At 38.9% G+C, this 72089-nt stretch overlaps 1 long non-coding RNA gene across 1 annotated transcript; it reads right to left on the bottom strand.

The window, feature by feature from the left end:
- Nucleotides 1-12548: 12548 nt before the first annotated feature.
- LOC137773826 (uncharacterized) lies at nt 12549-61984 on the bottom strand. Its single transcript, XR_011075732.1, has 3 exons — nt 61802-61984; nt 13319-13415; nt 12549-12708 (listed from the first exon to the last, which is right to left on the bottom strand). It is a non-coding gene; the product is annotated as an uncharacterized lncRNA (long non-coding RNA).
- Nucleotides 61985-72089: the final 10105 nt, after the last annotated feature.

The following is a 72089-nucleotide window of genomic DNA, read 5'->3' as shown; positions in this document are numbered from 1 at the left end:
TTTTTCATGTACTTATTGGCCATTTGTATATCTTCTTTGAAGAAATATCTTTTCAGGTCCTTTGCCCAGTTTTTTTTTCTAATTTATTTATTTTATTTATTTTTGGCTGCATTGGGTCTTCGATGCTGTGCGCGGGCTTTCTCTAGTTGTGGTGAGCGGGGGCTACTCTTCGTTGCGAGACACGGGGTTCTCATTGCGGTGGCTTCTCTTGTTGCGGAGCATGGGCTCTAGGCGCGCGGGCTTCAGTAGTTGTGCCGCAGGGGCTTAATTGTTCCGCGGCATGTGGGATCTTCCCAGACCAGGGCTCGAACCCATGTCCCCTGCATTGGCAGGCGGATTCTAAACCACTGCGCCACCAGGGAAGTCCTGCCCAGTTTTGAATAAAGTATTTTTGTTGTTGAATTTTAGGAGTTCTCTATATATTCTAGATATTAATCCTTTATCAGATAATTGATTTGCAAATAATTTACCCCATTCTTTGAGTTCCCTTTTTACTCTATTGATATCAACTTTTGTTACACAAATTTTTAAATTTTTCATGAAGTCCTATTTGTCTATTTTTTCTTTGGTTGCCTGTGCTGTTAGTGTCATATCCAAGAAAATTTTTCCAAATCCAAAGTCATGAAGATTTTGCCCTATGTTTTCTTCTGTTTTATAGTTTTAGGTCTTACATTCAAGTCTTTGATCCATTTCAAATTAATTTTTTATATGGTATTAGATAAGTGTCCAACTTCATTCTTTTGCATGTGGATATCCACTTTTCCCAGAATCATTTGTTGAAAAGACTGTCCTTTCCCATTGACTGATCTTAGCAGCTCTGTCAAAGATCATTTGGCCGTATATGCAAGGGTTTATTTCTGGGCTCTCTATTCTGTTCTATGCCATTCCATTCCATTCCACTCCACTCCATTCCATTCCACTGATCTCTGTGGTTGCCATCATGGCAGTACCACACTCTTTTGATTACTGTAGATTTGCAGTAGGTTGTGAGATAAGGAAGTATGAGCCCTGCAGTTTTGTACTTTTTCAAGATTGTTTTGGCTATTTAGGGTCCCTTGAGATTCCGTGTGAATTTTAGGATGAGTTTTATATTTCTGCAAAAAATGTCAATGGGATTTTGATATGGATTGCATTGAATCTGTCGATCTCTGAGTAGTTTTGACAATCTAACAATATAAAGTTTTCCAATCCATTAACATTGGATGTGTTTCCATTTTTTTGTATCTTTTAAAATTTCTTTCAATAATGCTTTATAGTTTTCATCGTACAAGACTTTCACCTCAGTGGTTAAGTTAATTCCTAACTATTTTATTATTTTTGATGCTATTATAAGTGGAGTTGTTTTTGTCATTTGTTTTTCAGATTGTTCATTGTTAGTGTATCGATATGCAACTGATTTTTATGTGCTAACTTTGTATCCTGCTGCTTTGCTGAATTCATTTATTAGCTTTAATAGATTTTTTTGTGGAATCTTTAGAGTTTTCTACATATGAATCATATAATCTGTGAATAGAGGTAATTTTACTTCTTCCTTTGCAATTTGGTGCCTTTTATTTCCTTTCCTTGACTAATTAAACTCGTTAGCATTCCAGTACTAGTTGAATAGAAGTGGTGAAAGTGGACATCTTTTTCTTTCAGTCTTTCACCATTCAGTCAGATGTTAGCTGTGGATTTTTCACAGATGGTTTTTATTATCTTGAGGTAGCCTCCTTCTATTCCTGTTTTGTTGGGTGTTTTTACCATGAGAGAATGTTGAATTTTGTCAAATGCTTTTTCTGTATCAATTGAGATAATCATGTGGGGTTTTTTCCTTCATTCTGTTTATATGGTGCATTACATTGATTGATTTTCTTATCTTGATACATTATATGCCCAGAAACACAAACTAATAATTTTTTAAAATGCATTAGTCTCCTAAATTATGTAGAAAACAAAATTTACAATTACAAGCCAAAATTACAATAATAGCAGATTTTAGGCTAACAATTGCTTTTTAAAAAATATATTAGTATTTTAAATCATGTAGAAAACAAAAAGTTGAGCTACAAACCATGTTCCAATAATACTAGCTTTCATAATTGCTCATGTATTTACCATAATTGGGATTTTTATTTCTTCGTATAGCTTTGTGTTACTTTCTAGCGGCCTTTCATTTCACCCTGCAGAACTACCTTCATCATTTCTTGCAGGATAGGTTTAGTGGTAACAAATTCCTTCAGCTTTTATTTAGCTAGGAATGTCTTAACACATTATTGACTGGGGGATTTTTGCAGAAACTAACTCCTGTGACCGTAATACATCTCCCGTCAAAGATGTGTTAATTTTGCCCTCAGTTTTGAAGTACCGTTTTGCTAGATAGATTCTTGGTTGACCATTTTTTTCTTTTAACACTTTGAATACATCAGCTCACTACCTATGGCCTCCAAAGTTTCTGATGAGAAATCTGATGATAATCTTATTGATGACCATTTGTATGTGATGAGTTGTTTCTCTCTTGCTTTCAAGATTCTCTCTTTGACTTTTGAAAATTGCATACAATATGTCTCAGTGTGGGTCTCTTTGAATTCATCTTACTTGGAGCACATTAAGCTTCTTGGATATTTATATTTATATCATTCCTCAAATTTTGGACGTTTTCAGCCATTATTTCTTCAAATATCCTATCTACGTTTTCTCTCTCTTCTCCTCTGGGACTCCTCAGTGAGTATGTTGGTCCACTTGGTGTCCCATAGGTCCCTTTGACTCTGTTTACTTTTTTTCAATCTTTCTTTTTCTGTTCCTCAGAAACAATAATTTCCGTTGCCCTATCTTCAAGTTTGCTGATTCTTTCTCTGCCTATTCAAATCTGTCTTTGAATCCCTGTAGTGAAATTTTTATTTCAGTTACTGTACTTTTCAACCCCACAATTTCTTGTTGGTTTCCTTTTTAGGTTTTCTATATCTTTATTGAAATTTCCATTTTGCTCGTACTTTGTTTTCTTGATTTTCTCCACATCTTCCTTTTGTTCCTTAAGCATCTTTAAGGCAGTTGTCTTAAAGTCTTTGTGCAGTATATCTGCCATTAGGTCTTTTTCAGGGACAGCTTTTGTTGATTTATTTGTTTCCTTTGAATGGACCATACTTTCCTGCTTCTTTATATGCTTTCTGATTTTTTGGATGAATACTGGGTGTTTGAATATAATAATATATAATATATTATAATGCAGTAACTCTGGAAATCAGATTCTTCCCTTTCCTCAGGGTTTGCTGGGCTTTTTTTTTTTTTTTTTAACATCTTTATTGAAGTATAATTGCCTTACAATGGTGTTGCTGGGCTTTTTGTTCTTGTTTTTATTTATTGTCTTTTTTGCATTGTTGTAGGGTGTCTCTGTGCTGAGGATCAGCCTGTGGTGTAAACTTAAGGTCTTCATAGGTCTTTTCTGAACCCTTCCCTGGACATGCACAGCACATGTCACTTCCTAATATTTTCATTTGTGCAGTTGTTTTAAAATGTCCCAGTCTTTAATGTTTGTCTCCCAAGAGGGGAAAGAAGAGTAAAATGAAGGAAACGGTGAAGGGGGCCATTCCTTTAAATCACCTGGAGGTCACTTCAGCCAGAGAGGGAGGGGCTTACAACAACAGGGGGGAGGTACAACAACTAAGACTGCCCATGGTTCCTGGAATGAGTGGGAGATGGGTAGCTGGTACCATGCTAAGAGCTGAAATTGACCAAAATTAAACACAATTTATCACCCAAGCCTTCCCCTGAAAGTTGAAGCCTTCGATAGACTCCAGAGTTCCAAAATAGTTATATCAGAAAGATTCTGCCAGTGCAACTGTTGTCTGGGTGGGGAGATAAATTCCCACTGCTTCCTACTCTGCCATCTGTCCAGAATCCTCTGTCTCTGGGTGATCTTTATGTGTATTTTAATGTGAGATGGCTGCTCTGAGTCACTTTTGGCTCACCACTTGCTCCAGACCCTTTTCTGAGCACAATGTCTCCATCTCCAGGCCTTGGCTGGAACCTGGCTTTTCCCTTGATGATTCTACTTTGCAAATCCTCTCAAGTAAAGCCTGTCCATTGTCACCTGTCCTTGGATTTGAGGGACAAGAGAATGCTTTGTATGTTTTAGGAAAAGCCACTCTCCTCAGTGCCATTTCTCTGCCAGGCACTGTTAAGTGCTCATACATCCAATATCTCATTTAAGTCTCACCATGAGCTAGTGCAGGAGATGCTGTTGTTACTTCCAGTTTGTAGAGGAGGAAATCAACTGTTATAAAGGTGTGGTCTCCTAAGTAACAAGAACACTCAGCTAGTAAGTGACAGCTGGATTTGAACACTATTTCATCCAAGTCCAGAGTCATTACCACTACTGCCTCTCTCCCCATGTCCATTCTAGATTTGAGTTTGTCATCTCTCCTGCAAAAACCCCATTGCCTTTTTCTTATGGGTTTCTATTGCTGCCATATGAGAGTACCACAAATTTAGCAGCTTACAGTGACACACATTTACTACCTCACAGTTCTGTGGGTCAGAAGTGCCAGGGTGCTTGGACTCACTTCTCTGCTTTGGTCTCACAAGAACAAAATCCAGGTCTCAGACAGACCAGAGGCTCTGGAGGAGAATCTGCTTACAGGTTCATTTAGGATATTGGCAGAATTCAATTTCAAGTGGTTGTAGGATGGAGGTCCCTGTTTTCTCACCAGCTGTTGGTCAGGGGTTGTTCGAGAGGCCTACACATTCCCTGGTTTGTGGCCCTTCATGTTCAAAGTCAGCAGTAGTGGGTTGAGTCCTTCTCACACTTTAAACTGCTCTAACTTCCCTTCCTGCCTCATCTCTCCTACTTCCAGCTGCAGAAAGTTCTTTGCTTTTAAGAACTATTGTGATTAGATTGGACCCATGTGGATAGTCCACAAAAGTTTCCTTATTATAAGGCCCTTAACATTAATTCAATCTGCAAAGTCCCCTTTGCTATGTTATGTAACATACTACCAGTTTTGGGGTTTTAGACCATGGACATCTTTAGGGACCTTTCTGTCTACTATGCCTTTAACCTCACACTGCTGAATTATATCATTCCTTTCTTTCCTTGTCATATCATTAATATTTTCTGTTCTTCTTATAGTCACTTAAATGTGTGGTGTCCTTCTCTTCAACATTCTCTTCCTGTTTCACCCCTGACCTCACCCTGAGATACATTTGTGACCACTCTGGTGACTTTCTTTCTTACCATCAAGTATTTTCACCTCCAATCCACTTTTGTCGGTCGTGCTTTGTTTTGCACTTGTCAGCAGGGAACCTGTAGAAAGAAGTAAAAAGTTATCCCCCAGATGCATATGGGGCTGAATTTCCATCACAGCGTTACTGGCTTTTATTTGATAGTTTATATATGCAAAATGGATTAAAATCAAATTTAAGAAGCATGAACGATACTTGGTAATAGAGGATATGATTATACAGCATCCGTCAAAACATTTCAGTAAACTGATTTAAAAAAAAAAAATCAAGGGTAAACAATTTCATCGACTCAAATGTCAGGGTTTGGTAGACAGAAATATGATTTTAGAATGAAACCTTTTAACAGTTCTGTGGAATGACAGGAATTGATTTTGGCATTGAAATTTGGATTTCCTTGCTGCTTTTAAAAACATATTAAGCAGGAGATCAGTACTAAATTTGGTTACATCAATATCATTTTAGAGGAGGGAGTATGATTTACATGCTATATAAAACCCATTTTCTCCATTAGGGATAGAGAAATGGGGCATCTCCTTGATGAAGTCACATATGATCTCAGTTAAGGAGGAGCCATGGAGATGCTGTTGTACATAATGAAGACTTAAGAAGATGCTGAGGTTTTCTCTGTGGGGTTTTGTTTTACTGCATCAATTTATCCACTGTAGCTGTGAAACGCAACCCAGGAAGCATGCGTTCCATTGCTTCTGGACTGCCACAGAAGTGCCAGCCATGAACCTTCATATTTTATAATAGGCGAAATAGCATCTTTCAAAATGAGATTTTTATAAGTTACTTATAAAAATAAGGTAGTCAGGCGTTGAGAAAAGATTTTTTTAAATTGGGCTTGATTTTATTTCCCTGAATTCAACCACACAGCCCAAATTGTTTGTAAACTTGAAGAGCATAAAAGAAGGTACTTGTTGAAAAAAAAAATCTTGTTTAAAAAAAAATCCACGTAACGTGGAGATTTTTCTGATTTGGTAGGTTTGGTGTAATGGTCAGGAATCTGAATGTTTAATAAACATCCCATCTAATTCTGTTGATGATCATCATAAATGGACCATGCTTTGAGTAATACTATTCAAGCACTACTTCTCCCAGCTGCTATTTCAAATTATGGGGGAGGGAGAAAGAAAAAAAAAAAAAAAAGGCACAGACAGAGGAAAACAGGAAGGGAGGGAAAGAACTGCAACTTTAATCTCCAAAAAAAAAAAAGGTGTATTCTGCTTTCTGTCTCCCCACGTCTTCTCTTATTGCAGCACTAATAATAATATCTCCAACTAAAAGTCAAATTTCATCTTTCATTAAGAATTCATAGCTTCTGGAAAGCTGTGAGGCTCTAAGAGCCCTTCAATGACTCAAGAGGAAATGCTTCTAAAAGGCTACAGTAAGAGCCAAAGTTTAAGCCATGTCCCCAGAATGGCCCTGAGATGGGCTTCTATCCAAATGGATACAATAGCAATTTACTCTCTCCTCATTGTTCTTCTTTCAAAAACACCAAAAGAAAAAAATTACATATCACATTCTCAGTGACTGGTCATCCTAATCATTTCAAAATGCAAATGCTTATAGAAGTTTGGAGCAGTGGCGATAATCACAAATCCCCACTAACAGTGTAGTGGTTGAAAAATCATTGGGGTGAGCTACCCCTTCAAGAGTTTTAATTTGCAATCAAGTCAAGAGCTATTCTAGTGAAGCAAGAAGCAAGAAACTTCTGTTTGAGGGACAGACGTTCAACCCAAAGTGGGAAGCAACACAATAAGGGTGCCATGAAAACTATCCAAGAGCCTAACACGTAAAGCTAATCTACCAAGTTTTTCAAGTTACCAAATGAGTCCACGCTGACAAATCTCCTATAGGTAGTCTTTCTCAAACAAGCGATTTAGATCCTTTTAATGAAATATAATACTGAACACAGGAAGTAAACCTCCAGTTGTAACACCGTACTTCCTCTCAACTACATTTTTAACGTTTATTGAGCACCTATTGTGTGTAAGTGCTACAAGTACCCCATAAGGTTGGGAATGAGAGGTAGTATAATTAATAAGACATCATTTGATGCCCTCGAAGGGACTCACAATCCAGCAGGGATGTAACTGTGAGTAAATAATTCCCAGACAGGAAAAGAAGGAATATGGAATATTCCATTCTCAAGGTTCAAAAGAGAAATGAGAGCAAGGAAATAAAAGGAACATTTCTTTAGTGCTTCCTTCTTGCCGGGCACTATGCTAAGTTCTGTGTATTTGTTATTTATTGTTGGTCAACTATGTGGCTACTTTTCCATTATATCCTAGAAGCAGATTGCTGGAATGTAAAGCAAAGTTTTCACCATATGGCCATGATTTCCCCCATCAAGCAAACAAACAACAAAAATAACCTTCAGTTTCTTGAAGGCTTCCTCATTTCTAAGTTCATGGCTCTTTTTACTATAAAATACCTCCTTATCAGGAAATAGGAAATGCCTTAGGGGTAAATATCCAATAGCAAATTCAGAATTCAAGAGAAAGAACACAGTCTGTTTGCAGGTCTGTTACTTCATACTCATAACGCCCAGAGGGCTCTCTGGGTGCCCCGTTCCCACCTAAAAATGTGTTCTCGAATGTAGGACCTAAAATGAAGTCAGGGTGAAACCTAGACTTGCTTTGACATAAAACCACATCGAGAGCTAGCCCCACCCTCAGATCTAGTGTCTTGAGTTTTCCAACTCTACTCCTCTCTCCAAGTCCAATGCCTGCACTGCAGGGGCACAGCAGAGTTTGCATCTGTACCATATTGCTGCGCTCCCTCTGAATATGGGCTTTTGGGAAAGAGACCCTCTCCTTTTTCCAGAGTACAAAACTGGTACACTGAGCACAGAGCTACGCAGTCTTTTCGGGGGTGCTCCTGATACCCCCTGGAGATAAGATGCTACTATTTTTGAACCACTGATTGAGGTCCTGAGCTGTAGGATCCCAGGTCTTGAATGCAAACACTGACCGCCTGCTTGAGTCAAAGGCAGAGTGGAAAATTTGAAAACGGAACCAAGCAATTTAACATTTTGCTTCAACTTCCAAATTACTGAGAGAGAAAGCTGAGTAACACCTATCTACCTCTCAGGATGAGACAATTAATGAAGATTTTTGCCTTTTTCTAAAATTCTAAAAACCAATGAACGTTGATGTTTTATACTCTGCCCACATTGCAGAAATTAATGGGTTTCCCTGTTCAGAATAAGCAATGAGGACTTTGTCCTAACTGGGAGGAGTCCAAAATGTGGTAAAAAATTTTTGCTGATCCCTTTTCAATTCATTTTAATTTTTGTCTGTTGCATGGTCCTGAAAGGTAATTTTCTGAAAGGGTAGCTTTATCTATCACTATGATTTTCTCAACTAATCTTTCTATGTGGGATTATAAAGTCAAAAATTGGTTGATTACAAGCAGGGAAATAATATTTTCTCTTTTGGCAATTGCTTCCTCTGATTAGATATATTGCTCTGTAAGTTATACTTGACCCTCTGATTACTCAAAATGAATAAAGACCTTAAATACCCTTTGGAACAATATATTCTCTTGATTTTTTCATAAAGTTAATAATAATAACAATAATCATAATAACAGCAATATTAATAAGAATTAACTAGTTTAATTAAATGACACACTTTATCAATTAATCCAAATGGTGGCACATAACCCTTTTCTTCTGTTATTTTTTTTTTTCCTTTTCATTTTTAAGATACCTTTTAAAGAAAGCCAGAATAATTGAGTAATTATATGTCCTACAGGGCAAGACTTTGCTGGTGAGCGTATATTCTGGTATCTTTAGACAGCTGACAATCTTAATTGTAAAGTTATATCTGTTAGGATTACCTCTGAAAGCGTTATTTCCTGTTGTATTCAGTTTATGTGAGATGAGCCCTTTGGATTAATTATTTCCTCCATACACAAACATCTGCTTTTATGGTGGCTTGAAATGCAAACCTAATTTTACACAGTCACTTTTCTTTGTAAGGAAGTGGAGAACTCTAATGAACATGTACCCAGAGAGCATATGGTGATATAAAAAAGAAAAAGCTGAAAATAATAATTCAGGGTGAAGAGTTTCCCCAAGTGTGGTACAAGTAACAGGCATAATAAAACAAAATCATTGCAGGTGGCACATGGACAGACATTTTTGTTTACATGGTTATCTATTTATTTGACTACCCTTCAGAGAAAACATATAACTAGTACAATAAACCCCCAAATTTTCTGGCCCAAAATACTTAGAATAAGTAACAGGTATAAAAAAGTGAGTTGATTTAGGATAAACATTAACAAAGTACTATTTGGGTGGTATTGAGATAAGGCAAACATTGCAAAGTGTACTGAGAATGACTGGTAAACACTGGCACAGCAGTACAGAGTGCTACAGAACCTGGCCCGGGACCCTGGCTCAGCCATTTAATAGCTGTCAGATTCTGCATTTGTAAACACCTTCCCACAAGAGCCTGCTGGAAGAAGTTTTAAAATCCACCTAAATCTTGTAGTATGGTGCTGGTCACCTAGTAAACCCTCAATAAATGTCAGTTGTAATTACTCATCACAATAAAAGTCTCATCCCAAGGACTCACCTAGCAACAAAGCAAAGCAAACCACTTGCACTGGGTGGTTACAGGCACAGAAGAGTATTGTTAGGAAAATCGTACATAGCTGTTTAATTTTTTTAAAGAAAAAATTGATGAAAACATCAAACAAGTTGGTCCTTAATAATAACTCTTACATTTTTTAAGCTAAAAATATGTGTACTCTAGCTATTTATTATACAGCATTAACCTTAAGTTCCTTTTGCATAGCGATAGTGTTCTTTTCAGTCTTGACATCTTCTAAAGTGTTAAACATGGTATTTTCACCTAACTGGCTCTCAATAAAGAAGTATGGAGATAGCTATCATATATATCGCTTCACTAATTTTGAAGATTTCCTTATCTACTATGACTTTGGAAGGAAGTAAATATTCAGAAAACACAGCTTTTAACTGATGTGTTTTTGCATTCTTGGTAAGGAAAATCCTCATATTTCATAAAACCTTACCAGAAGTTTTCTAAATATTCTCAGTAGTGTTATATTCTCTGTGCTGCACGTATCTACCTTGTTTCTGAAATCATACATACAAAGTCCTAAAACATCAGTGACAACGTGTGATTACTTTAGCCCATTCATCTTTTCCAGCTCTACTTGCTCATAGAGTATAGGTTCTTGAATGAAGGATAAAAAAAAAAATCCTAGATCTTTTCCTGTATCTGTACTGGGCACTTCATAGGTGATCAATAAATACTTGCTTACTAGGTGGTTTTCTAGCAGTCAGGGGTAAATTAGTCAGAGAGCAATCCCATATTCCCCCCGAGAGTCAGTGGTTAATCACTGTTACTTTTTAATGTTTTAAAACCTTTTTTAGATAGACAAAAGGCATAGCATTGATACCCTTTCCTCCCCTGAATCACACTAAAACCCAGAGGAATTCTGATTAATGGCTAGCATCATGGGACCTTAATAAATGTCATCCAAACTGATTTTTAGGTGATACTTGAAGATGAATGCCTATTACACTTACCTGCCTTTTAGGATTTATAAGGGTGGATGATTACATTTTTAGTCCTCCTAGCAGTGTTTCTGAAATATGGTCTAAAATGAGTAAATGAGGTACTTTAAAGAGAATTGTTTCTGTTCACTGAAGTCTGGTATGTAATAGCAGAAATGTGGAGACAATCAAATGCTCATCAGTAGGGAGCTGGTGCACCATGGTATATGCCATGTAGCTCTGAATATAAATGAGCCAAATCTGAGTGTATTCATACCTCAGGGCGTCCATGGTATAATGTAAAATCAATAAGAAGCAAGTATGAATGGTATGAAGTGTTGGAACACAACCCCATTATACGCATGTATCTGGTCTGCCCATAGAAAAGCCACATAGAAAAGCCACATACCAAACTATGCATAAGGGGTCCCTGATGACTGGAGTGGGAGAACAAGAGGAGGGCTTTTAGCTTTTGCTTTATGTATTCCTGTCATAAACTTTTACTATAATAAGAACTTTTAATAAGCATTTTCATTTTTATAACCTTTTAAAAACAAAAAAAATGTGTTTTAATAAAGGTACTCTTAGACTAGCATTATCTATTGCTTAGATTTATTGCCATTCTACCAGAAGTCATTGTCTACACAGCCTCCTCTTTTACATATTTGTTTTTGTCTCCTCACTTGATAGCTCTAAAGAGACATGTTGCTGTTCCATGGCCATACTCACTGGGCCCTTTTCTTCCAGTGTGGAAGGAAAACAGAGGATGACTTAGAGCAAGCGTGGGCTTTGGTTTAAAGTCTAAAAGCAAGAGTTTGAATCTTAGTTCCATTATTTGCAAGTTCAAACTTTTGGTTGCAAGGAACAGAAACCCACTGAAGCTACCTGAAGTCGAAGGAAGGTTACGGTAAGACTATAGATCACACATGGAGATGAATTGCAGTTGGAGCTCCTGGGAGATGCAGGTGGAAGCTACGGAACTATCAGAGACTCAGCCACCCCCACTCAACTACATGCTTCCCTGTCCTCTAACATCTCTGCAAAATAGTTTCCTCTCCCATGGTTTTGATGCCCAATAACTCACTTGCAAGTGACTTTTCTTGTCATGAAATCTACTCAGGCCTAGACTTCATGGGATCTTTCAGCTTCTTATGATTCTTGTGATCTCTTATTCCTGAGAGATCACACGAATTGAATGAGACAACATTTTGTTTAAAAGGCTCTCATATTTCTTGACACAATATACAAAAGATACCCAACTTCTTTAAACATCAGTATCTTCAACTGCAAAAGGCAAATACTAATCGTATAACTGTCATAAGTCTTCTGTAAAATTCTTAGTGTGGTGCCTGCCACATAGTAATGCTTAATAAATGTTAGGTTATGTTCTTGTTACTGTTATTGTTATTATTAAATCCATCATGGTTATTAAGGATTTTAAGAAAATGAATGACCTGCTTCATCCCAGTGGGTAGACTTCACGCATGCCTCAATTTCCACATAGATTCTCAGAGCAGAGGACATCTTATCACCTGATAGAGAAATTCACAAGTAATAATCTTGACAGACCTGTAAAACAATTTATCATACGTCAACAGTTCTTCAAGGCCAGGCAACAAGGGGAATAGACAAATGCTCTTATTCCTCTTTGAGGTAAAGGCATGTGGAATTGCATGGAGACAGTAATGCATTTAAAGCAAAGGCAATTGAGATGCTTTCATTAAGCACTAGCCAGAAGCTTGCTTATAATGCAAGGGGAAAAAAAAAATCTGTGCTGCTCACAGTTGTCTCTGTGTTTTGGTCCAGTGGAAAGGAATTTGACGAAGCACATAACAGGTAGTTCCTTGCCAAATTGTCAGATACCCAGGGAATTCAATAATGAACCGTTTCCAAACCATGAGGTGACCCATTTCAGATCCACAAATGAGGAGGGCCTGGCATGAACTTTGGAGATGCTGTAACAGACACACAGACATGTTTTAATTTCATGTTTCTTATGAAATTAGCAAACAATGTGCTTAGTGATACTCTAAACATAACACGCCGCCATCTGATTAAGGCAACGTGTCAGCTCAGCTATCAACACTTAACATGTATTACGCTCAATGACATTCTTGTCTTAGCTCTCAAAATCACAGGTGTTTCAGCGATGAAAAGTCAAGACAAAAGTGAGAAGTGAAGGCTTTCACATACTTTTCTTCAAAGTTTGCAGCAACACAGTGTTTGACAGAGGGCTTCTGACTGCTCAATTTGATGGCCATACAAACTTATAAAAGCTGAAGTACAAGGTTTCCCAGGGGACGACATAATGAAATAAATGCACTCATGAATATGCATGGCTGGAGGAGGCCATCTGTTCTCCACCAACCTCTTTTCTTTCAACTCACAAATACCCAGCCCTACCCCCATGCCTTCCCCACGTTCCAGAAAAAAGAGTCTTCACCCAAAGATTTTAAAAATCAGTGATGTTTCATCTCAGGCAAGAAACATAGTTACAAGAGAAATGCTTTTCTGGTCAGACTAAAAATAATAAATTAATAAATCAAAGAGTGCTTGTGCACACACCGTGAACCTTGAAGTTCTTTGCTGCTTTTCCTTCCCTCAGGAATGAAGCTCTTGATTCTTCACTTAAACTGAAAGCCACATGGACCTGCCTCTTGGGCTACAAATATGAGAACAGGAGAAACTTCAATAACAGCAGAGTAGATAACACTATCATTCAGGAATTCCAAGTTAGTTCCTGTTGCTGTATATCCAAGTTCAGTACTAAGTACTTCCCCTGATCTCTTTGGAATTCTTTACTCATCACTAATTTTGAAGGCACAGGATGAGGCCAATCTCACTGTTCAAAGATGAAAAGAAAATTTTTTGAGAAATGAGAGAATATAGTTGACAAAGAACAAGAGATAAATTTCTTGGAAAAATTGATTACAAAATGATTAAAATTTTTTGGTCAACTGAATCATATTTGAAATGCATAAAGAACACTTTTGCATATTTATAGGATTCTTTTGGTAAATCTTTAATAAAGTGAATGCATATGAAAAGCATAATCATTCCTAATTCCTTTGCTTTGCAATTTCAGCTTTGAGAATATCTTGCCTTCTAAAAGCAAGGAATGCTTCTCATGAGTCTCTGTATTTCAGAAGAAAATAATCTAAGGTTAAACTCTTCTAACAACAAAATAGGACTTGGAAACAACAACAACATAGTCACAGCAGCAGCCCCTGTGTTGTATTAAATTTTCTCAAACTAGCCTGCTTACAGATACAGTCTGTAATAAACTGTTTTATCAGGAGACTGAAAACTACAGGAAAACAATATCTTAAATTCCTAAATGTAGTAAGATAGATTGGAAAGAGCATATATGTTCTGGAATGAAAAGACCAAGCCTTAAACACCGTCTCTGCTTAGTTAATGGCAGTGTGACCTTGGGCAATCCGCCAACAGTTTCTAATGCTCTATACTTTTATCTGTTGAATTGGAATAGCAATACCAACCTCATGGTGCTATTAGGATGATGTGATAAGGTAATAATAAATACGAAAGCACTCTATAAACAAAAAAGGACTTTCTAAAATAAGCCCGAAACGCATGTTAAAGTGAATTAATTTATAAATTACATTCCTAATAAAAATAAAATGCATTTACTTCCCAACCACTTCTCACCATCAGGTCTTCCTTAAATACTCACTTACACAGGCTAAAACAATTTCACTCATCTTTGCTCTCGGTAGCCTGCTACAGTAGCAAGATACTGAAAATAACTTGCACTATTAGAATTGTGCCCTACCTATATGAATCTTAAAAATGCTCCAGAACAACAGCACCACATCCTAAAAGGATGCTATCAAAGAGGAAGAGAGCTCTGAGACCACCTTGCAGAACTTATTTCACATCTCTGTGGTCAGCTGCCTCTCTCTGAGGACGAGTTTTGGCTGGCATTGTCCAAAGGCCTCTTCGGGCTCTGAAATTCTGAGATTCTGAGAGAGCAGTTTGACAGGACAAGCACTGGGCCGGGACCCACCAGTTGGCTATGTGGTTTCGGATGAAGCAAGCTACAGAACCTCTCTGGGCATTCCGGGCATTCCGTCCCCCATGTGTAAAGTAAGGGGGTTGAGCCGTGTATCTTCTGAGGTCCCTCCAGCTCTGACACCATATGCTGCTGTAACACAGTTGAAGTGGAGACGGGGATCTGAGGACAAACTGCCTGGTGCGACATAAATTGCTTCCAAGGCTTAAAACAATGTAGGCAGGGCCTCTATAATTAAGAACAAAAATCTCATCTTCTTTTGTGGCATTAAGGCAGAACTTGAGACTTGTGTAAGCGATATGATTCTTCTTAAGGGGTCTAGAGAAAACATGTCACAGTTTAAATTTTTTTAAAAGGCAGAGTGTAATGTTCTTAATTAAAGAACAGAGAAATGCTACATCCTTGGAATAATGTCAGCCAGCTCTATAAAGCTTTTCACAATTGGAACATCAAAAATATATTTTCCGAATACTTCAAAGTTGTACACAATACAGCTTTTACCCAAGGGAGATGGTGAAACTTCAGTTTGACAGAAATGCCAAATTTTGATGGTTTGAAGATTTGTTTCAATTGTGAAAATCTTTTAAAATTAGATCAGTTTCCAGAATGCACATTTTAATACTGTGCCAGATCCTGTACCAAAAAAGTCATTTAAAAGTAATTTAATATAAGGTTTTATGACAAAGGGACAAATGACCACTTCAAAAAGAGACACTGTAGCCATCAAAGGACCTTGACGTGCACAAGGACCCACCCCAGAATCTCTACTCCCTGTTAATCCTAACTCCATAGCACACACTGAAAAAGAATTTGTATAAGATGCAAAAGTGGGCAAAGTCAATGATAATATTCTATAGACCTGCTACTTATTATTTATTTGGAATGCACTTCTTGTGGGGCTGGAAGCTTGAGTAAAGTAAAGGCTTAGTCAATGAAATACTCGCAGTGAATGGGTACAGAATGCAACTCAACATTTGGCATTGAAATCCAGCCTGGATTCTGTCAGGAACTGCTCAGTTTTATGCATTTCATTCTAAATTCATTAGTAACACAAAGTTGAGAGGGGTATCTAGAATACAACCTCTCTCTTCTTTTGAGACCACTTAAAAAAAAACTAGCTTTATTGATGTGCAGTTTACATAACATAAAACTTCACTGTTTTAAGTACACAATTTAAAACTTTTGGTAAATTTAGAGTTGTATAAATATCATTATAATGCACTTTCAAAACTTTTCCATCGCTCTGAAAAGACCTCTCATGGCCATTTTGCAGTCAGTCTCACTCCCTGCCTGGGCAACCGCTAATCTGCTTTCTTTCTATAGATTTCCCTTTTCTGGATATTTCACCTAAATAGAATCATACAATATGTAGCCTTTTGCTCTGGCTTCTTTAATATTTTTGAGGACCATGCATGTGGTAGCATATCTGTATTTAGTTTCTTTTAATTGCTGAGTTGTATTCTACTGTATGGATAGAGCACATTTTCCTGATCACCTGTTGACAGACATCTGGTGTGTTTCTACTTCTTGGCTATTACGAATAATGGTGTCATGAACATTTGTGTGCAAATCTTTGTAGTCTTTATATCACGATAGGTTTCATTTCCTTAGGGTAGTTATCTAGGTGCAGAATAGCTATGTCAAATGGTAAGACTATATCTAACTTTTTAAGAAACTGACAAACTGATTTCTAGAATGGCTATAGGATTTTACATCCCAGGGATGTAAGGAATCCACTTTCTTCACATCCTTACCAGTACACATTACTGTCTATCATTTTAATTAAAGCCATTTTAGTGAATGTGAAGTAGAATCTCGTTGTGATGATAATTTTCTTTTCCCTAATAACGAATGATGTGGTACATTTTTTCATATGCATATTACTCATTTGTGTTTCTTCTTTAATAAAATGTCTATTCAAATCTTTTGTCCAATTTTAATCAGGTCATTTGTCTTACTGGTGAATTGTAAGAGTTCTTTATATATTCTAGATACAAGTCCTTTATCAGATACATTCTTTGAAAATATTTTCTTCCAGTCTGTAGCTTATCTTTTCATTTGTTAAATTGTGTCCTTTGAAGTACAAAAGGTTTTCAATTTTGATCAAGTTTGATTTATCAATTTCTGTTATGGATCATGTTTTTGATGATGCATCTAAGTAGTCATTTCCTAACCCAAAGTCACAAAGATTTTCTTCTAAAGTTTAAGTTTTAGTTCTGACATTTAAGTCTGATTCATTTTGATTTTATTTTTGTGTACGGTGAGACTTAAAGATCTAAATTCATCTCTTTCCACGTACATACCTAATTGTCTCAACATTGTTTGTTTAAAAGACTATAATTTTCCCCAACTAAATTTCCTTTGCCCCTTTGATGAAAATGAATTGATGATAAATATAAGCTCACTCATCTTAAATGAGTCAATAGGGAATAGTGCTTAAAGAGTTCAGACTGTGGATCCAAACCACCTGGGGAGGAGCCTTAATTCTGCCCTTTAGAAGCTGTGTGGCCTGGGCAAGTTACTGAACCTCTCTGTGCGTCACAGTTCTTCTCTGTAAAAGGAGGATAATAATAGTACCTGGTTCCCGGGACTGTTCTGAGGATTAAATGAGATCATACATGTAAAGTACTTACATGAGGACCTGGAACAGAGTAGTAAATGCTCAACAGTTGAGAGCTGTCATTACCATCTCCTCTGGGGCCAAAGACAAGAAACCAGTCAGCGTTTTTGTATCTTAGGGTACAAATTGGAGCCAACTGGTCAAAATTCAGCTGATGACTGGGAGGTGTGAGTGAAATCCCTGGGGCAGACTCCACTTTTTACCCTGTCATGCTATCCACTCTCCCCTTATTGTTTCATCTTATTTTATTTTCTTTATTCTCAGCTTTATTCAGGTACCAAGGTGACTATTTAAACTACTCTCCTCTCCAGACTCCCCTGCACCTAAGAGTTGCTTTGTTGACCCAGTTTTGGCCGAAGAAATATAAGCAGAATAAACTATGTGGGGTTCAGAGAAAGCTATTGATTTCTTGATAGAAAGTAGCCAAATTCAACTGGCATGACTCTTTTCAACCACCCCTCTTCATCCTGCTTGGAACACAGCCAAAATGCCTAGATGGGGAGCAGCCCTCTTGCAGCCAAGAGGCAGAAAGATTTACGTTAAGGATGACAGAGCATAAAGTTAGAAGCTGCCTTGATCAGCTGCAGCAATGAGGGATTGCCTTCCCCTGACTTCCTGTATCGCCTTGTTACACTTGTCGCAGCTACTTGCAATTGAGTGTCTACTGTGGGCAAACGACTTTGTGTGCCCCTCCAAACACTATAAAAAGTTCTGTAAAATAAGTTTACTATCTCCACTATACACTGAGAATCAAATAAGTTTAAATTAGGTGTCAGGACAGGCAGCGGTGAAGAGGTCGGGCTGGGCTCAAATGGATGGGCCTGGCTCAAAGTGTGCCCGTCACTGCAGAAGTGTTCATGTGCTGTACCCAGTAAGCAAGAGGACTTACCAGGGCAGGAGTGTGTATCTCTTTGTATCACACACTCAGCCTAACTCCTTATACAAAACAGGCAAGGTGTTTTGCCTCGTAAAGCTTACAGCCAAGTCTTTACATTTTAAGCAGATATTTTTCTTCAGGGAAATTAGCAGTTGGCTGCAAACAAAGTTTCTGGTAATCGTTTTTAATCAGAATGGCCAAGTAATTGACTATTGGTGGCTGTGGGAGCTCCACAGATAAATGGTTAGTAACAGAGTAATTTAAAGCATTTAGGAATTCACAGAAATCACCCTTAGGTGGAAAGTAATCCAAACATTCCCCCTGTTCTCTCCAACTCGGCTGGTTGCCCTTTCCCTGCAAAGAATATTAATTGTACCGCTCATGCCTTCTAGAATATGAAAGGTTCTAAATAAATGTATTGTCTATAACTCAGGTAGAGTGGCTTAAAAAAAAAAATGTTTATTATTGTTGTTGTTTTGGTTTGGTTTGGTTGGTTTTAAAGGATAGTTTCACTTTCCCAAGCAAATATCCTGGAAGGTGTTAAGATCCTCAGGAAAAAGTTTCCATGGTCAATTTTGGAAATAGTCTTTCTTAGAAATTATTCATTCACATTAGCATATAAAAGGTTCTGGGGGATAAAAACTTTTTACCTTGGCTTAACTCAGTGTTTCCCAAATTTATTTGACACAAGAATTAATTTATTTACAATACCTATGGATATTTGTGGGAGAAGAGTCTAGGAGTTGCTATTTTAGGAGAACTAAAAGAATAACCCAGCTGATCTGTTTAACTATTCACTCCATCTAGGCCAGGAGTCAGCAAACAACAAAAGTTGGCCAGTCATCTGTTTATACATGGCCCAGGGGCTAACAATGGCTTTTACACTAATAAACAGTTGTAAAAACAAAAACAAAACCACAAAGAATATGCAGTGGAGACCTATGTGGCTCAGAGGCCTAAAACATTTACTGTCTAGCCCTTTATAACTAACATTTGCCTGCCCCTACCCTAGGACATTAAAATTTTAAAAATTAAATCCATATATCCTGAATACATAAAGTATGGTTAAGAAAAGGGGAGAGACGGTGGAGGGAAGAAATGAACAAGCCTAGTGTCTAAAATGTAGTGTGTGGTGTAACACAAGCAGTAGCCCTTAGGACTGTGCAGAATAATTTTCTACCATCTTCTATTTGACAACCCAAAGTATTCTCTCATCCAGAGTAAATGTGTCTTGTTCCTTCACCTTTCCTCATATGTGTCTGAGTCTCCTGGCCACCATGATCCTGTGTCTCTAAATACGTTCCTGTTGGTCCATGTCCCTCTGAGTCAATGGTACCCAGACTGGCTGTTATTCTTCTGAAATCCCATGGAGGTCAAGTAGAGCAGGCCTTCCTCTCTGGTCCTCCAGACCAGAAGACACAAAGTGGCTAACTACATGCCCAGTTACACACATGGGTGTCTTTTGTGAGGCTTGCCCAATGTTTTAAAATATAGGAAAATCACACGTTAAAGTTCCGACCTTCAGTTTTTCTCGGAGGAAGGACTAGATGGGAAGATCCGGCAGCATCAGGCCTGCGTTTCCCCATGCCACAGTCAGCTGGAGCTGAGTAGCAGCTACCCCCTTGAGACAGGGTACCAGCTCTCTGGTTTGCCACAGTCCCTACCACTCCCTAGCATTGACAACAAGATGGTTCCACTCATGAGCATGTCCTGACTGGTCCCGGAGGCAGTTGAGTCTGTAGCCTATGCTGTCCCTTACCCCTGATGGCCTAGTTCTAGAAATATTCGTTTAGGTATCTATATATTTTCAAATCATTTGTTAGCAGAGAATGGGCCTAAAAGAAACGATACATTGGCATGAAATTGTGATGGGGAAAAAGCTCAGGAAAAGAGCCTGGTTGCCCTGGTGGTTTAGATTGGCCTCAGTGAAGGAGTGTGCTACACAACTGGGGATGAGTGGGTAGGGAATGTTCAGAACAAGAAAGAAAATGGCAACCTAAAGAAGAGGCCAAGTGGAAAGAGCAGTGGACGAGGAAAGCAAATCCCTGGCTTCTATTTCCCACTTGCATCTAATCTGCTGTGTGTTATTGGGCAGCCTGCTTAGCTGCAGCCAGGGGTTCAGCCAGCTCGTCTACAAACTGCAGGAAGGGAGCACCTAGCCTTGCCTTCCCTGGTTTGTCAGCACCTGATAAAATCAAGTAATAGATGAGATGTGGAAACACTTTAATATCTATAAAGTGTAACACACAAGTAAAGTGTCGTTAATCTTCTACTTTCCAATTTGTCCTAAGGCTGACCTGGTAGAAAAAAATCAAAAGCAAAAACAAAACAACTAAAAGATAAAAAAAATCCACAGACTAAAAGAGCTAAGTCCCTCTAGGACTAAGATATCCATCTTTTACACTGTAAACAGTGAGCTGTTAAAAGGCACAGATGGACCCAGCATGAACTGCTAAAGATGGATAAGGATGGTCTTATATTTACCAAGAGTTTCTGACCAACTAGGCTTTTTGGCACAAGATACCAGCCTCTTGGACTCAGAGGGTCAGAGGTGAGGTGTGAAGTAGTTTGAGACTATCTGGCCACCACTGAGATCAACAGGGTTCCCATGGAAGATTTGGAAAGGGTTTTTCAGTCTAGCCTTGGTTTTAATTCTCCCTGCTCAAGTTCTTCCACCTTTCCACATGAGTAAGTTCTACAGTGATTCTCTATCTGCCTCTCTCTGACTCTCCAAGGAGTTCTGGGTTGTTCAGAACAACTCCTGCATTCACACCTTCTTGAAGTCTGGTGCCAAGGACAGACACATCCATAAGAACACCACTTGCTACACTCTCAGGAGGGATCCAAGGATACACTCTGCCGTGTTGTTGTAAAAGATAAAAGGAAAATTCTGAAAACTCAAAGCAGCAGAAAATATTCCTGTTGGGAACCATTCAAGCTCAAAACCCATCCCAAAGTCACGCATTTCAGTATGAGTACCTATTTAGAGATTTCTCCTGACTGTAAGTTCATTTGACAATTTTCCCATGCCTTAAGCATTGTTCACTTTAGAATAACTAATGGTTACTGAGCCCAATTCTTTTCCTGCAGAGTTGACCTCAAGCTAAGGTTTTAATGTGAGGACTGTACTGTAGCACAAAAGCTGTTCTCACACTAGTTCTGCAAACCATATAGAAAGAGTTCTTTGCAGAAGAAGGGAAGCTAAATGGGAGGCTCATTTGGACTCAAAGTATGAAAGAATGATCCACAGTCATCAGAGCTGACAAAAGATGGACTTTTTGCTTCAAGAAGCTATGCTCAAGTAGAGTGGAACAAACTTTTGCCCTGGGGATGTAAAAGAGAATCAAACATCCAATAGAGTGATACACTAGAATCTAGATGACTTTCCAGGTTCCTTCCATCTCTTTGATGCCAATGTTTTCTGTTTTATCCTTGGATAACAGTCTTGATCCAGGAGCTGGCTTGCATCAAGTAAGGCCAAAGCACGCACAAACAGAAAAAATGGCCGCAGTTTGATTTGGAGGGTGATGCAGGGGTTCTCTGCCCCAAATAAACATGCCCGCCACTCTAGCAGACTGAACTTGAAAATAACAGTTTAACAGAATGCCAGGTTTGGTTTGCATATTTTAACAGAAGTGTAGATAAAGTTGGGTGTTACTATTAGTAGGATTTTCAAATCCATATTCAGCCAGTCAAAGGAGAACAGGCTGTGATGGTTAATTTTTTTTTTTTTTTGTCTCAATTTGACTAGGTCATGGGGTACCCAGATTAAACATTATCTCTGGGTGTGTCTCTCAGGGTGTTCCTGGATGACATTAGCATTTAGATCAGTATACTCTGTAAAGTAGATGGCCCTAGTGTCATCCAATCCATTGAGGGCCTGAATAGAACAAAAGAGGGAAGGAAAGAGGAATTTGACCCTCTTTGCTTCCTGTCTGCTTGCTTGAGCTGGGACATGTGTATTCTCCTGCCCTTAGACTGATTCACACCATCAGCTGCCCTAGTTCTCAGGCTTTTGGTCTTGGACTAGAATTACATCACTGGCTTTCCTGTGCCTCCAGCTTGCAGATGGCAGATTGTGGGATTTCTCAGACTCCATCATAGCATGAGACAATTCTTCATAATAAATAAATCTCTCCTATAGATATCTCCTCTTGGTTCTGTAAAGTCCTGACTAATACACAGGCAGACTTCCTCTAAAACAGAAAGCATTAATGAAGGGGAGAGATGGTATGGATAATGAAAATGATAGTAATTTCTATTATGTGCCAAACACTATACTAGATGTGTTACATAAATGACCTCATTTAATTCTCACTATTACACACACCCCCCCCCCCCCATTTTAAATATAAATAAATGAAGTCTCAAATAGGCTAAGACACTTTCTCAAGGAATAAGCCCCAGGTATATAATTCCAACTAAGACACTGGGATTCTTGCCATGAAGCAACAGTGTTATGGGCAAGAGAGGAGAGGGCAGATATGAGATGGCAGTACAGGATGAGGACACTGGAAATGTGGTGTTAGGTAAGAAAAATCTCAGCATTTTAGACAACTTGGAACAAGCCACAGAGCCCTCTGGGCAACAATGCCACACTTTCCTAGAGTGTACAAAATGTGGAGTAAACCCATAGCTTCCAGGCAGAGACTTTCTTTCCAGCATCAATCTCTACCTCCATTCTATGCCCCATCTTGGGAATCTAAAAGTTGTGGAAGCCTGAAAGGGAAACAAAGTGAATCCTGCAGAGGTTTAGGGGGGCCAACTAGGGGACCAACGCAGGTCAGTATACACTATGACAAGAGCCTCCTAAGCTGAGGGCATCAGGAATGTAAAAGAAGGAACAGATGTGAGGCGTTGAAGAGGAAAAAGTGTTAAGAGTCTTATGGCTGGTGGCAGATCAGACAACAGAGCAGGGAAGAAACCAGAGTCAAGATGGTCTCCAAGTAGCCCTTGTAGGTAGAGGCTGTGCTACAAACAAGCTCCATGAAGACAGAACTCCTGTCTGCTTCAGTCACTGTTTCCACAGTACCTAACACAGCACAATAAAGATTTATTTTTAGTTTTTGAGTATGAATGATTGAAAGATCTTTGGGCACACTGAATGAAAATTTATAGCAATTGATTTCATGAGAACTGAGGGAGAGGGGAAAGACGGCGATTCTGCTTGAGACATTACTCAGTTTTAGATATACTGAAAAATAAAGCCCAAATAGGCACTAGCTCAGAAATTACTTGTTATTCAAAAGGAGAACAAATTTAAATGCCCTGAAACGGTTCTCTCTCATCTCAGGTTCAGTGGGTTTTTGCTAATCCATTGGGCATAACTTGTGCAGCGAATGACTTCAAACTTTTTGGGAACCACACTCGACTATAACTGTTTCCTCCAGTACATATTTCTATCCAGGATTCATTCAACCAATATTTATCGTGCAAGGCCCAAAGGAAGTACTCAGGATGATTCAGTCATGGAGACTACCCTTTGGAAGCTAACAGCCTAATGAGGAGATGAGTCAGACCCATAAGTGAACAGAAGTGATATTCAGAATACTTAAATAGTAGAGTCTGATGATGGATGTTCACTAAACTTATGGTGGTAATCATTTTATGACGTATAGAAGTCATGATGCTATACACCTTAAATTTATACAGAAAAAGAATCGCAGACCCTGACCAATCAGAATAGATTTCTGCTATAGAATTGGATCAGGGTGTTGGAGGATCCTAATCGGGCCAGGCATTACTTCTTTAGTTGTTGGATTATAGGGAGATCCAAGGGTGCTGGGAGAGAACCAGGGTTAGGGAACACTCAGGGAGTTTGGAAAGAAACTATTTACCCACTGATTCAAAAGCATTTCAATACTATAGCCACTGGTACATAGAATTAGCATACACCAGTTGATTATCAACCTTGTGAATAATATTAACAGAGATAATAAATCAGGTAGCTACTGCTGCCTAGAAAACCGCTCTAAGACACTGGCTTTAAATAATGGCCATTAATTACTATGCTTCACAATTGACACATGGTTCAATTCATCTTGGCTGGGTCCACTCATGTGTTTTTGAGTCAAGTGGGGCCTCTATAATGGGTTGGGCTTAGCTGAAGTTGCTTCAGGGGAAGCTCTGCTCTGCATGTCTCTCTTCTTCCTCTGGGATGAGTGAGAGAGTCTCCTCATAGTTGTAGCACAGGTGCAAGAGGCAGGTCCAATCAGTAGGTATTTTTCATCTCTCTGCTTGTGTCATTTCTGCTAAAACTTATTTTCAAAGCAAGTCAAGAATTCAGAATTAAGGGGCAAGGAAATATTCTCCACCTTCTCAATGAAGGAACAGGAAAGTCTCATGGGAAAGCTCATGGATACAGGTGGGGGTTACTGATGCAGTCTACCCCAGCAAACATCTCTTTTACTGTCTGTTCTGTATCCATTCCTACTTCTGGAAAAGGCACCGTAACTCTGTTTTACAAAAACACTCTTCCTTCACTTTTGGTCCCTGTGTGGTTGGCTCTACCTCCCAGCTCCCAAGTGTGGCATCAGTCTCAGATCTGCACAATGACAGCGTTCCATCCACTGTGGCCACGGTCATTGGTTCAGAGATAGGCATGTGACCCAAGCCAGGCCAATGAGATTAAATTCTAGGAATTTTCTTGGAGTTATTGGGAAAGAGATGTCTCTTTCTGAGGGAAGTTACTGAGAGGCTAGAACATGAACCTAGAGCTCCTAGTAGCCATCTTTCTACAATGAGAAGAGAGCCTTGAGACAGATGTCAATTCAAGGAAACCAGTGAGAGGTAGAGCACAAAAGACTGAATGCAGTTGTTATACTTTGATCTGCTTCCCGCTGTGCCTGAATCAGTCACTCCTGAGATTTTTAGGTATATATATCAATATTTCTCCCTTTTTCCCCTAAACTAGTTTGAGTTAGGTTAGGGAGGCATAAAGCCATTATGGAAACTAAATGTTGAGTAAATTTGTTTGGCCAGCAGGATTGTGGTAAGCTATTTAGAAAAGTTGTCATTTGAGCTAACCACAACCTTGTTCAATATTTTGATTTTTATTAGTGACTAGGGAACCCTTTAAATTCTTCTCCTTTCCCTGGAACAGATAATTTATATTAAAAGGTCTAGCAACAGGAGACATGTTTTGAAAAACTAGTAGTTGGACACTTCATCCATTTCTTCTTGGCCAGTTTTAGCATAGAATGAGATCTCTCCAGTCAACACCTTAGTTAATTTTCCAGCTGGTCTAACAATGTATTTAAGGAACCTGTTTCCTAAAAGATTAGTTGAGCCCCACTGAGTTAGGGAGACAATGTAACCCAATTGCTAGGCACTTAATCTATTCATTATGTATATTTTCATTCTTAATTTTTTTCCAAGGACCAACTGAAGCATGAGAGATAATATAACTTTCTTAAGCAATTGCTTTCAAGTTCTGGTGAGAAAGTTCCAAACATAGATTTCAACACAGTTTTTCTCAAAGTTGTCAAATGGGGCTTCCCTGGTGGCGCAGTGGTTGAGAATCTGCCTGCCAATGCAGGGGACACGGGTTCGAGCCCTGGTCTGGGAAGATCCCACATGCCGCGGAGTAACTGGGCCCGTGAGCCACAACTACTGAGCCTGCGCGTCTGGAGCCTGTGCTCCGCAACAAGAGAGGCCACGATAGTGAGAGGTCCGCGCACTGTGATGAAGAGAGGCCCCCGCTCGCCGCAACTAGAGAAAGCCCTCGCACAGAAGCGAAGACCCAACACAGCTAAAAATAAATAAATAAATAAATTTATTAAAAAAAAAAAAAAAAAAAGGTGCCCAATGGAATTCAGCTCAAAGTCTTTTCTAAAGGATGCTCCTTCTCCCAAACAGAATTCATATCCCAATCAAAGTGACCCACACTTGGTCTTGCTCACATTTAGACATCTTTCCATATATTTTGTACCTTTTAAAAATATCCTCTAGGACTGAAAATGTAATACATTACCGAAAAACCACTTAACAGACACTCATATATCATCCCAACTGTTCCACTCAAATGGATAATATTGACTATTCTGTTGGTGCTGATGCTAATCTTAGAGATGAAAAAATATCAAGGGGGAATATCTGTACACTTTTGCAAATGCTCCTAAAACAACCATGGTAACAATTCCCACAGCAACATTAATATCCCAAGCTAACAGACAGAAAAAGAAATAAGCACAAATACATTCCTTAGGCATACCATACCCCATTTTGAGACACTGAAGCATAAACCTTTACGCGTGTGTGTTTGTGTGTGTGTGTGTGTGTGTGTGTATTTTCTTTAAACTCAAATATAAAAATTATCCTGCAAGTCTCAATGATGTGGAAGCCCTTGTTGGTAATCACCAGCCACAACCTCTACTTCCTAAGCTTAAATATCCTGATAATCACCTTCATATGTACCCCCTCCACCCCACCCCGACTCACATACACACACTCTACCAATCTTGATGGTTTATCAGTTTCCGTAGTCCTCAGAGCACAGGCAGGTACAGATCCTTTTGTTCTGGGCAGCCCCTTCTCACATCTGCAACTGCTGCACTGTTGCCAAATTTAGAAATCAGTCATCATTTGGCTAGAGGAAATATTTTGGAATACTTAAGCTGATGTTGGATTCACTTTCCTTGCAATTAACACTCAGAAGATAACGCTGCAAAATGCCACCTGTGACGTCCCCTATCCAGTTTTGTCTACTTTTTCTCCATATTTTCCTCAATATTTGTTATCTCATGTCTTTTTACAATAGACATTCTAACAGATGTGAGGCGATATCTCATTGTGGTTTTGATTTGCATTTCCCTGATAGTGATGTTGAGCACCTTTTCTTGTACATGTTAGCCATTTAACATCTTCTTTAGAAAAGTATTTTTTTACGTCCTTTACCCATTTCTAATTTGATTATTTGTTGTGGTTTTTATGGAGTTGTATGAGTTCCTTACACATTTCAGATATTGATGTTTTATCAGATACATGGCTTGCAAATATTTTCTCCAGTTCCATAGTTTGCCTTTTCATATTGTTGATTGTTTCCTTTGTTGTGCAGAAGCTTTTTAGTTTGATGTAGTTCCACTTGTTTATTTTTACTTTTTTTGCTTGTGCTTTTGGTGTCATATCCAAAAATCATTGCCAAGACCCACGTCAAGGAGCTTTTCCTTATGATTTCTTCTAGGAGTTGTATGTTTTTCAGTCTTACATTTAAGTCTTTAATCAATTTGAGTTAATTTTTTGTGAGTTATATAAGATATAAAGGGTCCAGTTTCATTGCTTTGCACGTGGATGTCCAGTTTTTCCAACCCCATTGTGTGTTTTTGGCACCCTTGTCAAAGATTAGTTGACCATAGATATGTGGGTTTATTTCTGGGCTTTCTATTCTGCTCCACTGTTTTTTGTGTCTGTTTTCATGCCACATTTTTATACTCTTTTGACTACTATAGATTTGTAATATAGCTTGAAATCAGAAAGTGTGGTGCCTCCAACTTGTTCTCCTTTCTCAATATTGCTTTGACTACTTGGGGTCATTTATGGTTCCATACAAATTTTAGGATTTTGTTTTCTATCTCTGTGAAAAACACAGTTTAAATTTTGATAGAGATAGCATTGAAGCTGTAGATCTCTTTGGGTAGTATGAAAAATTTAACAATATTAATTCTTCCAATCCAAGAACATGCGATATCTTTCCATTTATTTGTGTCTTCTTCAATTCCTTTTCTCAATGCCTTACAGTTTTACAGGTCTTTTACCTCCTTGATTAAAAGTATTTTATTTATTTGATGCCACTGTAAATGAGATTACTTTCTTAATTTCTTTTTCAGATAATTCATTGTTAGTATATAGAAATGCAACTAATCTTTGTACGTTAATTTTGTATCCTGCAACTTTACTAAATTTGCTTATTAGTTCTAACAGTTTTTTGGTGGAGTATTTTGGATTTTCTATATATAATATAATATGTCATCTGCAAACAGAAACAATTTTACTTTTGCCTTTGCAATTTGGAGGCCTCTTATTTCTCTTATTGCCTAACTGTTCTGGCTAGGACTTCCAGTACTATGTGACTATAAGTGGCAAGAGTGGATATCATTGTCTTCTTCCTGGTCTTAAGAAAGCTTTCAGGTGTTACTACTGAGTATGATGTTAGCTGCTTGTCATATATGACCTTCATTATGTTCAGGTACATTCTTTTTATATCTATTTTTTGAGAGTGTTTATCATGAAAGAATGTTGAATTTTGTCAAATGCTTTTTCAACATCTTACTGAGAGGACCATATGATTTTTATCCTTCATTTTGTTATGACCTTTTGTATTTCTGCCAACCAGTTGTAACGTACCCTCTTATGTCGGATGTTATTTATTTGAGTCTTCTCTCTCTTTTTCTTAACCTAGCTAAAGGTTTATCAATTTTGTTTTCCTTTTCAAAAAACTAGCTCTTAATTTCATTGATTTTTTTCCATTGTTTTTCTAGTCTCTATTTTATTTATTTCTGCTTCAATATTTGTTATTTCCTTCCTTCTACTAACTTTAGTCTTAGTTCTTCTTCTTCTATTTTTTTGAGATGTAAAGTTAGATTGAGATCATTTTTTGCCTTAATATAGGTATTTATCACTATAAACATCCCTCTTAGAATTGCTCTTGCTGCATCCCATAAGTTTTGGTATGCTGTGTTTCCATTTACATTTGTCTCAAGATATTTTTTATTTCTTCTTTGGCCAATTGATTGTTCAGTAGTAAATTATTTAATTTCCACATATTGTAAAATTTCCAGCTTTTATCTTGTTATGATTTCTAGTTTTGTACCATTGTCAGAAAAGATGCTTAATATGATTTCAATCTTCGTAAATTTGTTAAGACTTGTTTTGTGATCCACCACATGACCTATCCTGGAGAATATCCATATGTGCTTGGAAGAATGTGTCCTGCTGCTGTTGGATGAAATGTTCTGTATATGACTGTTAGTTCCATTTAGTCTAGAGTATAGTTCAAGTCCAAAATTTCATTATTGATTTTCTGTCTGGATTATCTATCTGCTGCTCAAAGTGGAGTATTAAAGTTCCCTACTAGTTTGCATTGTTGTCTATTTCTCCCTTCAGGTCTATTAATATTTGCTTAATAGATTTAGGTGCTCTGATGTTGGGTACATATATATTTATGATTGTTATATCTTCTTGATGAATTGATCCCTTATTCACTCTATAGCTACCTTGTTTTTCTCTTGTTACAGTTTTTGACTTAAAATCTATTTTGTCTGATAGACGTATAGGTATTCCAACTATCTTTTGGGTTCCATTTGCACGGACTAGCTTTTCCTATCCCTACACTTTCAGCCTGTGTGTCCTTAAAGATGAAGTGAGTAAAACTGTATGTGAGCAACCATACCTTTGGGTTTTGTTTTTTGTTTTTTAACCTGTTCGGCCACTCCCTGCCTTTTGATTGGATAATTTAATCTATTTACTTTTAAAGTAATTATTGATAGGTGAGGATTTACTATTGCCCTCTTGTTTTCTGACTGTTTCGTTGTTTCTTTGTTTCTTTCTTCCTCTCTTGCTGTCTTCCTTTGTGATTTGATGATTTTCCATAGTGGTATACACTGATTCCTTTCTTTTTATCTTTTGTGTATCTACTATAAGTTTTTGCTTTGTAGTAGTCATGAGGCTTAAACAAAACATCTTATAGTTATAACATTCCATTTTAAGTTGAAAAGAACTTAACTTTGATTGCATACAAAATCTGCATATTTTTACCCGCTGACACACATGCACATTTTGGTTTTGATGTCAGCATGTACATGTTTTTATATTGTATAGCCATTAACAAATTATTGTAGCTATAGTTGTTTTTAATATTTTTGTCCTTTTACATTTATACCATAGTTAAGTGATTATATACCACCATTACAGTATTATAGTATCCTGAATTTGATTGTATACTTATCTTTATCAGTGAGTTTTATACCTTTGTATGTTACTAATTAATGTCCTTTCATTTCAGCTTGAAGAACTCCCTGTAGCATTTCTTGTAAGACACATCTAGTGATGATGAACTCCCTCAGCTTTTATCTGGGAAACTCTTTATCTCTCCTTCATTTCTGAAGGACAGCTTTGCCAGGGAAAGTGTTCTTGATTGGCAGTTTTTTCTTTCAGCACTGTGAATATATCATCCCACACTCATCCCCAAAGTTTCTGCTTAGAAATCCAATGATAGCCTTATGGGGGTTCATTTGTGTGAGAGAAGGGTTTGTTTTTTAATGTTTATTCTGGCTGCTCTTTGAAGAATACACTATAAGTAGGAAAAAATGAAATCAGGAAGAGTAATAGAGGCTACTGCAACAGTCCAGGAGACAAGGGTGGTGGCTGCAGTGATGGAGAGAAATGAGTGCACTTGGACTATAGTTCACAAATACCAACAACAGGGCTTGTTGCTTGATTGGATGTGAGGGGTGAAGGAGACGGAGAAATGCAGGAAGACTCCTTAGGTTTTTGGTATGAGCAAATGTTTGGTTATCAATGTCCATGAGGAATAGTGGAATAAAAGGGGATAACTTTTAGATCAAACTGATAATCAATACAAAGATTTACTAGTGCTTTTCTCATCTTTCTCCACTAAGGATATCTGCAGTGAAAAGGTATTAAACAGGCATTTGAAGAGAACAGATACATTCAGAGAGGGATGGAGTGAGACTGGGCGTTGCTATTAGAATGTCCTACTGAAAACAGCCACGTAACCCACAGGCCACTGAGACATAACCTTTATAAAGGTGTTTTGTTTGTGGCAAAAGATGGGAAGATACTCCTTTTTTCAGTAGATGGTCTGCCTGTAGTGTGAGACATACCTTGTAAAGGTGCCCTCATTCTAAAGAATTAAGTTGTATTTTTCATGTATTGTTTTCTGTCATTTTCATGCACCTTAAATTCAAAAGCATCTTGTCTACTTTTTCTTAGCCCCCACTGCAAAAATCCTATAGTGATTCACCTCTTGTGAGCATCTCCTAAGTTGGAAATATCAAAGGAACAGATGTGATGTATTAAGAATTTGTTAAAAATAGAGAGTGAATAAAGGGATTAAATCCAAATTCCTCAGCTTGACAGCATGGGCTTCTAAAGAACTTGGAAACGGGTGGTACTCAAAAGTGCACTGATTTGACTTAATTGCCTCTCCCATTTCCATACCTGATTCAATATTTTATTTTGAGAATTTTTTTTAATTGAAGATTTGATTCTGAAGTGTTCTAATTATATTGTATCTTGGGGTGAACTAACTTTGAACTATATTACCTCCTCCCACGGCACAGGACTGGCTAACTTCATTAATTGTCTTTTGATTTCATGGACCATTGAAATGTCAGTCTTTGTGGGTCCCTGCTGAGTGGCTCAGGGTCACCAGTGCCCTCAGGGTTTATAATCTTCTTAATTTCAATTATTCCCTCCTTGTCTCCATAACCTTTTGGAAGGCCTCCTCCCAGGTTTGCTTTTGCTTAGAACTGAATTTCCTCTCCTGCTACCTCTTTCCCCAACTGCTTTATTTCTCTGTGCCTTATACTTTACCTTGCCACATTACTAATATTTGGGGGATCCTCTGGCTGCACATTCCTGAAATATATTTCAGTTGTAGTAATCAAGGTCAACCTTGCCACTCACTATGGAAATAACTACTAGAATCATTTAACCCAGAAAAGATCTTGGCTTCTGGAGTCAAACTGCTTGGAATTCAAATTCCTGCACTCCCACTTCCTGGCTGCATGATCTTAGATGAGCTGTTTAAATCTCTCTGAATTTCTGTTTCTTCATCTGTAAAGTAGGCATGATAATAAAACCCATAAAAGATTACTGTGAGGACAGGAATAAAGCCGTAGACGTAGAGAATGGACTTGAGGACACGGGGAGGGGGAAGGGTAAGCTGGGACGAAGTGAGAGAGTGGCATGGACACATATACACTACCAGATGTAAAATAGATGGCTAGTGGGAAGCAGCTGCATAGCACAGGGAGATCAGCTCGGTGCTTTGTGACCCCCTAGAGAGTTGGGATAGGGAGGGTGGGAGGGAGATGCAAGAGGGAGGAGATATGGGGATATAGGTATACATATAGCTGATTCACTTTGTTATAAAGCAGAAACTAACATACCATTGTAAAGCAATTATACTGCAATAAAGATGTTAAAAAAAAAGATTACTGTGAGTGCTTAATGAGATAATACACAGACAGTGCTTAACACAGTACCTGACCCATAGGAAACATCCCCTAAATGTCTGCTATTACTGCCATTATTATAATCATCATCCTAGGTATGTTGTGCAGTTTGTATATATCTCCTTTGTATGCAAGAAAAGCAGTGATCCCCGTGACCAGCACCCGTTAAGCATTCAATAAATTTCAGGTGTTACTATCTATGAATCATCTAGAATCACAAGATAGCATGGAAGAGGAAAGTAGAGATTATTTAGTTTAATCCTCTCATTTTACAGATGAGAAAACATGTTAGAGAAGGGGAATTAGCTGCCAACGAGGACACGGAGGACAGCTCCGGACTCCACTGCAGTCTCTTTTCCAGGTCAACCTCCACGCTGATTAGCAGGCAGTGGACAGAGGGAAGAATTTTTAAGCTGGTGAGGAAGTAAGGAGCAGGAGAATAAAGAAAAATGCATGAAAGAAATGGATCCAACAGAGATCAGAACAGATATAGAAATAACATGGTGGAGAATGTTTCCAATAATTTGCAGGCATAATCGGAGCCTCCTAGAAATCACATTCTGACAATAAAAATTGAGACAAGGAAGAAAAAAGTAAGAGGGAACTAAAAAAGCTCAACAGAGAAGTACAAGGAGTTTTGTAAAAAGCTTAGGGACGTAAAGTGTTACAGTGTCCATGACTTTGGTCCTGAGATAAAGGAGCAGCTTAGGCACAGATGTTGTCCCGGAAGCCTAGACCCATTTATCACCTGTGGGTCCCCGCGGATTATTTATGGTGGGTCCAACAAGGAACTGTAACAGTTGCCACAACTCCTACTATTGCTACTGCTAAACATGTGAGAGTGTGACTTCATATGGTTTGACACTGATGACCCGGCACTGATAGGGTAGAAAGCCACTGGTGACAGCAATGGGGGAGTAAGTCTTGGACAAGGCCAAAAGTGGGAAGCCCAAAACAGAACTGCCAACCCAGTGTCATGAAGGGATGCTAGGGCTAACTTGTGGTTTTCTTATCATGAAAGGAGCATTTGACTAGAATGCAAAGGCGCAGACACCAAACACAGCAGAAGGGACTGGAGTGGAGAATAACTTGTCTGTAAAGAAGACGCAGATTAAATGGAAGATTACCAAGGGCTTTATAACTTGTACTTTGGCTTCCGTATTTGGCTCCTGCTGCGTCTAATTTTCATGGAGGGGTCCCTGGGGTGCCCAAGCCAGTTAGAGCGTAACTACTCCCCTGTGCTTTGCTATGTGGGCTTCATATGTCATGCAAGGTCATGGAGCATGAATTGTCTCCCTATAGCAGAAGGGACCTGCATAAAGTGGAAATGGGCAGTACTCTTCAAATATGTCAAGGTCATGGAAGACAAAGACGTTGAAAATCTGTTCCATATTAAGGGAGACAAAACAACTACATGCAGCATGTGGACCTGGACTGGATTCTAGACCAGAAAAAGAACATTAGTCAGAGAACTGATGAACTTAAGGACTGTGCATCAGATAACAGTTTTTGCTAATGTTAACTTTCTTATTTTTATCATTTCTCTGTGGCATGAAAAATGATAACATTTGGGTAAACTAGGGGATGGGTATTCGGGAATTCTTTGTGCTATTTTTCTCAATTTTTTTTTTTTGCAAGTCGAAAGTTATTTCAAAATTAAAAGTTGAAAAATGGAAAAATGTATCCCAGGATACATTTGCCCTTTGCCTGACCAAAGGCTAAAGGGAAGACTAAGCAAACACTTTCTAGGGCCACAAAATGGGCTTCAGCTTTCAACTAACAGTACTGACAACAGGAAGGAAACCACCCTCCTCACCTCCACTGTTTTTGTCTCTCCCATGACGGAGATGAATGTCTTTCCAGCCTATGTAGTATGTGCGTAATATGGCTCTGGCAATGATTAGGGACAGAGAAAACTGGAACATGGACTGTGCCTCAAGAATTTAAGGGATGTTAAGCCTCTTAGGTCTTCAAGCAAAAGTCCTCCTTTTAAGTGACATCTTAGCAGCCTTCCGCACAGCTAACCAGCTAACCTGTATGACATTTGCTCAGAGCCCTGGAAGAGATCAGTGTAGAAGAAACACATGCTATTTCTCAATTTTGACAAGTCCTGGAGTCTCCTATGTTAGGGCCCCATAGAGATGAAGTGAAGAAAGATAGTTTCTGAAGTTCAAATGTTACACTTTCCAGGGAAGGAAGTCCCTGGTGTTCATACCACTGTCACAGCACCCAAACCCATAGACGCATCACTGAGCCTAGATATGGCCTGAGCAACCTTCCTAGCCCACACTCCAGGCAATGCTACCCAGGCAACAGGATGTGAAACAAGAGATGCCCTTCCCAGCTACTCCCCAGTTTTTAAATATGAGGATGCAGAAGTAAGATTAAGATCCAAGTTCTGCGACACCCAGCTCAGTGTCTTTATACCTTAATTCTGCCTCCCCTCCTCTCTCCTGTGCTGATGAGGACCCCCAGCTGCTCAAATAATGCAATATCCTTTGAAATTCCACATTTCCCAGATGTGGGTTCAATTCACAGGATGGCCAGAGCTAGTCTTCTGGGTGAAAGTAAGACTGACGATACGGGAGGCTCACCGAGGTCTGCTTGCCCTAAGAGTACAGATTCTGGCAGGCTCGCCTCTGTGAGTTCTGACGGTCCTCGTCCACATCCCCCAGCTTCAGTACAATGCCGACACATCGGCCTGTCGTGACCACAAGTCAGTGTGCTTACTTAAGGAGACAGAGAGTTCTGTGAAGAATAAGGACTTCAGAGTCAGCTAAAGATGAGTGGCAATCATAGTTTCCCCTGCACAGACAGGGTGGCCTCTCTGAGGCACAGCGGCTTTCTATGAAACAGGGCTAATATCACCCACCTAGAAAGCCTTTGAAATCAAATGAGATACTACCTATAAAGTGTGTCATCTATTGACTAAATCATAGTAGGAGGCAAATAAATGGTGGCTATCCTTATCATAATTGTGATTTTACCAGGACTGCTGAAGACAAAAGGATCCCCAAGGGAGTAGGATATAGGTAAATGATATATTAAAAAGAAAATTAAGAGCAAGGGGCTTTATCTGACCTCTGAGGTGGTGGGCAACTGGGAGACAGGAAAATGCAAAAGGTCAAGGTGAGAGCACGACAATGATCATAGCCACAGACAAGGCTGAACACAGCCTGTTCGGCTATGGGGGCTGGATTTGGAGCTAGAGTGATACCGGGAGCCAGAGCAACTGCAGATACTGAGGAAAAACCCAGCCTGGCAGGCACCGCAGAGTATTCAAAGGGCTCAGCAAAAAATTGGGTCATGGAATAAGCAAGCAACAGGCACCTGGGATTCTGGGAGGGGGAGGAAACTTGGCCAGAATCACCAAAGGGAATCCAGGAGGTAGTCTGCATCTGGGGAATCTCTGGGCAGGCAGTAGGATCCCAGGGACAGACCAGGGTTCAGGGTGACCTCAGCTTTTGGCAGGGACATTGTGAAATCTCATAAGGACCTCTGTACTAGAGGGGCTCTTGTGGCAAGCAAGTTCCTATGGTGTCATCTCCACTACAGAGCCCAGAGACCAAAGGCAGGGCTGACTTACAGATGGGGGTCAGTTAGCTCCTAGATGTGGGAGAAAGAGAAGAAAGAGTGTTGGAAGCGGGTAAGGTCAGACATGCATAGTAAGAATAGCAGAGCCAGAGAAACCTAAGGTAAAAACCATAGCTGGCTTTTTATCTCAGGAACTGAGACACTTTGGACAAATGAACTTTTCAAAGCCTCCAAGTGTTCATCTGTAAAATGAGAATAAAATCTAGCAAATAGCATCATTGTGGGGACTACGTAAAATGAATATAAGCTATTTTTCTTCACAACCTCATCCAAAGCTAACTTAAACTCTCACACACATCTTAATAACTATGTAGATAAAGGCATATAAAATATGATAATATATAGAACACTGTAGCTATAGCATATTCAACGATGGTTACTATAGATGATATTAACATCCCGTACATGTGCATATCACTTTTCTTTCTTCCTTTCTTTCTTTTTCTTTCTTCCTTCCTTCCTTCCTTCCATCCATCCTTCTTTCCCTTCTTTCTTTTTGGCTGCATTGGGTCTTCATTGCAGTGCACAGGCTTCTCATTGTGGTGGCTTCTCTTGTTGCACAGCACTGGCTCTAGGTGCACGGGCTTCAGTAGTTGTGGCTCACGGACTCTAGAGCGCAGGCTCGGTAGTTGTGGCACATGGGCCTAGTTGCTCCGCGGCATGTGGGATCTTCGCAGACCGGGGGTCGAACCTGTGACCCCTGCATTGGCAGGTGGATTCTTAACCACTGCGCCACCAGGGAAGTCCCATATCACTTTTCAGTTGATACTCTTTTCGCATCCATTGTCTTGCTTGATCTTCACACTTTGTGAGGTAGGCAGAAGAATAAGAACAACAACTACAAAGTGGACACAGCAAAATTTTCAGCAAACAGAGAGATACTTATATTAATGACATTTTTATTCTCTATATTTTATAATGCTTTAACATCTTGGGACCTTGTTAATCTAGGAATGGACTGTCCCTCCCAGGGTTAGCTAATGCTTGGAGATTACAAACAACTTGCCTGCAAGTATTCCTTTCATATGCAAACCAACCAATCCAAAGCCCATACTCCAACCACGTCCTTTATCTAACTCTCGAACACTGAGCCAATAATCTCTCTGCCCTAAATCACTCCAAGGCCAGGTACCAGACAATTGGGGACTATCCTACAACCCAGAGTCCACTGACATTATTTCAACTCTGCAATTTTAAGCTTGCTTAGTTTAGCTACCCTGCCTTGTCCATTCCTTTCCACAAAAGCCACAATAAAAACTACATTTTCCTCCACTCCCTCTGCTTCTTTTTTTTTTTTTTTAATTAATTAATTTATTTATTTTTGGCTGTGTTGGGTCTTCGTTTCTGTGCGAGGGCTTTTCTCTAGTTGCGGCGAGTGGGGGCCACTCTTCATCGTGGTGCGCGGGCCTCTTACTATCGCGGCCTCTCTTGTTGCGGAGCACAAGCTCCAGACGCGCAGGCTCAGTAGCTGTGGCTCATGGGCCTAGTTGCTCCGTGGCATGTGGGATCTTCCCAGACCAGGGCTCGAACCCGTGTCCCCTGCATTGGCAGGCAGATTCTCAACCACTGCGCCACCAGGGAAGCCCCTCCCTCTGCTTCTTGACCACTGCTGGTGCTTCCCCATGTGGCCCTGCATGGCATGGCACAGTGTGTCCCCTCATCTTGGGAACTGTAAGTAACAAACTATCTGTTCAATGGCAGTTGTGTCCTGATCTGTTGACCTCACCACATCTGAATAAAGACAATATCCCAGGTACATTTTAAAACAATGTTAAATCAAATAGCACCAGGGTATTTGGAAATACTTCAAAAATCTTTAAAAAGAAAGAAATAGAAGCATTGTATTAAATTAAAATGGAAAGATCTCCTCAACATTTCAAGTGGAAAAGAAGTCACAGAACAAATTTTATAGTATGATTCTATTTATGGAAAAAAGTTACATTTGTTTCTGTACATGCATATATACATGCATGTGTGTGTAGCAGGAGGATAAAAGATTTATGCTCATCTACTGACTGCAGCTACAGCTGGGAATAGGGGTGGGCTGAGGCAAGTGGGAAAAGAATGTTGAAGGAAGAATTTCAAATTATTTTAGACATATGTCTGTAATCTTTGACTCTCTAAAACAAAATTGGATTCATGTTTTACTTAATAATGATAGCCAAAAAATGATTATTCAGCATCCAATTATTAACATGTACACAACACAATAACATAGGATAGATATTATTCAATCAATAAATATTATTTGGATATTATCACAGCAAATCTTTCCACCAAAGGGAAACTAGGAGTTACCAGTTTGGTACACAATGAGATTTTTAGAGCTTCTAATCAACTCTGATGAACTGTTAGAGAAGGGCTTATGTCAGAACCCAAAACTTTCAAAAGGCATTTATCATCATTATCTCCCTATTTCCTAATATAAAATGATTCATTTTCCAGCATCTGTAGCTTGTAAGGGACTTTTAAATTAAACCTTAAAAGCTAAATTTTTCTAGAATCTGTCTGGACTTAGCACTCAATGCCAATAAAAAAGCTCAGGATAATTTGTTTTCCTCTGTAATTTCAAAGTAGATTGATACAAGAGTCCTTTATTGCTGCCGTGGCTTCTATAGCACTTGATGGAGAATCATTAGAGAACAAGAGGTCTGGGATCCATAGACTGGAGGTGGCCAGACTCCATTTTTCATGTGGTTTCTGTGGTTTCAAGTGAATTTGGGGCAGAAAGAAGAGAAGCTAGCTTTGTACTGTGTAGTCCATGGAACTGAAGGTATGGGCTGCTGAGAATGGGAGGGTAGGAAAAGGATTATGGCTCAGTAATATTGCAAAGGATAAGGCACAGGCTTTGAAGTCTGACTGGCTTCCGATCCCAGCTCTACCCTTCTTGGATGTGTGACCTTAAGCAAGTCACTTCACTTCTTTAACTCTGCATTTCCTCATTGGTATAACAAGGATAATAATGGTATCAATATCATACAGTTATTATAGGGAATACAAATTCCTGATACGTAACAAGTGCTACATACATGATAACTATTTTCCTTATATTTGAGATAGTACACACTTTGGTAGAATCTGTGCCTGCAATCAAATTCATATCAGTATATCAACTGCATGATAGCCTCAATCTCTGCCCACAGGGGGCTTACAGCATAGTTGAAGAGGTCAAAATACTCCCACAAAAACTTAGGTAACCATACAAGGTTTACCTAATAATTTAGGGGAAAAACATGTCACTGGGTCATTCCATATTAATTGTCTGAATAATGAAAGCTATAGGGTCTCAGAAGAAACTGCATTACGGAAGATTTCATCAGAGCTGGGATTTGACCCAGGCCTTAGACCAGGTTTGTTTGGACAGAGAACAAGGTAGAAAGCCTTTTTGGGTGGGAAAACAGAATAAGTAAAACCATGATGTATCAAGAGGGTGCCCAAAGCAAAAAGTAAACCAGTTGAGGTAGAGAATGGGTTTTGAAATAATTAGCTGCAGCTGATTGAGAAACACTCTAAAATTGATCATGTTCTTTTTGAAGATTTAAACCTTATTCAAATCAATTCTGAAGCCTTGCTGTACTAAAGATCATGTTTTAGACACTTGTTACAGTTGAGAATGAATTAAAGCAAAGTTCTGAAATCTCTAATATCAGGATTCACTCATATGAGAACAAACACTAACCATCGTAATAAAATCCAGGAGCTAATGCAGTATGGCAGGGCAGGGCCCTAGAACAGTTCTTCCTAAAATGAGGTCCCCAGACCAGCAGCATGATCATCACCTGGGAACTTGTGAGAAATGTGAATTCTCAGGCCCACTTAGACCTACTGATTCAGAAACTCTGGGGGTGGGGCACAGAAATGTGTGTTTTACAAGTTCTGCACTTTATGACAGTTACACCACAATCTCAGTACATTCCTTTCAAGCTCACATACTTAGTATTTGTATACTGCTTAACACAGTAAACTGCTCCATTATTACTTGCAAAGAGTCTTGTAGCTGTCCTGCCATCCACTATTTTAGAGAAAATTCTTGGAAGGAAAAAATTCTGAGGATGTCTTAAATGAGATTCTTTTCCCCCAACAGTTAAAAGAAAAAAATAATAATAGTCAAATGGTTATTTTAATAATACAATTTAGCTTCTTGTAATTTGACTCAATAGAATCACCATGGAGAATTTTTAGAAGAATAGCCTGTGTCATTGGAGCTTTATGGTTTCGTTTTCTTCTGCTGAAAATGCTTTAGCTGTAGATGGGCCAGATCCCATTAGCAAACGTACTCTGGAGCCCAGAGGAGCTTTCTGACAGGAATATCCTGTCATGGTAGTAGCAAAAAGCATAAGAACTGATTTTAATTATTTGATCTCCAAGTGAGGGATTGATGTTAGAAAGTCAAAATGTTGCTAGTACATTCGACGTCCCTTTGTAAAATTTTCTTTTTAAAGAAAGATTTTTACCTCAAAACATCAAAACATGTGAAAGAATAAAAAAGAAAGAAAACCAAAACTCAAAGTTCCGGAATAAACACAGTTTAGCTGGATCCCACCGTTAAAGCCCCATGGAGTTATCAAAGGACTATCCCAAAGATCTTTCTTCCCATTCTTAGTACTGGGACTTGAAATGTTTTCCACAAACACCCCCTTGCTTGAAATGCCTGTTTTGTTGTATCTGAACATCATTATATCTAAACATCATTAGTTCAACGTTTCTTTTAGATATGCTAGTTTATATTTTGAAGCAAACTTTGAGGTCAGACACACACACACAGCCCGAGTGAGCCAGCGGAGTTAAAACTGAAGTCCTCATCATGGCACACCAGTCCCTCCACACTATGGCTCCTGACTATTTCTCTACAACCTCGTCTACCACAATTCTCTACCTTGCTCATTCTGTCCCAGCCACACTGGCCTCCTTACTATTGCTCAAATCACACACCAAACATGCTTCCAGCTAGATCTTCCCTCCATGTTTATATCTGCATGATTCTCTACATCATTTCCTCTAGCCCTCTTCACCTATCGCCTCCTGAGACTGCCCTTCCCTGATCGCCCTCATATAAACCTCCAGGGCTCCCTATCCTCCTTTCCCTATCTTATCTTCTTGACATACTACCTACTTTACTTGATTTTGTTCATTGCCAATTTCCCCCTCCCCCAGTACAATATAATCTCCATTAGGCAAGGGCTCTGTATATTTTGCTGACCACTCTAACCCCAAGGACTAGAAGAGTACCTGGTATATGGGAGACATTCAATACTGAATATTGAAATAAAGAATTGAAGTCATAGAATTGTAAAGGAAAGACTGAATGGAAAATAGTTATAGAAAAATCTAGAACGTTTCAATTGGCCTATTAGGGTAGACAAGGAAGAACAGCCATGAGTATTTGCTCACAAATAATTCTTCAATAAAAAAGTAACTCTTCATATAAAAATTGATTAGCAGGAGGCGCCACCATAAGATCAGATGCCTGTGTTGCCTGCGATACACAGAAGTGAGCCTTAAAACCCCTTCAAATCACAAAATCCTTCAGGTCCACCAAGGAAATGGGCAGGTCCACCACCACCCCCACCCAGCACCTACTGGAAACCAATTCTCTGCCTCTAACGGAGTCCTGGAACAGTACACTGAGAACCAGGTGTCTAGAGGGACTATGGAAAGGATTTCCCAAGGGAAGAAGATACCACATTCATTCCATTCCCTGGACACAGAGCCCTGTACCTGGAGCTGAGAATTGGCTGTCCTGGGACACCCAAAGTGGGTCTTAAAAGAGACCAGATGATTCACTTGGATGTTAACCTGCATCTCAGAGAAGAGAAAGGAAGATTTTTATCTTCTCTCCATCAAGGAGAGGACAGATCTTACTTAGAGCCCTGAGATCGGGGTTCTAACCCTAATCCTACCACCATCTAGCAGATAACCTTGGGCAAGTCATTTCTCTCTGAGCATTAGTTTTTTCATATGTAAATGATAATAATAATAAGAAAAGCTACCATATACTGAGAACTTTATAATGCTAAACCTTTGAGTATGCCATCTGATTTGGCCTTTAAAGTAATTCTTTGAAGAAGGCACCGAGGCCAGAAGAATTCCTATAGTTTATATAAGATCACACAGAAAGTGGCCAAGCCTGGCCTTAAACTCAGGCGGGTCTGACTCCAAAACCCAAATTCATAGTAACAGCAGTATAACACCTCTCTTATGGACCTCAAAGGTGGATAGGGGGAGCAAATGGCAACCTGAATAGGAAAGCACTTCAAAAATTAAAGCACATTCATCATAGGGGATTTTAGTAAGCATAGGTTTCTAATAGTCTACGATAGAGGTATACAAATGTGAGGTAGCCTTGTATTTTCCCTTCAGAACTAGTGGCAACTTTCTCCAATCAGCCTTCACGGATTATCATCATTCTGATAACGCTTATTCAAAATCTCCTTGGCACTTATTTATTCCCAGGTTGTTTAAAAAGTGGACTCAAAGAGACAATGAATATCACCTGAAGGCAGGGGAATGGCTTGTGGCCTCTCTCCTCCACTTTAGCCTGTACATGCTATGGGTGAGTTGGATGATGTAGATTAAATATAGGCCACTACCTACTAGTAGAATAATTTTAGACAAACCACCTTAACGTAAGTTCCAGTCTCCTAATGAAAAAATGACAACAATCATTCCCACTCCCTGGACTAAACTGAGGAACTAAAAGGTCATAAACGTGAAGTTTCCAGCTGGCACCAGCCCTCAGTGACTGCTGACAGTGAGCTGACACACCAGTAAGGTCCTGAGTCTCAGCCACAAGTGTTCTCTGGCCTCTGAACCAAGTTTTGCCCTCATGTAGCACAAACCAGAAATGTTGGAGAATCACTGTCCCTTGAGACAACCTTCTTTCAACCTATGGTGGTGGGTAGATATGAGCAGTTCTGAGGGATGTGCTACCCACTCTTAGAGGGTCCCATAAGGACTGAGCACTCGTTGTTTGAAGTAGTAACTGACTCCTTCAGGCATCCTTTCCTGCCTTTCTTCCCTTCTGGGACTTACTTCCTACTCTTTCACTGTGCTAAATAGGACCACCTCCTAAACAAACTACTTGTGCCCAAATTTGCACATGCTTTTGGGATAACTCAAACTAAAAAAATATCCCAACTAAATTTTGTATGTAACCAAGTGTGGTAGGTGGAATATAAGATGGACCCTAAGATTTCCCACCCCATGGAATACATGCCCTGAACAATCCCCAAGACTGAATATGATGGCTTTTACTTTCATGATTAGGTTATATTTTAGGACACAGTTGACCTTTACATAGGGCGATTGAAACCAAGTCCCCCTAAAACTGAGTTCCTTTGCCAAGTTTATGATTAACTTCTCTATCCAAAATTTTATTCCCTTTCTTGTCCGGAACCTGTTCCCCTCAAGATTGAGCAGTATCAAAGAAAAGGGGGGATTGAAACTGCATATAAGCCCCTGTGTCCCTGTCCTTTGAAGTAAGTCTTTTGCTTTAGTCTCCCAGGCCTCTGCTGAGTCGCAAAAGACTCAAGAGTTAATGATTAGGAAATGTAAAGATGTAGAAACAAAGAACAGCTGTTGAGCCAGGAAACAGGTAACAATTTAGACTGTAAACCAGCCACATAGCAGAGTCACCGAACTCCTAGTTTTGTGAAAGATATAGAAGAAGGTCCAGCACACATTCTTAAGTTGTTTTTAAAGGAAACAGACCACCGCCAAGTGAAAACTGCTGACCACAAGCACGTAGACCCCAGACCAGTTAAAACCTGAAAATTGGTGATGCTTGAAACTTCACCTTGATACCAACCAACCTGAGAATTGTGTATGAGCTGATCATGCAGCCTGAAGCCTCCTCCCTCACACTGCCTTTAAAAACCTTTCCCTGAAAGTCATTGAGAAGTTTGGGTCTTCTGATGAGCTGCCTGTTCTCCTTGCTTGCCACCCTGCAATAAATGCTGTACCTTCCTTCATCACAATCTGGTGTCAGTAGATTGGCTTGACTGCATGGGAGAGTGGATGCAAGTCCAAGTTCAATAATAGGATTATCCAGCAGCCCTGACCTAATCACATGAGACCAGCTGAGAGCTTTCTCTGGCTCATTGCACAAGAGGAAGTCAGAGAGATTCGATGCAAGAAAATGATTTAGCACATGCACCTTTACTGTCTTGAAGATGGAGGGGGCCATGTGGCAAGGAACACAGGCTGCCTCTAGGAACTGAGAGCTGACAGCCAACAAGGAAGCAGGGTCCTCTGTCTTAGAACCACAAGGAATTGAATTTTCCCAAGAATTCATCTTTTCCAAGAATGAGCTGGGAAACAGATATCTACCCAGAGCCTCCAAATGAGAACTCAGCCCAGCCAACATACTAATATCAGCCTTCCAATACCCTGAGCAGAGAACCCAGCTGAGCCCACCTGGACTTCTTACCTATAACACTGTGAATAAATATGGGTATTGTGTTAAGCTGCTAAATTTGTGATTATTTGTCACACAGCAATAGAAACTAATATACAAAGTGAAGAGATAAGTATGTAAATGTCTAATCTAGAGATACAATCAGGTGCTATTACTCAAGAAATATTCAAATAATATTTGATAAATAGTATGGTGTGTTTATCTACACTCTTTTCTAAAACACCTTAATACTTCTTTAGTTTTATTTCCAAGTCACTACATTAAAAAAATTAATACGATAATATAGGCATGTCAAAATCGGACAATTAAATAATAAATCCTGATGAAGGATTTCAGAGAAATTAAACCATGACAATGTCAATTTCAGGGAAAAAGAAACTCCTTTCTGTGGGGATGAGGATGGGAAGAATAGGTCCAATGGTGTAATGCCTCTTACGGTACCATCTTATAGTTCAGTTAGGCTCTGATGTCTACATGAAGAAGGCATGATGTCAGGCAGGAATTTTAAGCCTCTCAGTTTGCTCTGGATTTGCAACAATCACAGATTTGCAGAAGCACTGAGAAGTGCACAGTTCACTTCATGTCAACTTTCCCTACTTTTAAGTGTCAAAGCTGACACCCTAGACTCACCAAAATGATGTATATCTTAATGCAATCAGAAGTGAAAAGATATCAGATATGCTTTCTCTTGCTACAAGTCCACAAGCTATCCAGCCATGATGCAGCCAGGAGCAATGCTGGACCCAAGGAGCATTAAGAGGCAGCAAATGCCAAAGATAACCACATAAATGAGGACGATGTGGAGCCACCAAATGAAAGTCAGTTAATGTGTGCTGAACTCATGCAAAGAAAGAGAGAAACTCCAGACCATGTGAACTGATGGCAGCCCAGGAATCCATTTCACCCTGTTGGTTTCCATCATTCAAGTTTGGTGTTGGTTATAGCTTACGATTTCAGTCTTGGAAATTGTACTACTTTCAGAGAGGTCTAGATCACTCAACCATATAATGTCAGTGTGCAAGAGCACTTGGCAGGGAATCTAGTATTAAAGACCATTTTTTTCTCTCTCCACTAATGTGACTGAGGCTCAGAGAGGGAAGGGACTTTTCTAGACTACAGGGCAAGCGAGTGACAGAGCCAGGCCTGACTCAGACTCTGTTTGTTCCATTTGCTAGGTAACGGCATTTCTTCTTCCCAATTTTCTCTGACTTTTAGGAGCACTGATGGGTCCACTCTTTTATCCACCCCACCCCACCCCATACAATTTATGTTGGTTCACAACCTGGGGAGTTCCCTGGGTAAAATTTGAAATCTGAAACCCTACACGGAGGGCAGGGAGAAACTGAAGAAAGACGCAGAGCACTCCAGATTGGTAGGGGGCAGGTTTAAGAAGCAAGGAACTTGCATAAGAGGTTGGTCTTGGGTGGCCATGAGACAATCAGATCTCTGCACCCACCGGCTGAAATCTTAAAAGTTTATATAGAGGAATTAACTGGGTTCAGTCACGCATACCATCCAGATGATCTCAACAACACCTTACTCTTTCAAGGCTACTTCCTTGAAACAACTGCTACTATGGGAATAATAGGCAGGACATACATTCCAAGGACAGGGGAGGGGTAAGGAGCCTCCAGTCGCACAAGTCCAGCTGGCACGTCAACTAGCCATCACGTCCTCTCAATGATCTCTTCCAACAATCCATTGTACAAATAGCTGCTAGAGTAATGTTTTAAAATATGCATCATATCACGTCACTTCTCTGCTTTAGCCCTCTAATGGTTTCCCATCACTTACGAAGTAAAATCCGAGGCTTTTTAAACCTCAAAACTTCAAGGCTCTGCATTATCTGGCTCCGGCCAACCACTTCGACCGCTCCACCCTACTTTCCTTGCTCACAGCATTCACTCCACCTCACACTGGCCTTCTTTCTGCTCGTTAAACCCATTTACCCTGCTTCAACATCAGGGCCTTTGCATTTGATGTTCTCTGCATGTTGAAGATCTCCTAGAACTTTACAATATTGGTTCTTTCTTTTTTCGATCTCAACTCTAATGAGACTTCCTCAGAGAAGACTGCCCTGACCACCCAGTCTAAATCAGGCCTACCCTCCCGCAGCCACTTTCTAATCCCAGGACCCTGGGACTTTTCACTATTTGAAATCATCATATTCATTTATGAATGTACAGGTTGTCTTCTCCCACTATGAGATCCCAAAACAGCAGGGATCTCATCTGTCGTATTCACAAGCATCTTATATCCACAGTATCTAAAATGGTATCGAGTACACGGAAAACACTAGGTAAACATTTCCTGGGTGGGTGAGTGAATGAATGAGGACCACAGCTGCCAACTGCCATAACATATATGATAACTTCTATTAATCAGAATATTTAGCTAACCAAAATAGTGTAGCCCCTTCCTGGACATATGAGAAAACAGAATTTCTAATACACTGATCAGCATTACAGCTGCCTAAATGGAATCATTAAGTGCCCAACTGATCAGGCCTATATAGAAAGCAAGAAAAACACAAGTAATTTATGTCCACTGGAAATGGACCATCCAGGATAGAGCTGGCTGTTAGAAACCCACTTACACTTTCCTTTGAGTTCTGGAGATGAATTTGTTTATTTTCCCCCAACTGTGCTAAAACAGTGTCCTTCACTGTTTCCTTCTTGTGGGGAATTCACAAATTTGCAAAGGAGATAGGATCTCCCTCCCTTTGTTGTTCCTTTAGGGTAAAAGACAAAGCTTTTTTCCCTTCATGGAAACTCACAGAATCACTTCTCATAAAGCTCATAACTGTCTCACTGAGTGACACAGCCAGAAAAAATGCTCATGTCAAAATGTTTCCTACATAATGCCAAAGCCCCTTCATTCTAACAAATTGTGTTTTTTCTTAAATTAATATATCTAGGTATTATATTCCCAGCCAATATTATTATCATCATGTGTTTATGTGAAAGAAAATATGCAAACTACTAATATGTTTCCCAATTCCTGACAAGTTATACATTTAACATATGAAGGGAGGATTTAAGTTTTCTTCCAGCAAAAGCGTTTTAGATGTATCAACCCCATATCTGAGGACAATCACTAGTCAGAAACCAGCAGTTATTTTTGTTTCCTACTCACTTTTTGCCCTTGATAAGAACTCAACCCTTGGGAGCTGACAAATAAAGATAAATTACCAGTCTAGAGCATTCTAACTAACTAAGCCACTGTAGTCACTTAAATGAATCTCAAAACCCACATTTTGCTGTGTTAGCAAAAATTTCTCATTGTCTTCTACTATGTGACTAAGAATTACATAACACCAAGAAAAGGGTGTAAAAGCCAGGTCTATTATCATGCTGACTCTACCTTTGGACTTAATGATATTCCTTCACTGGAAAAGGGATTGCTTCATGCCTAGAAAAGTGTATGACGCAAGTCTTGTACTTTCTCTATCTTACAATCATAAAACTTCTCTTTTTCATATATAACAAAGCATATGACTTTCAGTTGATTCTAGACAATGTTATAGGGTATGATCAAATTAAAAGTCCCCTAATTTATTTTAAGGACTGATATTACTTAATACAGAAACACATTTCTAATTACAACAAGAACAGTAAAAGCTAATATTCACTGAGTTTTTCTATAAACTTTATGTATAATACTTCCTTTAATCTTCCCAGTGATCCCACAAGGTAGAAATTTTAATAGTATGATGATGAACACGCTAAAAACAAGGCATTCTAGAGACAGACTGCCTGAGTCTGTACCACAACACTGCCACTTGCTTGTGACAGGACCTTGGGAAAGTTATTTAATCCCTCCAGGGCTCAGTTTCTTAATCTGTAAATTGGGAATATTAGTAGTTACCTACCTCATAGGGTTTTGTGAGAAATCAATTATAAACTATATATAACAGGCTTACAGTAGTTAATCTCACTACAGAGAACATGATACTAGAGTTTCTCAAACTTTGGTCATTTTTATACCTTGTATAGGACTTGGGCTATATACCTGTGTACCAACTTAGTATTAAATAATTAATACTGCTATTTACTTAATATTGCCTTTGTGCAGTGCAATTCTGACACTTACTGCCTAGAGTTAGGTCAAAGTTCAAATGTGAAGGGAACAATTCTCCACAAGATTAACCTCACTTCAGACACCAGAACCAAGTTCCAGGACTCTCAGACCACCCACAAATTCAGGGGTTCCCACTATCTCCTCAGGTTGGATAATTTCCTGGAATAACTCACAGAACTCAGGAGATTTCTATATTCATGATTATAGTTCCATTATAAAGGATATAGTCAGGACAAGCCAAATGCAGAGACACATAGGGTGAGATCTGAGAGGGTCCCAAACACAAAATTTCCATGTTCTCAGGATGCATTACCCACCCAGCGTGTTAATGTTGATCACCAACCAGGAAACTCAATCAGAGCTCAGTATTTTTCTTGCGGTTTCAGTACTTGATTACACTCAATCTCTAATCTCCCCAGAGGTCAGGTTGATGTCCCTTGGCTCAAAGCCCCAACCCTTGAATCACATGGTGGGTGTTTCCAGCATGGCTGGCCTCTATCCTGAAATGATCTAGGGGTCCACCACGAGTTACCTTGCAGTATAAACTCAGGAAAAGCCCAATATGAAGAACAGAAACACTTCTATCACACTTGGCAATTCCAAGGATTAAGAGGTTACTTCCCAGGAACCAGGGACAAAGGCCAGTCAAATCATTTATACAACACTTTTAAATCAACTCACTTTTGACCTTAAATAAGTTTACTATTATTGTAGGCAATAACATAAGGTAATCACAGGTTTGATATGCCAGACATACCTTTTCTAATACACATTAAGAAAGATGAGTGACTCAAAATTTAAAATGTTTATCTGCATATCACCCAAAATCAACTCAGGTCACCATATACTCATTCATTTTAAGAGTTAAGTTTGTTACATTATTTCCCCCCAAAGTCCATGTTCTTTTACTTTATGTGTCTTAGAAGTGTTCCATGTGAGTACAATCAGATTGCGTGAGCTCCAAGGAACTGTCAGAGTCACACTGTCCCATCTGCTCGTTTTATAGATGAGGTAACTGAGGCCCAGCACAGGGAAGTGACGCATCCAAGTCCACACAGCTAGGACTCCATCTCAGTCTTTTGGCCTCCTGGAATACATTGCAAATAATCTCTTGACAGCTACTATTTTGGATGCTGATATTTTATACCTGCATTTAAAATGGACTCTGATACTCTGATATGTTTTGACTCCCTGTTCTTTCTTTTTTTTCCCACCCAGTAGTAAAATACTGCAATGTTCCTTGCAAAATCTCTCACTGTCGCCCTCCTCGTCTCTCCTCTTGCAACCACACGAGTCCAGACCTTCTTTACTTTGTTCTGGGATAGCGGAAGCAAATTCTGCGCTGGTCTCTCAGAATCCAGGGTCCCATCACTGTGTAGCACCCCTCTCTGTGCACTGATGTTCGTCACCAGTCCCTGGGGTCCCCGGATCTTTACTCTAGCTAGGGAGGCAGGACAGGTAGTGTTAAGACTCAGGCTGTGAAACTGATTTCAGACCCTGACTCCCATGGTCATTAGTTCTGTAACTTTGGGCAGGTGAATTTATCTTTCTGAGCCACAGTTTGCACATCTGCAAAAGGAGGATGAACTGCATAGCTCCTTTTACTACTTTCAGCAAGCTCCTTGGTCAATGTGGAATGGCTCAGAGGCGTGACTGTAAGGAAGGAGGTAAGGGAAAGGCTGACACGCTTCTTTTGGTACTAAATGCTGATGGCATTGTAAGGAGTACGCAGTGTGTCACGTGCTGAGGATGGTGAGTTGGGCTGACCAGCTTTCTGAACCACGAAGCAAATTAAACCAGGCTTTGTAATCTGGCTTTGTGGTCACTAATAGCTGGTTTATTGCCATTCAGGCCCTGAGTGCTATTTCTTCTCTGGTATTTAATGGACATTTCCATGCTATATCCTTACCCCAGCCTACAGGTATGGGAAAACACAGTTGCTATCCTTCCTATTCATCTATCTCAACTTGAACCTTAAGAAACTAAACACAGTGTGAGTCACTATGAAAATAAAACTGAAGAAAAACTAGGATAAAGCAATTATATTAAAAAAATGGACTCGATTTTAGGGACTTTCTTCAAGCCTGTTAACAACTCCACTCTGCACAATGTTGACTTGTCATTTGCCTAATGGGAATGATAAACTGAGGGCAGAGACGGGCATCTATTTGTAAAATTCAACATTGATTTCCCTCCTCCTTGAATATGTGCCCAGACACAATTGCGGCAAATGGTCTTATAAAAATTTTAAAATACATTAAATAGACTAATGAGCTTCCAATAAATGTGTATGTGAATAGCTTTTTTTCCTCAACACAGCTTTCTACCACGAAAACTAAATGCATTCCCGGAATACATTACAAGTAATCTCTTGACAGCTACTATTTTGGATGCTGATATTTTATACCTGCATATAAAATGGACTCTGATACTCTGATATATTTTGACTCCCTATTCTTTCTTTTTTTTTTTTCTCCACCCAGTAACAAAATCCTACAATGTTCCTTGGCAAAATCTCTCACTGTCACCCTCCTCGTCTCTCCTCTTGCAACCACACGAGTCCAGACCTTCTTTACTTTGTTCTGGGATAACGGAAGCAAATTCTGAGCTGGTCTCTCAGAATCCAGGGTCCCATTACTGTGTAGCACCTCTCTCTGTGTACTGATGTTCTTCACCAGTCCCTGGGGTCCCCGGATCTTTACTCTAGCTAGGGAGGCAGGGCAGGTAGTGTTAAGACTCAGGCTGTGAAACTGACTTCAGACCGTGACTCCCATGGTCATTAGTTCTGTAATTTTGGGAAGGTGAATTTATCTTTCTGAGCCACAGTTTTCATATCTGCAAAAGGAGGATGAATTGCATACCTCATAAGGTTATTATGAGAATTAAAAGAAATAATCCATGTAAGGTACATAGCACAGTGTCTAGCATATTGTAAATGTACAATAAATGGTAGCTGTAAAAAGCTATGTTATCTATTGAACAAGCCTAGAGTTCCTTGATTGTACTGCAAAATCCTCCAAAATCTAAACCATTTCCCATGTTTTCCAAGTTTTTATTATTTGTTTCTTAAACAATATAAGCAATGAATGATTCAGTCCAATCCTGAAAACCCTGAAGTTCTGAGCAATCTATCCCCCAGGAACTGTGCTCCTGTTGACAAGGCCAGGCAAGGCACCCCAATATACCTCTTTATTAACTTCCATTAAACCCCAGGCTGGATAAACCTAATTACCAGGCTGAAGGAGTCACCACTTATCACTCCAGATGAAGCTGCCTAGCAACCATGTTGGTAGAAATACAAACCTCATGAGTCTGCTGCTAGCCCTACCAAAGGGTAAGTGCCAAGATTACCAGAGGTTGGAATTTTTGCCCTGACTACTGAGACTTAAACCTTTATATTGTCCTGTTTTCATATTTCCGTATTTTGTATTCTAAGCCTATCTCCCCAGCTAAACTGTGAATTGCTTGAGGACAGAAAAAACCTCTCATATATTTTTTTGTCACTTTCAGGGACAAAATTCACTTTGCAAATGACATAAAATAGTTGTTTTGTTCTCGTTCTGAAGTACGGAGCTTAGTCAAAGATATAGTAGACCAAACACTGATTCTCACTCTGGAGTCCCATTCACTTCACCTGAAAATTTAAGTGAAAAGACAAGATTGTGTCTGATGAGGAAACTTTCAACTTCAAGAACAGGAACCTGATTCAAACTGGCTGTAACCAAAAATGGGGACTTACTGTCTTGCTAATTAAAAATTTGATGATTATGCTACATTCAAGCAAGTCTAAGCCCCAAGGCTCTTAATGATGTCATTGAGAACTTCTCTCTTTCCATCCTTTGTCTTTGATGTTCTTTCTGTTGCCTTCCTCTCAAGCAGCTCTACTTGCCTGGTGTCCTGATGACCTCCAGCAGCCCCCATCTTACCTTCTATCCTCCTAACGACTAGCAGGATACAAGTTCTCCTTCCCAGAACTGATGCCCACTGCTTTGACTAGATTCTGCAAAACTATTCATTGTATTTGGGGGAGGGTAGAGTCCTTGGTTGGTAGTCTCCTGAGGATTGGTTGCAAATGAGAGAAGAATAGTTCCCTAAAAGGCAACCTACAGAATGGGAGAAAATATTTGCAAATGATGCAACCGACAAGGGATTAATCTCCAAATATACAAACAACTTGTACAGCTCAATATCAAAAAAAACAAACAACCCAATCAAAAAATGGGCAGAAGATCTAAATAGACATTTCTCCAAAGAAGACATATAGATAGCCAAAAGGCACATGAAAAAATGCTCAACGTCACTAATCATTAGAGAAATGCAAATCAAAACTACAATGAGATATCATCTCATACCAGTCAGAATGGCTATCATCAAAAAGTCTACAAATAATAGATGCTGGAGAGGGTGTGGAGAAAAGGGAACCCTCTTGCCCTGTTGGTGGGAATGTAAATTGATACAGCCACTATGGAGAACGGTATGGAGGTTCCTTAAAAAACTAAAAATAGAACTACCATACGACCCAGCAATCCCACTACTGGGCGTATATATGGAGAAAACCGTAATTCAAAAATATACATGCACCCCGATGTTCATTGCAACACTATTTACAATAGCCAAGACATGGACACAACCCAAATGTCCACTGATGGATGGATAAAGAAGATTGTGGTACATATATACAATGGAATATTACTCAGCCATAAAAAGGAACGAAATAATGCCATTTGCCACAACATTGATGGACCTGGCGATTATCATATTAAGTGAAATAAGTCAGACAGAGAAAGACAAATATCATATGATATCAATTATATATGAAATCTAAAAAAATGATACACATGAACTTATTTACAAAACAGAAATAGACTCACAGACATAGAAAACAAACTTATGGTTACCAAAGGGGAAAGGTGGGGAGGAGGGATAAATTAGGAATTGAGGAGTAACATATACGCACTACTATATATAAAAATAAAATAGATAATCAACAAGGACTTACTGTACAGCACAGGGAACTATACTCAATATTTTGTAATAAGCTATATGAGAAAAGAATCTGTATGTATATGTGTGTGTGTAATTGAATCACTTTACTGTACACCTGAAACTAACATGACATTGTAAATCAACCATACTTCAATGAAAGAAAGAAAGAGAAAAAGAGAGAGAAAGGAAGAAAGAAAGAAAGAAAGGAAGGAAGGAAGGAAGGAAGGAAGGAAGGAAGGAAGGAAGGAAGGAAGGAAGGAAGGGAGAAAGAAAGAAAGAAAGAAAGAAAGAAAGAAAGAAAGAAAGAAAGAAAGAAAGAAAGAGAAAGAAAGAAATAAAAAGAAAGGGAGGAAGGAAGGAAGGAAGAAAGAAAGAAAGAAAGAAAGAAAGAAAGAAAGAAAGAAAGAAAGAAAGAAAGAAAGAAAGAAAGAAAGAAAGAAAGAAAGAAAGAAAGAAAGAAAGAAAAAGGAGAACCGGGGCTGTTTCAGATAAAGGATAAATTGGCACTATATAGACAAAGGCAGAAGATGTCTATCAGACCAACTAAGTCTCTCTAAACCCTGACTTTTGATATGCAGCTACATTTGGAGCCTTTTAGCAGCTTAAAGAGCCAGTCTATTCCAGGGAAGAGTCCTTTGGGCACATTCCGCTCTGCAGTTAGACTCTGGTTTACACTATCCATCCATTGGGTAAGTTGATCCTCTATAAGTTACACATCTTCCCTGTTCGTCTCATAGTATTCTTGTGTGGGTTCTCAGGTCTGTGAGGAGCTGATGTGTTAAAACTGGATTTCACAGGATGCTGGCACTGGCTGGTCTGAAGTCAAGTGGAAGAGGATAATAAATACCTCATTTTAGTTTGAGTTCTACTACAGTAAAGCCAAATGATCCCTCTCTTGATATCACAAGGCCACTTGTGTTTCATCCTGTATGTTTCAGTCAGTCCATCACCAATTAATATGTATTAATTGCCTATATATGCCAGGCACCAGACTAGGCGCAAGTGCCATGGCGTTGGCATTCAAAGTCCTTTTTTTGGGACAGTTTACGGTTCAATGAGTAGCTGATGTGCTGGTATGTGATAAGCACAGTTATGATGGGGTTACAAAATATTAAGGAGTATAAAGAAGAAAAAGAGGTGAGGTCAGCAAAGCCTTCCTAAAAAGATAGGATCTGGAGTGTCGGGGACTAAGACAGAGTTTGCTGGAAGAGAGATGAAGGAGTGGCAATCCAGGGTGAGGGGAAGGTAATGTGAAGGCATGGAGGTGGAAAACAGGAGTTTTTTAAGATCTGCAAGTGGTTACTCTGATGTGGGGGGGTTGGGAGAAAAGAGGTGGTTTGAAGGTGACGGTGGGAAAGGAGAAGTGGTGTGAGATGAAGCCAGAGAGGTGGATGTAGGAGATGAGGAGATGGGCCGCTCAGGTTGCTTTTTAAGGAAAGACTTGCTCTTCAGCGGCAGGAGGGCAGTCTGCAGCCGGCCTCCAGCTGTCAGCACTCCAGGGTCAGCCTCAGCTGCAGAGAGTGCTTTGTCTGAGGTTTTATTCCGGAGGCAGCCTGCAGGGTCTAAAGGCCCAGTCACTCCGGCACGGCACGACAGGAGATACTCTGATTGGCAGGACTCCTCCAGACACCCCTGATAGGTAGGCTGGCTGAAGATCTGTCGAGGCCTGCACTGACCTTTCACTTCTTTTGTTAAATACTGCTCCCCTTCCTTTTTTTTCACTGACATTGCTCTCCACTAAAGATCTTGAGCCCCAAATTCCATCTGACGTCTGCTTCCTGGAGAATCCAGTCTTAGAGGCCAGTGTGGATCAAACCACAAGAGGCTTTGTATATGAAGCTAAGGCTGGTCCCTGTGCTTAAGAGTTTCAAAAGGGGAACCAATGTATGAACTGTCCTCTGATAAACTCTCAGTATCTCTCAAGTCTGAAATAAATATCCTGGGAAAACAAAGTAAGGAAAATAAACACCTCTATTGTATTCATTCAATAGGCATTTATTGAATGCCTATTCAGTGTCAGATACTATCTGAGACATTAGAGACACAAAGAGTGAGACATGACACAGGGCCCACTTGGAAGGCTTCTTGGAGACAGCCCCTGAGATAACCCAGGCTGGTTACAAAGGACACATGAGCCAAACAAACAATGTGAAAATGAAGATCCAAATCACACAATTATAGAATGGGCTCTGTATTTGTTTCCTAGGGCCGCCGTAACAAAGTACCAGGCACTGAGTAGCTTTAAACAGAAAGTTCCTCTTTCACGATTCTGGAGGCTAGAAGTGCAAAATCAAGCTGTCAACAGCCTCCTCTGAAGGCCCCAGGAAAGCATCTGTCCTTGCTTCTGCCTAGCTCCCGATGCTGCTGGCAGTCCTCGGTGTTTTTAACTATGCCTCCATCATCACGTGCTATTCTCCCTGTGTGTTGGTCTGTGTCTCTGTTTTCTATTCTTATGAGGATACCAGTCATATTGGAATAGGACCCACCCTAAAGGAGTATGACCTCATCTTAACATGATTACATCTGCCAAGGCTCTATTTCCAAATCAGATCACATTCTGAGGTCCTGGGGGTTAGATTTTTTGGTGCACACAATTCAACCCACAATAGGCTTCAACAAGAATGTCACTGGCCTAGGCAGGCAATAAGTGCAATGAGGAGAAGCAATGCTTTTAGAGTCAGAGGGTCTAATATTGGAATGATGGTTTTCCACTTACTACATGACACTGAACAAGTTACTTTTCCCCTCGAAGTCTTATCCTATGTAAAAAATAGGAACAATATCAGTGTGTGCTCATCAAGATTTCTGTCTCTCCTCTTCTTTCAGGCATACTACCCCTTGATGTTATATATGGTCATTTGACTTTGGCTAATTCAAGCAGAAGTGGCGCGTGTCACTCTGGTGTAGAAGTACTGAAGAGTCAGCACTCCATTCTCCTGGCTCTCTCCCCTGCCATGGCTGGTTCTAAAGATTTGTGTTGAGGTGACAGCACCATCCTCCATCAACCTATCTTCCTGAATAACAGTGATTAGCAAACATTCTTATCTATCTGCATTGGAAACATATTGTGAACAAGAAAGAAATCTTTGTTCCATTAAGACATTGAGATTTTGGTGTTATTTGCTACTACAGTATAACCTACCCTATTCTGAAAGATACATAGTGTTGACCTCAAGGGATTGTTGAGAGGTTTAAATGAGATGAAGCTCATAAAGTGTTCACTCTGGGGCCTGACACATCGGAAGCCTCAATAGTACTGTTTTCATTCTGCCTAAAGGAGCAGATATGTTGCAGCATTTACACAGCAAAAATTTTGTGAGCTTCGTTCTCATTCTATTGTACTGGGGAAAAAAACGAACTCTTGTATTCAACAGCTGATGTATTTCATCCACATTGGTAACATTTGTTTAATGCTTACTATGTGCCAAGTACTAGTCTAACAGCTTTACATGCATTAACTCATTTAATCCTTACAACTATCATGGGAGGTAGGTAATAGGACTATCCTTTTTCACAGGTAAGGAAATTAAAGCACAGGTTAAATAAATTGTCCAAAGTCATAACGTCAGGAGATGATAGATCAGTGCTTGAACTCATGCAACCCAGCCCCAGCCTGAGCCCTGTGCTAGACTCACATTCTTACACAAACAAGGACAAAAAACAGAGCGTGTTTGAGAAATTTCCAGGACTATCTTGGAAGGGAAAGCAGAAGTAGAGGAAGAAACATCTTGCTCTCAAGATGCTCCAGGGTCAAATTACCCATTATCCCAGGAGAGTAACAAAATGCTTTCAGGTCTCATCTGCTAACTTGGGCAAGATGGATAAAAAATATTTGTGACCTAGAGACGTCGTTTTGCAGTGCCATCATCAATAGACCAACACATCTGGTCTTAGCTAGACACTTAAAAACAAACAGGGCACACTGCCTTGAGGCTGAGCACACACGGGAGTGACAGATGCTGCCCACAGACACCCTTCCTCTCCAAGGCTGCCAGAGAGACGGAGTGATTAAGAATTCCTCTGGAACCCAGAGTGATGGATTTATAACAGTCCCCTTGAACTGATTTCACCTGAGTTTATGTGGGTTTGGCCCTTATCCCTGCTCTCCATGAAAAGCCCTAGTGTGGCAGGTAATGAAAGCACAAAGCCTTTTCTAGAGCCAAGTTTTATTTGCTGAAAATACTCTAGGATCTTGGAGTCAGAAGACCAGATGTGCATTTTATGTGCTATGGTTTTCCCAAGAGAAACATTTAGAACGACCCATCTACATTAGTTTCTTAGTACTTTGCCATAACAAAGTACCACAGACTGGTGGTTTAAACAACTGAAATTTATTTTCCCACAATTTGGGAGGCCAGAAAGTTGAAATCAAGGTTTCAACAGGGTTGGTTTCTTCTGAGGGTTCTCGTCTTGCTTAGCAGGTAGTGGCAAGAAACTGCATCTTCACATGGTTTTCCCCCTGTACCTGTATCCTAATCTCTTCCTATAAGGACACCAGTCATACTGGATCGGGGCAGCTCTAATGACCTCATTTTAACTTGATTACCTCTTCAAATGCCTTATCTCAAATATAGTCACATCCTGAAGTACTAGGGGTTAGGTCTTCATCATATGACTTTTGGGGGGGGGGGACACAACTCGGGCCATAACACATCCAGTACAGAAATTATAGCTCTCTAGCAAAAATAAAAATTTCCACCACCTCTTAGGTAAGGGAAGTGGTTCTGGAATATTCTGGATGGAAGGTTATTCTTCAAATTTAGCAGATTTTTTTTTTAAGCTTGTTTTATTCAATTACCTATTCTTTCATATCCAGTGCAAAAAAAAAAAGTGTAAATTAGTGGAAAGGCTAAGACCCTTCATGAAGATGATTTTGTGGTCAGAACTAAAGAAAGGTGGTCACCAGTTGGTCATACTGAATATAAACCCATCTTATAGTCAACAACACCTCATTTTTCTACAGAGCTCTTCACAGTTCAATTACTTTCATATGAATTGTCTATTTCTATCTTCACACCATGTTACAGATTAGGATACAAAGATCCCCAGAGAGATGAGGTAACTTATTTCACATCACATGGCAAAACAGGTAAGAGTACTAGTCTCTGGAATCCTAGTAGGACTCAATAACTCAATAAGTACTAGCACTCATTTTTCTGAGAACTGGTTTTCAGATGGAGAAATTTTTTTAATGGCCAGGACAGTTGGAAGCTTACAGCTACAATGGCAAATGAATAATGTCTCCAAATAGGAGAAATTATTTCATATATGAACATTTTTGCGGAAAGAATTATATTGGCATTCTAGGCCAAGATTTCTCAAGCTCAGCACTATTGACATTTATGGCTGGATAATTCTTTTCTGTTGGGAACTGTCCTGTGCATTGTAGAATGTTTATCAGAATCCTTGGCTTCTACCTACTAGATGTCAATAGGACACCGCCCTTTCCCCTCTAGTTGTGACAACCCCCAACATCCAGGTATTGCTAAATGACCCCTCACACCCAAAACCACCACTGATTAGGAATCACTATTCTAAGTCAAAAGAGGAAAGGCCTGCAAGTCTTTAAAAAGTATATATTATTAGTGTATACTCTCATAAACCAACCTAACCAGCATATTTATATCTCAACTTAGGTACAGTATTCTACTCATTCTTCTCTGTCTAATAACCACCAAATGGAGCAAGTGGCTTCATAATCAAACACTTAACATCTACATGCCCAGTTGCCTCACTTATAAAATGAGAAATAATGGCCTTTTGGATCTGTTAATTTCTTGAGTGCCTACCACTCTTGAATTTGTGACACTAATTTTGACTCATTAACACAAGATAATTTGAATTTTTTATAGAAAATTACTTAGGAGTGGGGCTTATATCAGCTAGGTCATTGCAAAGCACCAAGCAGATCTCCCTGTGCTATGCTGCTGCTTCCCATCAGGCAACTATTTTACATTCGGTAGTGTATATATGTCGATGCTACTCTCACTTCGCCCCAGCTTCACCCTCCCACCCCATGTCCTTAAGTCCATTCTCTATGTCCAGCTCTTTATTCCTGCCCTGCGACTAGGTTCATCAGAACCATTTTTTTTTTTTTTAGATTCCATATATATGCGTTAGCATACGGTATTTGTTTTTCTCTTTCTGACTTACTTCACTCTGTATGACAGACTCTAGGTCCATCCATCTCACTACAAATAACTCAACTTCGTTTCTTTTTATGGCTGAGTAATATTCCATTATATATATGTGCCACATCTTCTTTAACCATTCATCTGTTGATGGATACTTAGGTTGCTTCCATGCCCTGGTTATTGTAAATAGTGCTGCAATGAACATTGTGGTACAGGTCTCTTTTTGAATTATGATTTTCTCAGAGTATATGCCCAGTAGTGGGATTGCTGGGTCATATGGTAGTTCTATTTTTAGTTTTTTAAGGAACCTGCATACTGTTTTCCATAGTGGTTGCATCAATTTACATTCCCACCAACAGTGTAGGAGGGTTCCCTTTTCACCTCACACTTTCCAGCATTTATTGTTTCTAGCTTTTTTGATAATGGCCATTCTGACCAGTGTGAGGTGATACCTCACTGCAGTTTTGATTTGCATTTCTCTAATAATTAGTGATGCTGAGCATCTTTTCATGTGCCTCTTGGCCATCTGTATGTCTTCCTTGGTGAAATGTCTATTTAGGTCTTCCGCCCATTTTTTAACTGGATTGTTTGTTTTTTTGATATTGAGCTCCATGAGCTGTTTGTGTATTTTAGAGATTAACCCTTTGTCTGTTGTTTCATTTGCAAATATTTTCTCCCATTCTGAGGGTGGTCTTTTTGTCTTGTTTATGGTTTCCTTTGCTGTGCAAAAGTTTTAAGTTTAATTAAGTCCCATTTGTTTATTTTTGTTTTTATTTCTGTTACTCTAGGAGGTGGGTCCAAAAAGATCTTGCTGTGGTTTATGTCAAAGAGTGTTTTTCCTATGTTTTCCTCTAAAAGTTTTATAGCGTCTGGTCTTACATTTAAGTCTTTAATACATTTGGAGGATGGAAGGGAGGCTCAAAAGGGAGGGGATATGGGGATATGTGTATGCATACGACTGATTCGCTTTGTTGTGCAACAGAAACTAACACAGTATTGTGAAGAAATTATACTCTAATAAAGATCTATTAAAAAAATTTAAAAAATAAAAGTGTGGCACCAATTTCTTAACCCTATGTATCATAGTGTGTTTATCTCAGGAAATAAGTTCTATTGTAAAACAATTCACCATATAAAAAAATCAGCAACTGAGAATATTTTTAAAAGAAGAGAAAGGCAAAGCTATAGAGGAAAGGGAGAATAATTTGCCCTTGCAAGAATGACTTACACTATGTACGGGACCACATCAAGTGGACTAACATTCATATTATAGGGGTCTGAGGAAGAGAAGAGAGAGAGAAAGGGCTAAAAAAATTTATCTGAATGAATAATGGCTGAAAACGTTCCTAACCTTGGGAAGAAAACAGACATCCAGATCCAGAAAGCCCAGAGAGTCTCAAAGAGGCCCAGATCAAGATACATTATAATTAAAAGTTCAAAGGTAAAGATATAGATAGAATACAAAAAGCAGCAACAGAAAAACAACTTGTTACATACAAGGGCACTCCCATGAAACTATGAGCAGATTTTTTTAGCAGAAAATGTGCAGGGCAGAAGTGAGTGTCCTGATACATTTGAAGTAGTGAAAGAAAAAAAAATTCCAACCCAGAAAACTATACCTTACAAAGTTATCATTCAGAATAGAAGGAGGGATAAAGATTTTTCCAGACAAGAAAAAGATAAAGAAGTTCATTACCACTAAACCAGACTTATAAGACACATTAAGGGTGCTAAGTACGAACAAGTGAACATATGAAAATATAAATCTCACTGGTAAAGGTAAATATATGGGAAAGGTAGTGGATTAATTACTTATAAAGCTAATATAAAGAAAAAACAAAATAGTAAAAATAATTATAATTACAATAATTAATTAAGGGGTACACAAGATAAAAAGATGTAAAATGTGACATCAGAAACATAAAACATGAGGGGGAGCAAAAATATACAGCTTTAGATTGCATTCAAACTTAACTTGCATTCAACTTAAAAGAGAATGCGGACAGGAGCATTAAAACACAGCAAAACTCAACAAGCTACTTCCTGTCAGCTGCTTCTCAAGACTTTATAGGCTCATAACACTTAATAAAAAAACATGAGCTGTAAATAATACCTGATTTCAACTGCATTTTTCATCAAATGAACTGGACATTGGGAAGACAGTTTTGTTCTCACTGAGGAGTACATAACCTCCATACGCATGAGATGTTCATTTCCTACTCCTTCACTGAGGACCCACCATGTGCTGGCACTTCACTTTTGGCTTCACTCATAGAAAATGGTTGCTACCCAAACAGCTTTGACCTACACAAAAAAAAAGAGAGAGAGAATGTTATAAATATATGTTTTTATTTGTAAGCCTCTTGGTAACCACAAAGCAAAACGTATAGTGGATAGACAAAATGAATGAGAAAGAGTCTAAGCATACCGCTAAGGGAAGTCATCAAATCATAAAGGAAGGCAGAAAACGATGAACAAAGTGGCAATAAGTATATACCTATCGATAATTACTTTAAATGAAAAGGGACTAAATTCTCCAAGCAAAAGACAGAGTGGCCAAATGGATAAGAACAAGACACATCTATACGCTGCCTGCAAGAGACTCACCACAGATGTAAGGACACAGACTGAAAGTAAAGGGAGGAAACAGATGTTCCTCAGATGTGCAAATGGAAACAACAAAACAAAGCTGAAGTAGCTATACATTAGACAAAATATACTTTAAAACAAAGATTGTATTAAGACACAAAGAAGGTCATTACATAATGATAAAGGAGTCAATCCAAGAAGAGAATATAATGTTTGTAAATATTTATGCACCCAACATAGAAGCACTTAAATATATAAAACAAATATTAATGGGGCTTCCCTGGTGGCGCAGTGGTTGGGAGTCTGCCTGCCGGTGCAGGGGACACGGGTTTGAGCCCTGGTCTGGGACGATCCCACGTGCCTCGGAGCGACTGGGCCCGTGAGCCACAATTGCTGAGCCTGCGCGTCTGGAGCCTGTGCTCTGCAACAAGAGAGGCTGCGATAGTGAGAGGCCCACGCACCGCGATGAAGAGTGGCCCCCACTTGCCGCAACTGGAGAAAGCCCTCGCACAGAGACGAAGACCCAACGCAGCCATAAATAAATAAATAAAATTACAAAAAAAAAAAAAAATTAATGGACCACAATGGAGAAACAGACATCAACACAATAATAGTAAGGGACTTTAATATCCCACTTACATCAATGGATAGATAATCCAGACAGAAAACTAATAAGGAAACATCAGCCTGGTCTAATGACATGTTAGACTGGATGGACTTAACAGATGTATATATACAGAACATTCCATCCAAAAGCAGCTAAATACACTTTCTTCTCAAGTGCACATGGAACATTCTCCTGAAGGGACTATATGTTAGGCCACAAAACAGGGCTTAATAAATTTAAGAGGACTGAAATCATACCAAGCATCCTTTCTAACTACAAAGGTATAAAACTAGAAATCACTATGAGAAGAAAAACTGGAAAATTCACAAATACGTGGAGATTAAACAACATGCTACCGAACAAGCAATGAGCTGATGAAGAACTAAAAAGAGAAATCAAACAATACCTTGAGACAAATGAAAATGGAAATACAACAAAGCAAAATTTATGGGATGCAACAAAATCAGTTCTAAGGGGGACATTCATAGAGATAAATTTCAAATAAAATTTCAAATAAACAACCTAACTTTACATCTAAATGAACTAAAAAAAAGAACTAAAAAAGTCCAAGGTTAGTAGAATGAAGGAAATAACAAAGAGGAGAGCAAAAATAAATGAAATAGAGACTAAAATGACAATAGAAAGATGAATAAAACTAAGATAGGCTTCTTTGAAACAATCAACAATATTGACAAAACTTTAGCTAGACTCACCAAGAAGAAAAGAGAGAGGGCTCAAATAAATAAAATCAGAAATGAAAAAGGAGACATTACAATAGATTCCACAGAAATGCAAAGGATCATAAGAGACAACTACAAACAATTATATGCCAACAAATTGGACAACCTAGAAGAAATGGATATATTCCTAGAAACATACAACCTTTAAAAACTGAATCACGAAGAAACAGAAAATCTGAATAGGCCAATTACTAGTGAGGAGATTGAATCAGTAATCAAAAACCTCCCAACAAACAAAAGTTCAGGACCAGATGGCTTCACTGGTGAATTCTACCTAACAATTGAAGAGGAATTAATACAAATCTTTATCAAACTCTTCCAAAAAATAAAAGAGGGAACACTTCCAAACTCATTTTATGAGGCCAACATACCAAAGTCTTTCTGATACCAAAGTCAGAAAAGGACACCACTAGAAAAAAATTACAGTCCAATATCATTGATGAATATAGATGCAAAATTCCTCAACAAAACATTAATATTAGTAAACCAAATCAACAATACATTAAAAGGATCATACAACATGATCAAATGGGATTTATTCCAGGAATGCAGGAATTGCTCAACATCTGCAAATCAGTCAGTGTGATATACAACACTAAGAAAATGAAGGATAAACATCACATGATCATCTCAATAGATGCAGAAAAAGCACTTGACAAAATTAACATGAATTTATGATAAAAACTTTCAACAAAGTTGATACAGAGGGAGTGAATCTCAACATATATATGACAAACCTACTTTCAACAAAGTATTGGAATCCTAGCCAGAGCAGTTAGGTAATGAAAAGAAATAAAAGGCATCCAAATTGTAAAGGAAGAAGTAAAACTGTCACCATTTGCAGATGGCATGATATAAGAAGTAGGAAACCCTAAAGACTTCAACATAAACTGTTAGAACGAATAAATTCAGTAAATTGTAGGATACAATAGCACTATACAAAACTCTGCTGTGTTTCTATACACTAATAACGAACTACCAGAAAGAGAAATCAGGAAAACCCCCATTTACAATTGCATCAAAAAGAATAAAATACCTAGGAATAAGTTTAACCAAGGATGTGAGAGACCTGTATGCAAAACTATAATATGTTGATGAAAGAAACCGAAGGAGACACAAGTAAATGAAAATATATTCCATGCTTATGGATTAGAAGAATTAATATAATTATAATGTACATACTACTCAAGGCAATCTACAGATTCAATGCAATCTCTACAAAATTTAAATGGCATTTTTTACAGAAATAGAACAAACAAACCTAAAATTTGTATGGAACAACAAAAATACCCTGAATAGCCAAAAAAATCTTGAGAAAGAAGAACAAAGCTGGAGGATTCATGCTCCCTGATTTCAAACTCTATTACAAAGCTACAGAAATCAAAACAGTATAGTATTGGCATAAAAACAGACACATAGATCAATGGAAAAGAACAGAAAACTCAGAAACAAACCCATGCCTACGTGGTCAATTAAATTACAACAAAGGAGCCAAGAATATACAATGGGGCAAGGTCAGTCTCTTTGATACATGATGTTTGGAAGACTAGATAGCCATATGTAAAAGAATGAAACTGGACCACTCTGTTACATCATACACAAATATTAACTCAAAATGGATTAAAGACTTGAACCTAAGACCTGAAACCATAATGCTCCTAGAAGAAAACAGACAGTAAGCTCCTTGTCATTGGTCTTGGTCTTGGCAAAATAAACAGGTAGGATTGCATTAAACTAAAAGGATTCTGCACAGCAAAGGAAACCATCAACGAAATGAAAAGCTAACCTATAAAAGGGGAGAAAATATTTGCAAGTCATATATCTGATAACACTTTAATATCCAAGATGTACAAAGAACTTGTACAACTCAACAGCAAAAAAGCAAACCAACTAAACAATGGGCAGAGGATCTGAACAGACATTTTTTCCAAAGAAGACATACAGATAACAAACAGGCACAGGAAAATATGCTCAACATCACTAATCATCAGGGAAATGCAAATCAAACCCACAGGAGATACAACCTCATACCTGTTAGAGTAGCTATTAATAAAAAGACTAGAAATAACAAGTGCTGGTGAGGACATGGAGCAAAGGGAATGCTTGTGCTCTATTGGTGGGAATGTAAAATGGTGCAGCTACTATAGGAAACAGCATGGAGCTTCCTCAAAAAAATTAAAAACAGAACTACCACATGATCCAGCCACTCCAGTTCTGGGTATTTATCTAAAGAAAATGAAAACACTATTTAGAAAACATATAAGCAACCCCCATGTTCATTGCACTGTTATTTACAATAGCCAAGATCTGGAAACAACCCAAGAATTCATCAGTGGATGAATGGATAAAGAAACTGTGGTCTACATATACAATGGAATATTATTCAGCCATAAAAAATGAATGAGGGCTTCCCTGGTGGCACAGCGGTTGAGAATCTGCCTGCCAGTGCAGAGGACACAGATTCGAGCCCTGGTCTGGGAAGGTCCCACATGCCGTGGAGCAACTGGGCCCGTGAGCCACAGCTACTGAGCCTGCGCGTCTGGAGCCTGTGCTCCGCAACAAGAGAGGCCGCGATAGTGAGAGGCCCGCGCACCGCGATGAAGAGTGGCCCCCGCTTGCCACAACTAGAGAAAGCCCTCGCACAGAAACGAAGACCCAACACAGCCAAAAATAAATAAATAAATTTATTTAAAAAAGTGTAACTATGAGACATGATCTTTGTAGGCAATTTTGAAAATATGAAAAAATATAAATAGTAACATTGAAATGACCTTAAGTTCTATCTCCCACACATAGCCATTATTAACAGTGTGGTAGGTTTTTTAACTCCATATTTCATTCATATATATGATCATGGATTCTGTTTTTTTCTCATCTAACATATTTTGATCAGTTCCCCATTTTATGTAATATTCTTTGAAAATGCATTGATGGTTACAAAGCAGTTGATCATTTGCATATATGTGCATATATGTACATATATGTACATATATATCACAGTTTAGTCATTATTAAACATTAGAATGTTTTTGATTTTTGTTAAAAATAAATAATAATGCAATAAATATACCTATAGGTTATGATTTCTATACGTCTCTATTTCCTTGCACTTCTAGAAATCAAGTGATTGGACCAAAGGTCATGGATATTAAGACTTCTGCTTGCTCTTGACTCCCTCTAGAATGGTCATATTAACTCATACTCCTTCTTGTGTAGCAGTAAAAAAGTGTAATAGCTTATCCTGTTTTTCCACCCACAATTCCCATGCCGACTTTTGTGATCATGTCTTGAACATGATGCCACTAAACATTATCATTTTAAAAGTTCTGCCAAATAATTTTTACCCTAATAGATGAAAAATAATATATTTTATTAAGATTTTTTATTAGAAATTGAACTCTTTTATATATTTATTTGCCATTTGTATGTGTATTGCTTACTTGCACCAAAACCTATTTCTGTGCTATGTGTCCAATCCTGAACCATAACATCATATTTTGATTATAGGAACCTTCTAATATATTTTAATATCTCAGAAGTCAAATGTCCCCTTCCCTACTCTTCTTGCTCAAAATTTTCTTGGTTTATTGCAACATTTTTTAATGTTAACTTCAGAATAACTATGGCAAGATCTAGAGAATGTCCTTCAAAGATTTTAGTGGCAATTGCATTTAACCTGTATATTTTTATGAGAAATTAATGTTGTTAGAATTAATTAATTCTAATATTCAGTTTTTCTATCCATGTGTTAAAGTACAATATTTGATCCCTTGATTTAAGTTTTTTCTCTAGGAACAATATATTACTTTCTAAGTTTATTCCAAAGTCTTTAGTATTTTTCTTTCTATTTTGAATATCATCTCTCATTTTAATAAGTTGTCTGGCATATTACTGGTACAGAGGCAAGGTAATTTTTAAAATATTTATTTCATGCCTCACTTAATTTTGGAGTTTTGTTGGTATCTCTAATAGCTTTTCAGTTAAGTTCCTTTCTAATCATTCATAATACTTTTCTAGTTTCTATTTAACATTTAAATAAATTAAAACCTATATTATGATATAAACCATATTTTTTTAAAAAATGAAGTCCAACTCTCAATGTGCCCAGGAAGTGAAATTGCCAGTCCAGAAAAACATTAGACAATCTACCTATCAGTGAAGAAAGTACAAAAAAGATCATTTTAATACCTATGTTTTCTCCGTAAGGGCTACCTTCCTGTTTTTTGTATCTCTTTACCCTGAATTCTCTAAATCTATATTTTTCAGGACATTCCTTCTCACTTCTGACATTAGCTTAGCATTAATGATTAATACCGAGGGGCCATCAGACATTCAGTAAATAGTTGCTTATTCTGTTAGCCTTTGAGCTAAACCAGAAAAAAAAAATCTTTCCAAAGAAAAGTGCTAAGTTAGAAGAAACTAACTGAGGGATAAATTATAATGGTGTATAAAAGGACCATACTAAAATTGAAAAGAAAATGTCTAGGTGTGAGAATTTCACTCCAATGTTTACTATCTGGGTGATCTAAGATAATTCACTTAATTTCTCTTAGACTGTAACTTCATCTATAAAATGGAACAAAGTAATAAATAAATAGACAAATAAATACCAATATCAATATTCATAACAATAATAATAAGCTCACCTTCAAACTCCTAATGCCCAGCATACAGTAAGCATTCAAATAACACCTGGCTGATTTGTCACCATTCTAATAGGTTTATGTATAATAAGTATTGTGCAAGTATTTAATGTTGTAAACCTCAATGGAGAAAATAGATATGAAAATACCTTGTGAACCATAAAGCATGTATAAATGCAAGGGACTTTTACAAGCCCAAAGGAACATGTTAGTTTTTGCCATTAGAAGATATAAAATCCAAAACACTGTCTAAGTTCCCATCTGCCACAATAAAACGGCAGCAACAGCAATTTCAGCATTGGGTTAGACTGGGGTTTAAGAACTAGGCTCCATGCCCAAAAGCACAGGGTGCTGGAGATAGGGGAGGATCTTCCTGACTCAGCAAAAGGGAGTTGAGAAGCACTAAGTGAGAAGACACAGCCTTTCAGAATTGTACTATGACCCAGAGGCAGCCCTCCAGGCAAGCCACAGACTCCCTCTGCTTCCTCTGGGCTCTGGGAAAGGCAGTGTCAGAAGACACAGGGAAAACATATGGAGGGAGACATGCTGACATCTGAAGCACTGTTTTATAATAACACATAAAAGTAACAGCTATGCTAGTTAAAACAGGATTACTTTAAAATACAAGCATATATGTACACACAGATGTGTCTTGAAAACTGGGATAGAGAGGCTTTCTGAAGAGGCAGATTGAATCAGATGAAGCGTCAGAAGTTTGCAAGCTCTTGTCGACGACGCTGACATACAACAATGCTGGAAGTTGGGAGGGGGCCAAGACTCCCCCCTCCTAACCTGGGTCCTAACTAATGGATGCAAGAAACTGATATAACACATCAGCTTTACCCATGGCTGGGCAAGCACCCAATGACTCTCAAATGCGGGGGTTCTGGTAAATGGTTTTGGTGAATGTAGCTTGGATTTGAGGTGAGCACCTCTTATTTCCTTCAGAAAGCTGAATCCTGGCGTCAACCTGTGTGAGGATAGCTAGATCTGCAGAAGGGATGTATTCCCCCACCCAGCCAGAGGAATGGAAGACAAGGGCCTGCCCCAAACATCGTCACCAGCAGAATGCAGCACACAACACCACAACAGAAGGTCCGGGGTTGCCTTTTTAATTTGGTTATCGTGTCCCCTAGAAAATGCGGCTCAGCGAATGTCCCCAGTTTTGATCAATCAAGTTATTCCTTTTAATTTGGGGAAGAATAATAAGGAGGGAAAGCATGGGGACAGAACTTCTAAATAGATAGATTAATTAGGAGAGAGAAACACTACACTTTTCCCAAAAAATTATGCATGGTGTCATTATCTGCTTTATATCTAAATGATATACTGAAGGAACCCTATGTAAATAATACGTGAAATCCAGAAGATTGCAGTGACTTTAATAACTATTCTATATTTGGGGTGATAATTCAAGCAATTGGCTATTGCTTGTATATTGGTACAACTATAAGCAGCTAGGTTCAGAATCTAAGATACAGAGTCATTTGCCAGGGAATAAATTATCAATATGGCACAAAAAGGTCCTGAGGAGAGAAAGATTGTTAGTGTAACCACCTGGGCCTGCTTATATACTCAACTATGATATCATCTTCCTCATTTAGACACCAGTGATTTGCATTTATTGTCATTCTAATTGGATCAGGATAGAGATTTCCCAGCCAGAGCATAATGCTTGGAGAAGATATTCCCCATCTTAATGAGGTTCAAATATTAAAGATAATTGGAAGTATGTTTAGGCACTAAGTTCTATAGTGACACGCACTGAATTCTATACGTGACAAGGCAGGACTGAGAGCTTAAGAGGAATTTGTGATTTTTAATGAAAGCTACCCATTTTGTAGATGAGAACAGTGAGGCCCTGGGAGGTGAAGAGACACCCCAAAGACACACAGCAGCAGAACCAAAATCAGATCTTCCAGTCACAAATAAGAGTTTTTTCTGCACAGTGCTGCACCCTCTCCCTGCTTTATTAATGACGACTTGCTCTTATCTCTTAAGTAAATCCTTATGTTTGCATTTGGCCATATTTGGCTGCCGACTTTTCCTACAAAGCTATGCTTCTTGTTAACTACTCTACAATTTGGAATTTCAGGAGACCAGATGGTCTTTCCATCCGAACATCTGCATTAAGTTTGCAGTTATTGTTTTGTTTTACCATGTTATGTTACTATTTTTACTACAGCACATTGATTCATGAATGGAGAATGAAAGATAATGGATATTACTACTTGTTTGTAAACTACAACATAACTCTGGAGAAAATGCCCATTATTTGCTTAGATTCTTCTTTGTAAATCTCAGAAGGGACATATGGATTTTCCATGTGATCGATATGATCAACAATCTCTATAGTTCCCCACGCCAGATAGAATCTCAAGAGATAAGGAGGTAGAGAAGAAGCAAGAAGAGGACAGAGAATTTCACGTTAAGAGGATACACTAAATGAATTTAGGTCAAGTTCTATTGTTCGTTTATCTTTTCTTAATCTATTCTTGGAAGCACGAAATCCTAAGGATGGGGAAAATCTGACCTTATATGGAACTGAATAGCCACCTTGAATTTTTGCCCACTCCAATCCTGTTATGTTAGGCTCCTAATTCCCCAGTCACACTTTCCCTTCTCTCTTTTATGTATGCCTGAAAATATCTCCAGTGCAAATAACCGTGTTTACTCTCCCAGCTCAGAAGTACTTCCAACTCTCTTCTTTATTTACCAAATCCTTTCACCTTTCAATATCTAGCTCTAGGAAACCCTAGTTTGAATGCCAGCTCTGTGATTTACCAGCTGTGTGACTAAGGACAAGTGAAGCAAATCATTTAATTTCTCTGACTCTCATTTCCTCAGCTGTAAAATGAGATAATAACAGTATCTGCGTTATAGGAAGTCTCCATGCAAATCGTGTGTGCATCACAAAAATACTCAACAGCATTATTTGGGTGATAGTAAGTGATGTTTTAAACTATTATTATTTTCTTCTTTTCCACTAGTGACACCTTACGACCCCAGCAGGGTCATTTCACCTTATGTGAGGAAACCTGTGGTAGCTGGTCCTATAATTTCTAAATGACTCCAGTCATAGTTTAAAACCACCTATGGATTAGCGACTGAGAAGCTGTCCTGTTAAATTGCCCTCTATCCGGCTCTGAGAACAGGGCGGTGTTGGCTTCCTAGGGCTGCCAGAACCAAAAACTGGCAGCAATTTATTGTCTCACAGTTCTGGAGGACAGACATCTGAAATCCATGTGTCAACAGAACCATGCTTTCTCTGCTGGCTGTGAAAGAGAATCCTTCCTTGCCTCTTCCAGCTTCTGGTGTGTGCCTGCAATGCTTGGTCTTCTTGGGCTTGTAGATGCATCACTCCAGCTACATGGCTCCTTCTTCCTATGTGTCTTCACATCGTTTTCCCTCTGTGCATGTCTGTCTTCACATCGTCTTCCCTCTGTGCATGTCTGTCTTTATGTCCAAATTTCCCTTTTTTATAAGGACATAACTCACAAGGGATTAGGGCCCACCCTAATGACCTCATTTGAACACAGTTACCTCTGTAAGACCCTATTTCCAAATAAGGTCACATTCTGAGGTACTAGGAGTTAAGAATTTAACATATCCTTTTTGGGGGAGGGGACACAATTGAACCCATAACAAGGATCAAACATAAAGTTGACATGATCACACAGAAAGTTGACCATGAAAATAGGCTATTATTTTTATTATATTATGGGCAGAATTACTCAATATAGCAGTGTATCTTCTCTATTTCATGGACATTAGTCTCTTCTCCTCAACTGAACTTAGCTTCATTGAGAATTGAAGCCATGT

This window comes from Eschrichtius robustus, chromosome 12, assembly GCF_028021215.1.
Source record: "Eschrichtius robustus isolate mEscRob2 chromosome 12, mEscRob2.pri, whole genome shotgun sequence".
Lineage (NCBI taxonomy): Eukaryota > Metazoa > Chordata > Mammalia > Artiodactyla > Eschrichtiidae > Eschrichtius > Eschrichtius robustus.
The sequence above is the reverse complement of the archived record's forward strand: the minus strand, read 5'-3'. Positions and strand labels throughout refer to the sequence as shown.